Source organism: Azolla caroliniana, unplaced genomic scaffold (genome assembly GCF_043228905.1).
Source record: "Azolla caroliniana isolate FFs.n. ecotype wild unplaced genomic scaffold, voAzoCaro1.0.p SCAF_13, whole genome shotgun sequence".
NCBI classification, from domain to species: Eukaryota; Viridiplantae; Streptophyta; class Polypodiopsida; order Salviniales; family Salviniaceae; genus Azolla; species Azolla caroliniana.
Genome location: NW_028230448.1, coordinates 2726776 through 2798864, shown reverse-complemented (window position 1 = coordinate 2798864; position 72089 = coordinate 2726776). Strand labels below are relative to the sequence as shown.

Below are 72089 nucleotides of genomic sequence, written 5' to 3'. Positions count from 1 at the left end.
CCTAAAATGTGAAAATAAGGTCTAAAAATGAAAAGATTGTTTAAAAACAATTTTCAAACATTTTTAAAAAAAATTTAAAATTTTTTAAATTTTTAAAGAAAAAATAAAACATAAAAAACCGTTAAACCGTTTAAACCGCGGTTTTTTACGAATGAAACCGAACCGAACCATTTTTAAAAACCTGAACCGTTGAAACTATTAAGCCATTAAACCACGGTTTCACGGTTCGGTTCAGTTCAAACCAAACCATTGCCGATAGTTACATGCGTGCTTGTTCTATCGGTTGTCCCATTCGTAGGCATAAGTCACATTGGCTGCAGAACTTCACAACGTCCTTTTGCGTTGTCGGCCACCAAAGGCCACTCTGCCACACTTTTCAGGTTGTTGCATCTCCAGCGAAATGCCCGCTTGCGATGCCAGAATGCGCTTCGTGTAAGATTACGTCTTTTTTGAACTATCAAACAATTTGACGCCAAATGTCGTCTGCGCTCTTGTGATATAGTGTGTCGTGAAGTACGCAGAAGTGTAAATTTTGGACTACTAATCGTTTTTTCTTGTCAAGTGACATGTTGGTAGGTGGCAAGCCCGAGGTTAGGAAGTATGTCATATCGTCAAGCCACTTGTCATCACCGGAATTGATCGAGTCGATTTGAAAAATTTCCCCATCCGGGAAGCCATCCTATACGCCATCAGGTGTTTCTCCTTACTCAAGTCGGCTCAGATAGTCAGCTAAGGCTTTATCTACCCCTAGCCTGTGTTGAATGTCAACATCGATTTCTTGTAATAAGAGCATCCATCTGGCCAATCGATCAATGAGTGATTGTTTCGGGACTAGGTAAAGGAGCGTCAAGTGGTCAACATGAAAAGTGAATTTCCGGCCGAGTAGGTAATGCCGAAACTTGGTGATACTATAGATCATGCCAACAGCCTCCCGCTCGGTGGCTGAATAATTCTTTTCTGCTGCCGAGAGTCACCAATTGGTGTAATACACCGGTTGATACCAATTCAGTGCGGTCAGTTGTATCAACGCACTCCCGATTCTTGTGTCGGAAGCATCGACGAACACGTGGAAGGGTTTTTTTCAAACTTAGGATAGCATTATTTTGAGTGCATTGTATGCCTCATCCTTCATGGTGGTTCACCGAAACGGCGTACGGTGAACTGCTGCGTGTAAGGGTGTTGTGAAGTCAGCCAGGTAGTAGAGCATTCAGTTATGCCATCGGATTTGTCCTAGAAAGAGGTTCAAGGCTTTTGCGTTTTTCGGTGCGGGAGCTTCGAGGATGGAATTGACTTTGTCGGGATCTACAACGATCCCTTCCTGGATGACGATGTGTCTAAGTAGAGCCCCGCTAGTGGCACTGAATGCGCATTTTGCAGGACTCGGGCTTAGTCAGGTTGTGCGGCATCTGCCGGGCAGAGGTGCAAGTGATCAAGGTGCTCCATTAGATGGCCATATACCACAAAATCATCTAAAAATATTTGCATTAAGGCTGGAATGTAGTCCCTAAAGATTTCCTTAATGATCCATTGGAAAGTGGCTGACGTCGTTTTGAGACCAAACATCATCACCACCGCCACGAAAACGGCCCATTCCGTGAAGAAGGTTGTTTTTTCCTAGTCGTCCGGGTTCATCCGAATCTGGTTGTACCCACTAAACCCGTCTAGGAAGCTGTAGACTTTGTGGCCTTCCACGGCATCTAGTACGCCATCAGCGAGCAGTAGAGGGAAAGCATATGTAATAGTAACTGCATTGAGTTTTCGGTAATTGACACAAACCCGGATCTTCCCATTTTTCTTCGGCGCGACGACAATCGGACTAAACCAGGTGGCTTGCTTCATTGGATGAATAAAACTAACTTGTAATAGCTTATTGATTTATTCCTTAACCTTGCCCGCGTAGTTGGGGTTCATGCGGTACCACCTCTACTAGACCTATTTGGCGCCTTTGTTCAGATGTATCTGATGTTTATAATACTGAGGGTCGAGGCCTTGCATGTCACTGTATGACCATGTGGATACATCTTTATATTCTTTTAACAGTACCATCATCGATGATCGCTCGGCCAAGGCTCGCTCCTTGGCGATTTTAACCGACCGAGGGTCCTCGATTGTTCCTAAATTGATTTCTTCCATTGTCAAGGCCTTCACTCGTGATCGCCATCTCTCGCTCAAGGGCTTCTCTTAAGGTTGGGTGTAGTTCCCTTAAGGTTTCCTCCGTCGTGGTGTCCCTCCCAGATACGTACAAGTTGACGGCCTCGACGACATCGATTTCGAAAAGTGGTATGATTTTCGGGTTCTCTTCTAAGTATGGTCAATTTCGTCATTGGCTAGCCCATCGAGTATATGGACTCCTTTGTCATAAAGTAGTGTTGTGTCCTTGGTTGTGGATGTTCGTTCTTCGGTCGAGACATCAATCTTTGTTTTTCCTCGTCGGAAGGTTATGATGTTTTGCTCCCAATTCTGCTTAATGTTTGTCGTCCGTAGCCACATTCATCTGAGCAGAATTGGGTTCACAGTTGGGGTTTCCATGTGCATCATGCCCACTGAAATCGAAACATATGCCCACCGATTACAAATTCAAGGTGCCGAATTAGACCGAGCAGTCTTACAGAGTGGGTGTCCGCCATCCTTAGCTAGAATCGGCAAGCTTCCCATTGAATAATCCTTAGTCAGTCGCATGTGGCCAAACTGATTACGTTCACATCGGAACCACCATGGTCGGGCTCTATGCATCCATCCCGACTAGTCCATTGCTTGTTTCGGCGAGGTGAATCGGTGCAGTCGGTCGTTCCTTTTCACTGGCTATTGCCACCATAGTTTCTTTGAATCGAGGAACGAGATTCAGGAACTTGTTGAGGGGCATTGAAATTTTGCAGTTGGCCAAGGCTTGCCAAATTAGATCCCAACAAGTCACAACCCACAGTAAGGCCAAGAGCATGGAATGGGCAGAGCAAGATGAGATCCACGAAGTTGATAAAGCTTGGGTTGAGAAGGCGAATGAAACCAATGTTAACCGCATGTGCCAGGAGTTGGTGAACACAGCTTCATTTTCCCACGAACAAGAGACGGCATCAATGGAGGATCCGATATGGGAAGCACTTGCCAACTGTGAGATTACCCTGACAATGGATAAGTTATTAAACCTAGTTCCTTGATTCTGGTAGACTGTAGGAACACAAATATGGGGTGTGGCCGAAGTCGAAATTTCGACTAATTTTACAGAATCTAGTACGAGGCTAGCAATGATTGACCATCAGAATCCGGCCATCACGGTGGTTCTGCAAGGACTGGAAGTCACAAGCTATATTATCGATGAAGGTTCTGGTAACGTTATCAGTAAGGCCACGTGTAATCGGCTCAGCATTACGGAGTGGGAAGTGTGCCCATTCTAGCTCCGTATGGCGGATACGTGTTCTGTTCGACCATCGGAGTTGGTCTGAAAATTAAAAATCGTGATAGGTGGCCATGCCTTCGAAATTGCAACCGTTGTTTTGGCTCTCGACGCCCGGATGCATACCCTATTTTGCTAGGTCGCCCATGGTTATGTTCCACTAATATCAAGCAGAACTTGCAGTTTAACAACATTAGCTTCCGAAGGGGTCGTGCCAAGGTTCGGGTTCCGACGCAAGACTCGGGTAAATGCGAGCCACAGACGGAGACAGAATGGTGATGCGTACACAACATAGAGAGAGAAATCGGATACAATGAAACAAAATGGACTATGCAAAGAGGAGTACAACCGAACCTGCCCAGTATCAGAGCTACGAGCTCACGAAACACGCGCACACACAAAAACTCAGGACGATGAACCTCTAGTCGGGAGTTGACGGGCTTCCTGCGCAAGCAGAGGCTTCACCTTCATCCTGGAGTCAGTACAGAGCACAAGACAGTGAGAGAAGAAAGAGAACTTGGTGTAAAATGTAACGTCAAAAGCTATACGACACACAGAATACCAACAGGAGGAAACAACATGTTTACTAGAGAGCTTCGGACACAATGTATGCAGGAGAGACAGAGAGGGAAAAAATAACACACAGAAGCAAACTGAATTCAAAATAATGTGTAAAAACTCTGTACATGTAGGATGTGCTCAGGGAGCTCTTTTATACAAGTCCATACGGACTGACAGAAGTACTAACACGTACTTCAATGCTCATAACTGAGCTCCTACACTAACTCCCAAATATATTCCCTCGCGGAATATCTATTCAACGGCCTCCCGGTTTCCGCACCGATCCGGCCTCTTGTTGCGCACCGGTTTTCGCACCGGTTTACGCACCGATCCGGCCAATGTTGAGCTTGTATCACAACACTCCCCCTCAAGCTCAACTTGAGGCTCTTCCGGTCCTTCGCTCCGGTTTCTCTTGGCTTCACACCTTGTTGGCTTCATCTCCCCCATGTAGGCTCTTTCTTTCAGCCGCTGCCATCTCGTTCGCTTCCGGACTCTTCCACGGATCCGCCTTCACTTCCGCACCTTTCCTGCTCCTTTCCTTGGTCTTGCGGGACTTTTCTCCCCCTCAAGATCGGCACCTTATGTCGGCGGTCTATCGATCTGTCGAAACATACTGAAGTTCAACTTCACCAGAGAGGACACGCTCACGGACAAAGTGGTAGTGCACCTCAATGTTCTTAGTCCAGGCGTGGAAGACGGCGTTCTTCTCAAGTTGGATGTTGCTGAGGTTGTCTCAGTAGATCGTTGTCGGATCGGACACCTCCACCTACAGATCCTTAAGTAGCCACTTCAGCCATATGGCTTCGCATGTTGCGACAGCCGCTCCTCGATACTCATCCTCTGTGCTCAACAGTGCAACTGTCGGCTGCTTCTTGCTCCTCCACGCGATCGCGGCGCTCCCAAGGGAGAACGCAAATCCGGATGTGGATCGGCGATCGTCAGCGTTTCCAGCCTAGTTGGCATCCGTATAGCCGACTAGCTGCACGGCAGTACCGGTCCGATATAGTAGCTCCCGGTCCTTAGTGCCACTGGCGTACCTGAGTACACGTTGCGCACATTGAAGGTGCTCCTCAGTTGGCCGTGCCATGTACTGACTAATCAAGCCGACCGGGTAGTTGAGGTTCGGTCAGGTGATAGTCAAGTATATGAGACTTCCAACAATCTGTCGAAACCTTGTCGGGTCACAGACCTTTCCGGAGTCAGGGTGAAGCTTCACGGTTCTGTCAAGAGGAGTTGAGACAGACTTACAGTCCGCCATCCCAAACTTGAAGGGCATACTCAGCACGTAATGTCGTTGGTTGATCAATATGCCTTCGGGGTGCGGATCACTTCGATCCCAAGAAAGTAATGAAGGTCCCCTAGGTATCAAATGATGTCGCAAGCTGGAGCTTTATGCAATCAATTTCACCTAGGTCAACATCGGCGATGACCAAGTCATCAACATAAAGTAAAATACTAACCGGCTCAATTCGACCTTGCCGGACAAACAATGAAGTGTCCGATTTGGACGTCGCAAATCCCATCCGACGCAAACGTTGCGTGATCTTCGCGTTCCAGGCACGCGGGGGTTGCTTTAGTCCGTAAAGGGACTTCTTCAACCGTTATACCACCGAAGTGTTCGTTCCAGAGTGAAATCCAGCGGGTTGTACCATGTACACTTGTTCCTCAAGCTCGCCTTGCAGGAACACATTCTTTACATCCATCTGATGTAAGTACCACCCCTTTGCTGCAGCTACCACAAGCAAAACACAGACGGTCGTCATCTTCGCAATTGATGCAAACATCTCATCGTAATCGATGTCATGTTGTTGCCCGTACCCTTCGGCTACTAATCGGGCCTTGTATCGGTTGACCGAGCCGTCGGTGATGTACTTGATCTTGTACACCCACCTGCATCCAATCGGCTTTACACCCTTGGGGGCGTCAACCAGGTCCCAAGTTTCATTCTCCGCAAGTGTGGTCATTTCTTCCTCCATGGCAACACGCCAATTTGCATCCTTTGCCGCTTCTGTGTAACTCTCCAGCTCACACACGTCCGCTACACAGGCCATGTACGCATGGTGATGCGCCATGTACTCGTTGTATCCAAACCACACAACAGGGTTCTTCTGGCGGATAGATCGGCGTAATTGCACATTAGCCGATGTTGAGGCCATTCTGGCCGACACGGACTTCGCTCTTGAAGGCCCATCACCGCTCTTCTCAAAGTCAGATTCGCGTCGATCCGACTCGTCCCTATCTGTGCCGTACTCCGGCATCTTCTTCTTTCCCTTTTCTTTGTGCGTAAGCGGTTTCTTCGGCGTCCTACGTGGGGAATGCACGGCCGAGTCTCCACTACTCGTCGGCTCTTCAATTGACTGGTCAAACTGACTTAGTCGCTCATTCGGTCCACTGAAATGAGATCAAACTCTCTTCTAGAGTTCCGACTTCGCATTCATCAGGAGGCATCTCAACCTCGCTGAGCTCATCTTCAAAACTCGAATTGGAGTTGGGGTCCGGAGTCGAAGGCAAATACCAAGATGTGGACTCAGCGAACACAACATCGCGACTTACGCGAGCTTGTTTGGTTCGGGGGTTATAACACTTATAACCCTTCTGTTCGTCTGAGTAGCCGACCAAGATATACTTCTCAGCTTTCGCGTCCAACTTCCTCCGCTTCTCCTTCGGCACATGCACATACCCGATGCTACCGAAAACCCTCAACTGTCGTAGATTCGGCTTCCTTCCGAAATACAGCTCATGTGCCGACACTTTTTCGCCCGATCCGATTTTGGATGTAGACCACGGTTGGACCGCTTCGGCCCAATAGAACTTGGGCATGCTCTTTTCTCCCAGCATTGCCCATGCCACTTCTGTTAGGAAACAGGTCCCTCCGGATGGGAAGTGAGGAGAACAGTGTCGATGAGCAAACTCGGTCGAGGCTGATAGGCCGAGCCCGAAACCGGATGAGGAATACCCAGCTACGGAAGACCCGATGAGAACCGGATGAGGAGTATTCGGCTACGGAGAACCGGATGACGAGTGCCTGGCAAGATCCGGATGATACAGGCCCGGTGAGGAGCGCTCACCGGATGAAGGGACATATTCGTAAATATATCTTTTGAGAGTCCATCGGGGCTATATTTGTAAATAGCCGAAAAGTCATATTAGTATAAATATGACTTAGGGAAAACTTATATGAGTGTTGTTGTTGTCATTCTTGTTGGTTCAAGACTAGAGAGCGCGTAATAGTGTACAGAGAGAGAGAGAGAGAGAGAGAGAGGAAGAGGTCATTGCCTCTGTTGTAACCGCCACCTGTGGCGAAGATCGTGAGCACGAGGTCATTGCCTCCATGAGCTCACTGTTGTAATCATTGTGATATAGTGATAGTTTGGAGTCTGTGGACTACCGTGGTTTTTTTTCCCTCTCAAGGTTTTCCACGTTAAACATCCTCTATACCCTTCTCTCCTTTGTGTCGTGTTTTTTTTCTTTCATTCCCCGTTTTTTGTGTTCGATTCTAAGCTCGGTTGTGGCCGAGTGTAGTTCCTAGCAAAGTGGTATAAGAGCGAAACGACATAGGAAATGGACGATTCGTTGGGAGGCATTTTCAAGCTCACTGGCTCCAACTATTCGGTGTGGAAGTCGAAGATGAGGGACATGCTCGTGGTTAAAGACCTTTGGCTGCCGGTTCAGTTCGGGGACAAGAGACCGGAAAAAATCGACACCACGATATGGGAGGTGATGCACATAAAGACAACGGCGTACATACGGTGCTTCATCAAAATGAGTCTATACAACAACTTCAATGAAGAGAGCAAGGCTCATGAGCTCTGGGAGAAGATCGGCATTATGTTTCAGAACAAAAATGTTGTTAATCAGGTTTCGGTATTCCGGAAGCTAGCAAGACTCCGGTACCAAGATGGCTCCAGCATGGTGGAGCACATGAATGCCTTCTAGGGGCTGATACACTAGGCAACATCATTGGAAGTACCTCTCACCGATGCGGTACTAGCGCTACTCCTACTCGGTTCCCTCCCGGATAGCTGGGACACGTTGGTTGTCACTTTGGGCAACGTCGGGACGGAAGGGAAACGGTTATCCCTAGCAGGAGTGAAGTCGAGCTTGCTAGATGAGGAGGTGCGTCGGAAAGATAAGGATACGAGCTCCGACTCCAAAGCGCTCCTTATCGAATCGGAAGGCGGAAGACAAAGAAACCGTAGTCCCCAGAACCGGGAAAAGTCGGGGACACGGTCAAAGTCAAGGGGGAGGCCTACTTGCTTCTATTGCGGCAAGCCGGGACACTTCCAGAAGAACTGTCGGCATTTCCGGAAAGACAAGGAAACCAACAGTACCAATTAGAAGTGGACAACGGACCGGAACGGTAAACACCGGAGGGGAACGGACCGAAAGGGAACGACGGCAATTGCAACAAGTGAAGAAGAGTTTATGCTCATCACCGAGGAGAGTGAGCTAAACCTTGCCGGCGACGAGATGACCTGGGTGGTCGACTCTGGAGCGTCAATCCACCTTACCCCTGACCGGAAATGCTTCTCATCCTACTCAGCCGGTGATCACGGATGTGTCCGGATGGGGAATGAAGGTACATGCCGAATTGTCGGCAAAGGAGACGTGTGGCTGACAACACCAACCGGATGCAAGTTGCTGCTGAAGGATGTCCGACACGTTCTGGAGGTTCGTCTGAACCTGATATCAGCCGGTCGGCTAGATGATGAAGGCTACACGGGTAGCATCCGGAACGGTGTTATGAAGTTTAGCAAAGGAACCCTAATTGTGGCTCGGGCCCGGAAGGTAAACACATTTTACCTGATGAATGCCCAGTTATGTCCGGAAGAAGTGAACGTGGCATCCGCCACTGCCGGTGAGCTGTGGCACAAGAGGCTATGTCACATGAGCGAGAAGGGGATGAAGAGGCTTGCAGATGACAACCTCAATCCAGTGAAGAACGTGCACTTGGAGAAGTGCACTGATTGTCTGGCCGGTAAACAAAACCGGACCTCCTTCCGATCGAGGCCACCGATGAGACGTAATGCACCACTGGAGTTGGTGCATACTGATGTATGTCAAGTGGACACGAAGTCACATACCGGATCGCAGTACTTCGTGACGTTCATAGATGACCACAGCCGGAAGCTGTGGGCCACACCGTTGAAGACGAAGGATTAGGTGCTATCCGTCTTCAAGAGCTCCACGCAAGAGTGGAAATAGAAACCGGCCGGAAGCTGAAGGCGGTTCGAGCAGATAACGGAGGTGAATACCTGGGCCAGTTCGAGGAGTACTGTCGCTCAAAGGGAATCCGACTTGAATTTACCGTGCCGAAGACGCCGGAACTAAACAGGCTGGCCGAGAGGATGAACCGGACCATAATGGAGAGGGTCCGGAGTATGCTGGCGCATGCAAAACTACCCAAGAAGTTTTGGGTTGAGGCACTGTCGACGGTGACATATGTGATAAACAGATCACCCTCAGTACCCTTGGACGGAGACACGCCACAGAGAGTCTGGACCGGTAAGGAAGTGTCCTACCGGCATCTAAAGGTATTCGGGTGTCTCACGTACGTGCATATAGATAAGGACCAGAGAGGAAAGTTGGATCCAAAGACCCGGCCTTGCATATTCCTCGGTTACGGCGACGATGAGTTCGGCTACCGAGTCCGGGACCTGGTCGACAAGAAGGTATTCTGGAGTCGAGATATTATCTTCATGGAGGACAAGATGCTCGCCGACTGGGAGTCAGAGAAGAAGATAATGAACTCTGAGTCGACCGGTAAGGATTGATTCTATGATGAGCAAACCCAACCCGCAAGAGACCGGTTAGCACTCGAGGAACCAGTCGGTTACGGTGAGGATACCGAACCGGCAGAAGAAGAAGTAGAGTAAGCTGAAACCGGAACTGGCCAAGACCCCGAATCGGATTCGGATGAAGAGCAAATGGAGGAGCCAGTTACCGAAGCCCAAAGACGGAGATATCCTCTCAGAGAGAAGGCCCCCCCGGAGATTTCCGGATGCAGAGCATGTGCTGCTAACCGATGAGGGGGAGCCAAAAAGCTTCGAAGAAGCGAAGGATGACAACCACAGCCGCAAATGGTTAAGTGCCATGCAGGATGAGATGGATTCCCTGCATGAGAACCATACGTAGGAATTGGTGGAGTTGCCGAAAGGAAAGCCGGTGAGCTTGAACATGCCTCCCAACGAATCGTCCATTTCTTGTGTTGTTTCGCTCTGATACCACTTTGCCATGAACTACACTCTCCCTATGAACAACACTCGGCCACAACCGAGCTTAGAATCAAACATAGAAAACGGGGAATGAAAGAAAAAAAACACGACACAAAGGAGAGAAGGGTACACAGGATGTTTAACGTGGAAAACCCTGAGAGGGAAAAAAAACCACGGGAGTCCACAGACTCCAAACTATCACTATATCACAATGATTACAACAGTGAGCTCACGGAGGCAACGACCTCGTGCTCACGATCTTCACCACAGGCGGCGGTTACAACAGAGGCAACGACCTCTCTCTGTACACTGTTACGCGCTCTCTAGTCTTGCACCAACAAGAATGACAACAACAACACTCATATAAGTTTGCCCTAAGTCATATTTATACTAATATGACTTTTCGTCTATTTACAAATAGAGCCCCGATGGACTCTCAGAAGACATATTTACGAATATGTCCCTTCATCCGGTGAGCGCTCCTCACCGGGCCTGTATCATCCGGATCTTGCCGGGCACTCGTCATCCGGTTCTCCGTAGCCGGGTACTCCTCATCCGGTTCTCACCGGGTCTTCCGTAGCTGGGTATTCCTCATCCGGTTTCGACATTGTTCTCCTCACTTCCCATCCGGAGGGACCTGTTTCCTAACAGAAAACGCATGCGCCTCTATGTCAGCTTCCTCATTGTATCTCGAATATGGGTACGACATTGTGTATATGTCTGAATCCTCCGGTACCTGCAGAGATGGGCCGGTGTCGTTGTTGTCCATAGGCCAGAAATATAAATACATAATATGTAAACTCGCCGGTAGGTAGAAAAGTAGGTGATGAAATAGGTAGAACTAGAATAGTCGAGTATTTTAGCCCTCACAATCAGCTGATGGCTCGGCTCAGTCTAAAGAAGAAAACTATATAAACCGAGATCTGCATACCTCGAGGGGGGAGATACCTAGATTATTTAGCCAGATTAATATCGTAGCACAGAGCTCTGCACAAACTGTTTCCAGCCGAGAGTCGTGCACTGTAATCATTGTGAGCTTTCTCATTTAATATAAATCTCTCTCTTCTATTCCTTCATCTGTGTATTCTCCCCATACTCGTAAACCGAGCTACGTCTATGTCTAACGGGTTGTAGCCCGTGTATGCTCCTTGTTCCCATAACGTCTTCTCGGTGTAGGAGAGGCTTCCACGTAACACGACCCCTTGATACTGATAGCCTGTGGGCTCATCGAAGGTGTTCCCCCCCCCTCCCCCCCAGAAACGGTTAACACAATTTGGCACGCCCGGTTACAGCTGTAAGGTCACAGCGAACTACGTAGGAGGCAAACCTCAGCCGCCATTACGGCGCCCAATCACATCACGCGGTCTTGGCCACTTGCCTGATGCCCTAAGCCAGACGACGGAACTTCCGACTCGGCGGTCACTGACCAATCTTTCCAGTAACTATCGGAAGCTCACCGGTTGCAATCCTCGCCACCCGATACCCAGTCGCGAGTTGATTCCGCACCGATCTCCCCGCCAAGCCCTCCAGAGGTCACCCAACCTGATCCTAACCCTTTTCCGGCTTTACCTGAAAACCCAGATCTCGATACCATGCCTTACCCTTACCCACGATATACAGACGGCCCCGACGCAGAATCGCACACCCGTGCTTTCGTGTCCACATGGCAGGCCAACCACTCGACACAGTGGTTATCGGTTGCCGAAATCGAGTCCTCCAAAATCGTGGAATTTGCTCTATCCCTCGATGGCCCAGTTGCTCGATGGTATTCCCACCTCGACGTGGGGGAGGTCACAACGTTCCACGAAGTTCAAACAAAGTTTCTAGAACTATTTCACTGCGAAGTTCTGAAGCGCGAACTGCTCTGGCAGTTATTTTCCATGAGCCAAGAACCTCATGAGACGATCACCCAGTTCACGATCCGATTTCAGGATCTCTACCGACAATTGGCCGACGATGTCTCCGCGCATCACATTCCGGATACCTTCCTTTCCAGCCTACGGGAACCTCTACGGACAACTCTTGCACTTACCAATTTCTCTAACCAGAAAATCGAGCAAGTCATCGTACGCGTCCTCGCCATCGATCGAACACAACATAGCACGGCTTTCTCCATGGGCTCTTTGCAAAGCACCCTTCCTCAGGAGGACAATCGGTTCCGCCAAGCCCTCCAATGCACAGCTTGCTCGGGCTCGGGCCATCTAGCTCTCAAGTGCCCTCACCGGTCATATTGTCCAATCTGTCAGTCCCAATCTCACACGATCAAACAATGTGAATACAACATGCTCAACTGCCCAACGACGGCTCCGGTTCGCCTGATCGAGCCGCGCAATACATACTCACGGCAGGATGAGCGTCAGTCATACCAACATCGGGATAACGAGTGACCACGATCCCCGGATCGTCAGCGCCGCGACGACGACTACAGCCGTGATGACAACCGTTATCGCCACGACAACCGCAGGAGATCGAACGACTGACGTGACCAATACCGCAATGACCAATATAGAGCAAACGACAAGTATGACCAGTATGACGATGACCGGGAGGACCGGTACGATCAGTGGTATTCACGAAACAATAGAAGAAACTCTTACAGAGGTTCGCGGAACAATTGAGGGCATTACGATACTCGTCGTCGGGACCCTCCTCCAAACGTACCGCACAACTCTCTTCCCCATAACGCGCCACGGGCCAACACGCCTACACAAGTGGCCCGGAACTGCTCACAACCTTTCCCACACACTGAGCACGGTGACACCAGCAACTCGGCATCCGTTACCTACTTTAAGTGTAACCAACCCGGCCACTACGCTACCCAATGCCCAACCATGGACCGCGGCAAGGCCCCGGCCGTGAATATTATTATGGTCGAAGGCACGGTTAGGAATTGGACTGTTTTCCCTCCGCTTTGGCTCCGAATTTGTGCAAAAGCCACTCCGCTATCGAGCACCTTCAACACATCACTACACGCAGCAAAACCTAAGCCATCCAATGGCAAGTACAAGATGACGTCCGACAAGCAACCAAGGAATGGATTGACACCGCCAATAAAAGCAACGTGGAGCAGATGCACACAGAGATGCAGGACGTGACCATCGGAGCACCACAGCCTGCAAGACCATCCACCGCAGTAGAAGTTGACCATTTGTGGGAAGCCCTTACCAGTTCTAGGATCTCGCTGCCATTGCACAAGCTTTTACCGCTCATACCGCGCTTTCGGGATACCTTCGCTACGCTCACAACTAACGATAAATCGGCTGCAACCCCTGTTAACCTGGCAGAGCCAAGGATGGGCCCACCCATCATGGATTCCCAAAATCCAACCGTGAAAATTATTCTTAAAGGACGTGACCTTCATGGATGCCTAATCAACGGGGGCTCCGGCGTGAACATCATCAGTGAGGCCACATGTCACACACTCGGTCTGAACCAATGGGAACCTTGCCCCTTTTGGCTTCGGATGGCCGATACGCGATCGGTTCGCCCCATAGGGTTAATCCGCCACCTCGACTTCACGTTAGGAGGCCACATGTTCACTATCTCGGCAGTCGTGTTACGCCTCGAAGCTCCAGGCGCCTACCCAATGCTGCTTGACCGACCCTAGCTGCGCACAGCAAATATTAAGCAACATTGGCAGCACAATATGATCTCTTTCCGTCGGGGGAAGACCAAGGTACGGGTAATAACAGAAGAACGCCTAACCACGCCCCACAACACCACACCCTTATATGCGGAAGGGGTACACAAGCTCGATGGGTTAGCCGACGAAGAGGTGGATGACTTCCAGGAAGATCATCCCACTATCATACCCCTCTTCGAAATAAACGCCATCTCGTCCTTCGGCACACCACCGGACGAGGATGTCACGGTAGATTCACTTCCCCAGGACGAGGCCGATTCCACAACTATCGTGGAATTACGACAACCTCGGGACGCATTTGAACGAGAACTTGCCATCTCCCAGCGAGTCAAAGCATCAACGCTCGAGTCACTAAACCTTGGCTCCAACGAGAACCCACGGACACTACAAATCGCTAACAACTTACCAGCCGACGAACGGTCAGCCCTAATATGCCTGTTCACGGAGTATCAGGATGTATTCGCATGGTCTTACACTTATATGAAGGGATTGGATCCCCAATATTACCAACACCAAGTACACTCCTGCCTGACACTTGGCCGGTCCAACAACAACGGTACCATATGAACCCCAACTATGCGGTTAAGGTCAAACAGGAAATCGACAAACCCCTTCGAGTAGGTTTTATACACCCAGTAAAAAGAGCCACATGGTTAAGCCCAATTGTCGTCGTCCCCAAGAAAAACGGGAAAATCCGCGTTTGCGTTGATTACCGCAAACTCAATGTTGCGACAGTCACGGAAGGGTTTCCTCTCTCATTCATGGATAGTGTCCTCGACACGGTGGCTGGTCATGAATGCTACAGTTTCCTCGATGGGTTCAGTGGCTATAATCAAATCAGAATGCACCCGAACGATCAGGAGAAAACAACGTTTGTCACGGAATGGGGTGTCTTCGTGGCCGAGGTAATGATGTTCGGATTAAAGACAGCACCGGCCACATTCCAACACATCATCACATAGATTTTCAACGAGTATATCCCGGTGTTCATGCAAGTTTTCCTCGACGACTTTGCCGTGTATGGCCAACAGCTAGAGCATATGACGTAGCTACACCTCTGTCTCGATCGATATCGACAAGCTCGGTTGAGGTTAAATCCGGCAAAATGCGCGTTCTTGGTGACAAGCGGCAACCTTCTTAGGCACATAGTCAGCCAAGAAGGTATCGCCATGGACCCGAATAAAGTGCAAGCCATTCTGAACGCTCCCGCGCCCTCTACTGCGAAGGCTCTCAGCCGATTCCTGGGCCAAATCAGATGGCATAGCCGGATGTTACGACACCTGGCCGATTTCGCGACTCCATTGCACCCGGCGGTGCATAGACTCCCATTTCAGTGGTCTTCAATAGAAGACGAGGCTTACCAAGCCTTGAAGTTAATGCTCTCCCATGCCCCTGTTGTAAAGCCACCAGTCTGGTCAGAACCTTTTCACGTTTTCGTAGACGCATCAGATATAGCCATCGGCAGCGCGCTCATGCAACGCACACCACCAAATTGGTACCGGCCAGTGTATTACGCTAGTCGACGACTCTCAGCCGCGGAGAAGAACTACTCAACAACTGAACGCGAGGCCCTCGGTATGGTCTACAACATCAACAAATTCCGGCATTACCTCGTGGGCCGAAAATTCACATTCCACGTCGATCACTCGGCTCTCCTCTACTTGGTTAATAAGCAAGCCCTCACAAGTCGCCTGACCCAATGGATGCTCCTGCTACAAGAGTTTGATTTTCAGATCCAGCACCAGCCCGGAGTCCAACACGTCATAGCTGACTACCTGAGCTGCCTCGAGTCAGGAGAACCAGCAGAGTCCACGTAGGATGATCTACCCGACGCTGCCCTTTTCAGTCTCACAACGGTGCCAGAAAAAAATGAAGATGACTGGATCACGGAGATGACCCATTTTCTCAGCACCAGCCTTCCTCCCGACCACTTGACCCTCGATGCTCAGAAACGACTAGCTGTCAGGAGCCGAAACTTTTGTTTGGTCTCCGACCCGACACCTCTACCACAAAGACTCGGACAACATCTGGTGTCGTGCAATCCGTCAATTTGAGAAACACGCAATCCTCTAGGAGGCACATCACGGAATTGCGTGGGGACATTAGAGGCCACGGCAAGAAAAATATGGTAGAGTGGCTTATGGTGGCCCACAACAAAAAAAGATGCTCATGAATTTTGTCGACAGTGCGATCTGTGTCAACGCATGGGACAACCGACCGAGCAAGCCCGGATGCCGCACCAACCCATTCTCCCGTTAGAGCCATTTCAAAAGTGGGGGTTAGATTTTGTCAAACCTTTCAAACTAGTCACAGCTCGCACCGGTAACAAATACATAATCGTGGCCACGGACTATTGCACAAAATGGGTCGAGGCTAAGGCACTACGAGATAAAACGGCTGCATCCACGGCAAAATTCATATACAAACATCTATGGTGCCGATATGGATGCCCAATCGAGCTCATTAGTGACCAAGGCGGGCATTTTATAAACCACATAATTCACGAGCTCACTTCACACTACACGGTCGTACATAAGAAAAGTACACCGTACTATCCTCAGGCAAACGGATTGGCGGAATCTACTAATAAAATTTTGCAAACAATCCTGAAAAAGATCGTCAATGAGAACCGCACCAATTGGGATGACAAGCTCCAGAGTGCATTATGGGCGTATCGCACCACATTTAAAACTAGCATTCAATCTATGTCCTTTCGGATGGCCTTTGGTTTGGAAGCAATCATGCCGATCAAGTTCCAAGTTCCGAGTCTCCAAGTTCAGGTTAAGGAAAGGCTACCTGAGGCCCAATAAGATCAATATCGGCTCGAACAACTCCTCGAAATCGGCGAACATCGAGTGGCCAGTAGGGCTCAACTAGAACAAAGCCAACGACAACGCAAAGCCTTCATCGATCATCACCGGAAAGGTATGGAGAATACACTTACCATCGGCAAACCGGTACTGGTCTTCCAAACACGACTCGGTGCTATGCCAGGGAAATTATGATTCCGATGGACAGGCCCCTTCTGGATAATTAACGAGTTTAACGGCACATTCCAACTCGGCACACTTGCCGGAGACATCGTCAAAAGCTGGGTAATTGGATTCTGACTTCGACCTTACCACGGAAATACCCCAGATAATCCCTTCGCCGAGTCTCACGGCACGGACCAGTTCACAGACAACGCCACGAAGGAGGCCATGTGTCCCCATCGGTAAAATAATGACCTACCCACCAAATTTGTATAGTAGGAATAGTTTTAGCATTTAAATTAGCCTTACCTAAACTACCTAACAAATCACCCCAAATCACGACATTTTCTTAGGCGCACCAACTAGTCACCTTCACCTTAAAGTAGAATATTTAAGGAACATGCAACCCAGACAGGGCCTCCCCTCCGTGACTACCAAGAGGAGCTTAAGGCCCAGATCGCTCTGGCCGAGTTAGCAGAACAAAACCACAACAACATTATTGGCCAACTAGGGAACAAGCCGGGGGCTGTGAAGCTTACCTCAAGCGACTGCTTGATGAAAGCTCGGCCGCACTCAAAGCACAAGAAAGAGAGGTGATGAACCTTCAGGTCTCTATCACCGAAGCCAAAGAACGATTCATCAAAGAAGCAGAGAGGAATAGCCAACGGGAACGCGAGCTATTCGCAGATAACCAGGAATTACGCCGTCAACAAAGGGCATTACAAGAATTTGCAAACGAACACATGCAAAAGTTGAGGATCTCTGAAGAGCAAAGGGTGAAAATTTCTTATGCTTATCATTAGTTGCAAACAGAGGACATCGCCGCTAGGGAACGACAACGGGACTCTTGGAGACAAGAAATGGACGAAATTGTAGCTCAGCTCACCAAACGATACGAGCAGACAATCGCGCTCATAACCACAAAAGCAAAAGATAACCAAGCTACTCTGGCGCTCCTCGTCCACAAATGCCAAGAAGACGCCAAGGCCGCAAGGGAGGAAGTGGAAGTTCACCGAGCTAGCATCAGCATGGACGATACCAAAATAAAGATCCTAATCAACAAATATCGCCAGCAACTCACCAAGAAGATCGAGGACACGCTCGACCATGTATGGCATGAAATGGTCAGCCCAAGCCATTGAACTACACATATTACGCACGAACGCCGAGAACCGCAAGAAGGAGGGCCGAGGGTTCTACAAGATGGATGACACCAGCATCCAGACCCTCCGTGAAGACTTGACTGAGGAATATCATACCTTAGCAGCATCCCACACCGCGGCAATCGAGCAACTTCTAGAAGAATTCAACCATGATCAAATGATGTTCCATTAGAAGCCGAAGCTTACGAGGAGGAACGCCTAGCCACCATGATGAACAGAGCTCCCACGACCGAGGACCACGCACTAGAACCGCCAACAACAACCACCATGGAAGCCTGATAGGAGGGACCCGCCCCTACAGATCCCCACATCACAACCAAGCCACAAACTACGACCATGACCCTACCTGAATCGGAACCAACAGAGGGCGGCGCACGCGAAGACACTGTCATCCCCGACTCGGCAGCAAAACCCCCATCACCAACCCCACCTTCCGAGCAGCCAAACCAACCCCACGCCCCCAAGGATATCCTCGACATATTAGAAGAGGATTAAAACAAACCCATAAGCCCCTTGTATAAACGGGTAAATTTTGTAAAATTTTGGTTGATTTTTTGCAAAATCCGTGGTTATCCCTCCACTTTGTGAATCGTGGGTTCGACGGACGAAGTCCTGTCCCACGGGCGTGCCAGGTGTTGTCCATAGGCCAAAAATATAAATACATAATATGTAAACTCGCCGGTAGGTAGAAAAGTAGGTGAGGAAATAGGTAGAACTAGAATAGTCGAGTTTTTTAGCCCTCACAATCAGTCGATGGCTCAGCTCTGTCTAAAGAAGAAAACTATATAAATCGAGATCTACATACCTCGAGGATGGAGATACCTAGATTATTTAGCCAGATTAATATCGTAGCACTGAGCTCTACACAAATTGTTTTCGGCCGAGAGTCGTGCACTATAATCACTGTGAGCTTTCTCATTTAATATAAATCTCACTCTTTCTGTTCCTTCATCTATGTATTCTCCCCATACTCGTAAACCGAGCTATGTCTGTCATGATATGGCAAGACTTGAACCCATGACCTTATGCTACATGGGTCGAGCTCTTACCATTAGACTATGAATTGTAATTTATAAGATATTATTTTCATTTATAATTTATCATAGGAAATTGATGTATATTCCAGATCTCTCTAGAACATTCTAGAAGCTTCAGGATTATTCCTAAAAACACTATAAAAGGAGGCACAAGGCATTGTTTTGAACCAAATTGGTTCAACGCCAGTCTTAAGCCTTTTAGCCACCATTGTATATTCTCTTCACATAATACATATCTTTCTTATCATCACTCTCTCCCTCTCTCGATCTCTCTCTTTCTCTCCATCTCGCTCACTTCTTCCTTCTCTCGAAGGAGTTCTACACCTCTCATAGTACTAATCCTTCGTTTAGTACTAATTCCTTCTCTGTCTTAGTACTGTTCCTGACAGTTTGAACCAATTTCTCTACCTTGTGTCTCTCTCTCATTTCCTACTAATCTCTTATTCCTCTTTTCTTTCATCCCATGGCCACTGTTAGCTCTGAAGAATATCAATCTGTTTTCTCGGAATTTCAATGCTTGAAAGAGAAGTTCCATGCTTTGGAACAAGAAAACCAACAGTTGTTGGGGGATCTTCAGCAAATCTCCTTAGAAAAGCAGCAAACGCAACAACAACATGGGGAACTTGCGTTACGCGTGCAAGAACTTGAAGCAACCATCATAGCGATGCAACAACAAGGGCCCGGAACACAAGGGATTCATAAAGAAGCCAACATTGGCCTTCCCACGAAGTTCGATGGAACGCGATCGCAGTTTAGAGGGTTCCTTAACCAAGTACGATTAGTTATTCAAATGCTTCCTTCCCGATATCCCACCGATGCATCACGAGTGGGTTTAGTAGGCACTTTGTTAAGTGGCTCAGCATTGTCATGGTTCGCTCCACTATTAGAAAAGGAATCTCCGTTATTCAACAATTTTGAAGAGTTTCTAGGTGAGTTTAAAGCATGTTTCGAGGATACTGATAACATCAGGACCGCAATCAACAAAATTTGGCGATTACGCCAAGGTGACCGTCCAGCCTCCGCATACGCTGCAGATTTTCTCCTACTCACCGCCGATATCCCTTGGGATAATCAAGCGTTGATGGAGCAATTCCGTTATGGTTTACGCAACGACGTCAAGGATTTACTCTTGACCTTCCCCGAAGAGCCAAAGTCCTTAACAGAAGCAATCAGTCGAGCGGTGAGATGTGACAACCGCCTCTTTGAGCGACGTTCGGAACGACAGCTACAGATGCCGAGGGCAAGATCAGAGCCCACCTACGCCTCAGTGGTAGCAAGACCTTTTTCGAGGGAGTCATATAATGTGCCTCCAGCAAATACTCCGACTCCGATGGAGATTGACACTACACGTCGTCGAGGGCCATTATCCGAAGAAGAAAAGCAGTGATGCCGTACAAATCGATTATGTCTTTATTGCGGTGGACCAGGGCATATCGCCATCAATTGTCCCCATAGGCCAAGGAGACAGGTAAATCAAATCGTCACCTGTACTAAACCCGAGTCAAATCTTCCCTTCGGAGTGTCTGATAGTATTAATAGTACTAATAGAGTGTCAGATAGTATTCATAGTACTATTAGCCCAAGTATCTCAAATAAATTTGAAATCCTTAGTCAATTAGATGAAGAGTTAAACGATTGAGTCCAGCCAAAATAGGAGCCGTTTGGTTGGACAGCAGCCCTAGATCTGTATAACCCATTAGTGGTTCCATTCCTTCCAAGCAAGTTAGCAATGTGTTCCTAGCCCAAGTCATTGTTAGTACTAAAAGTACTCCCCCAGTACCCGTCCTAGCACTTTTACATTCCGGAGCTAATTCTTGTTTCATGGATCAAAATTTTGCCCAAGCTTCTCAGATATCCTTAAGAAAACTTCCTTGTCCCGCATCTGTAGTAGTCATTGATGGTCGTCCCATTGCTTCTGGGAATATTGTAGAAGAATCAGAACCCATTCAAGTTGTCCTAGGTAGTTTTGTGTGTGTAATATCATTTAATATAATTAGTAGTCAAGAGCATCCCATTGTCCTAGGATTACCTTGGTTTGAATTACATAATCCAACCATAGATTGGAGAACAAGAGAAGTCCGATATCGACCACCCCAAGAATCTACTCACCGAGTTTCGACCATTTCACTCCAACTACGCGAAGAAGGACCCAAGGAGGCAATGTTCCTATTTGCAATATCAGTACATCCTTCCAACACTATTAAGAAGGACTCCTCAGTACAACTTCCGGCAAAATATCATCCTTATGCCGATGTATTTGACAAGGTAAAAGCCGGTACCCTTCCTCATCACCGTCCCTATGACTGTCCCATCGATTTACAACTAGGAACCGAGCCACCATGGGGACCAATTTACAACCTGTCACCCACCGAGTTAGAAGTCCTTCGAGCCTACATAGAGGAGAACTTGGCAAGCGGGTTCATCCGTCATTCGAAATCTCCGGCCGGTGCACCCATCTTCTTTGTCAAGAAGAAAGATGGCTCACTTCGTCTCGTTGTTGATTACCACGGATTGAATAAGGTCACCATCCGGAATAAGGTCCCTAGGGAGGAAAGGATATGTAGGTTATGCCACATAGAGATAGAGGATGAGTACCATTTTACATGCAAATGCCCCACCTATGCCGAGATAAGGGCAAAATACCAAGACATACTTGGTTCCTCTCCCACCCTCCCTAAACTATTAGATACACTAGATATAAAGAAATTAGGTAGATACATCTTAGAATTGAAACAACACAGAGAGAATAAATTACAAAACATTGATAATAATGTTGCTAATGTTTACCAACACGTAACAAATGAAGTTTTTCAGGAACATGGGGAGACGATGAATGTCGACATACCTGCACCACTCGGGCTTTTCCTTGATGAAGCAGAAAATCAAAGAAGAACCAAACGCCCTCGGATGCCGGGTTTCAAAGCAACTCGACAAGATGTAGAAGCAATAAAGAAAATAAGGGAACGTGAACTACACCGCCTAGAAGCCATGGCTAGGGCACTCTATGCATCGGGACCATGGGTCACACCTACACCAAAAACTTTTGACCTCCCACTTCTTTTTGAGAGACTTGGGTGGAAATGAGATTAGGCCTAGTGCAAAGTTTTGTACACTACTAGAACTTTCTTAGCTTAAGCTATTTTCTTTTATTTTAGTTTTGATGATTGATTAAACACTCATTTTTGTTGTAACCCAATTGTCTCATGGGCCAAATTTGGCCTTAGAAGACGTTAATATATCTTTCTTTCTTTCTTTCTTTTCTTATATCAAGTCTTTTAGAGCGAGTTAATGGTGCCAGGTTTTTTACTAAAATCAACCTACGAGGAGCATATAACCTCGTGCGGATCCGACCGGGAGATGAATGGAAGACCGCCTTTCGCACGCGGTATGGGCATTTCGAGTATACTGTTATGTCGTTCGGCCTAACCAATGCACCCGCAGTCTTCCAACACATGGCAAATGATATATTCAGAGACCTCTTGGATATCTGTTTGATCATCTATCTGGATGATCTATTGATTTATTCGAAGACCCAGGAAGAGCACGATTCTCATGTACTATTAGTACTAAAGCGACTCCGCGAGAATGGTCTTTATGCCAAGCGAGAAAAATGTAGCTTTGACTGCAAGAAAGTGGAATTTCTAGGCTACGTCATCTCCTCAAAGGGCATCGCCATGGATCCAACTAAAATCCAAACTGTACTAGAGTGGCAATTTCCACGATCGGTACGAGATGTACAATGTTTTCTAGGTTTTGCTAACTTCTACCGTAAGTTTATACAGGATTACTCGAAGATTATTTTACCTCTCACACAACTTACGAAGAAGGGCCAAGCATTTCTTTGGTCCATCGAAGCAGATATGGCTTTTCGGCATCTTAAGAAAGCCTACATCAACACCGATTCTAGCTCATGTGTATACAAGCAAACCATTCATCATGGAGGCCGACGCATCAGATTTCGCCCTCGGTAGCATCCTTTCTCAACAAGGAGATAAAGAAGAGTTGCATCTTGTGGCTTTCCATTCGCGCAAATTCGATGTCGCAGAAATCAACTACGAAATACATGACAAGGAGTTATTAGCCATCGTGGATTCATTTGTGCAATGGCGGCATTTCTTAGAGGGCTCTCCACATCAGGTCATTGTCTTTAGCGATCATAAAAATCTTGCTTATTTCCAGAACGCTTGCGTACTAAATCGACGGCAAGCTCGGTGGGCGCAATTCCTCACGCGTTTCGACTTCAAAATCACATATCGATCGGGGAAGCATCAAGGAAAAGCAGATGCACTATCACGGCGTTCATATCTTGCACCTCGTCTTGGTGATGCAACATTTGATAATCAAAAGCAAGTAATCTTGGGACCAACATGATTGCACACGACGCAGATTTTTCACACCCCGATGGATTCACGGATTACCGATGACATACGTGCAACCTTGAAGACAGATAGTTTTTCTCAAGACATCCTGGCGCACATTGATACTTCTCGGGCATCCTGTTCTCAGTCTCAACAACCAGGTATTGACTACCGACAATTCGAATATCATGATGGTTTGTTATTCTTTAAAAACCGTGTATATGTCCCCGATTGCTCCTGTCGCCTTCAAATCGTCCAACATTGTCACGACACCCATACGGCGGGACATTTCGGTAGTACTAAGACGTTGGAGTTAGTGCAGCGATCTTTTTGGTGGCCCCATATGCGCCGTTTTGACAACGACTACGTTCAGACCTGTGATGCTTGCTGCCGAGCAAAGATGCCACGACACCATCCATATGGCTTGTTGGAACCCTTACCAATTCCAAGTAAGCTGTAGCAGTCTATTTGTCTTGATTTTATCACAGATCTGCCGGTCTCGAAGGGGTTCGATGCTATCCTAACCGTCGTCGATCGATATACGAAGATGTCACATTTTGTGTCGTGTATTAAGGCCATCACTAGCGAGGAAACCGCCGCCCTTGTCATGCGTGAGGTATTTCGGCATCATGGCCTCCCAAACAGTATCATCGGTGACCGAGGACCGCAATTTTTCTCCAAAATTTGGCAGCATCTCTTCAAGATGCTCAAGGTCTCTTGCAAACTCTCCTCCGGCTACCATCCTCAGACCGATAGGCAGGCGGAACGAACAAACCAAACGCTGGAGCAATATCTCCGATGTTTCCTGAGTTATCAACAGGACGATTGGGCCGATATTCTCCACTTTGCGGAGTTTGCGTATAATAATGTTATTCACTCCTCGACTCAGGTCTCCCCATTTTTCGCTTATACCGGTTTCCATCCTCGTTGGTCGGTGATCGACACCCCGGAGCTACCTACCAACCCTCGTGTCGAGGATCATTTGGAGAGGCTACACAAGATCCATATGGATCTCTCTACTCACCTTCGTCATGCTCAACACACACAGAAGACTTATGTGGATCGTCATCAGATTCCCTCCTCTTTTGCCATCGGAGATCGAGTATGGCTCTTACATCGTCACATCAAGACTACTCGATCGTGCGACAATTTGGATTATCGACGACTCGGTCCTTTCCGTGTTACGAGTAAGGTTAATGATGTCACATTCCGCCTTGATCTCCCTCCACAGCTTCAGATATATCCGGTTTTCCATTGTTCTCTTCTTGAACCTTATAAAGCAAACACCATTCCCGATCGTGTGACACCACCGCCGCCCTCGCTGGAGTTGGATGCCGGCCCAGAGTATGAAGTTGTTGCCATCCTCGATTCCAAACTCGTTTGCAACAAACTTTATTATTTGGTCGATTGGCTCGGTTATAGTCCGAGCGAACGTACTTGGGAACCCGTCGAGCATGTTGCTAATGCTCAGGATCTTCTTGCTGATTTCCAGCAAAAGTATTCGGACAAACCCCGTCCGCACTCAGCGCCGACTCGTTCCACTCGTCGTCTTTAAGGGGGAGATAGTGTCATGATATGGCAAGACTCGAACCCATGACCTTATGCTACATGGGTCGAGCTCTTACCGTTAGACTATGAATTGTAATTTGTAGGATATTATTTTCATTTATGCTTTATCATAGGATATTGATGTATATTCCAAATCTCTCTAGAACATTCTAGAAGCTTCAAGATTATTCCTAAAAACACTATAAAAGGAGGCGCAAGGCATTGTTTTGAACCAAATTGGTTCAACGCCAGTCTTAAGCCTTTTAGCCACCATTGTATATTCTCTTCACATAATACATATCTTTCTTATCATCACTCTCTCCCTCTCTCTTTCTCTCCGTCTCGCTCACTTCTTCCTTCTCTCGAAGAAGTTCTACACCTCTCATAGTATTAATCCTTCGTTTAGTACTAATTCCTTCTCTGTCTTAGTACTGTTCCTAACAACGTCTATGTCTAACGGGTTGTAGCCCGTGTACGCTCCTTGTTCCCATAACGTCTTCTCGGTGTAGAAGAGGCTTCCACATAACACGACCCCTTGATACCGATAGCCTATGGGCTCATCGAAGGTGTCCCCCCACCCCCCCCCCCCCCCAAGAAACGGTTAACAGTCGTCGGGGTGTTCAACCGCAAAGTTTGAACAATCATATCCGGATTGCGCAAAATCTAGTACCCTATTATTGGGCAATGCTTGAACATGAAAATGTACAACTATTGTTGGCTCAGCTTAACCATCATATAGAATTGACCACACAATAGGACACTAGACAGCATGTGAACTTATGTAAAGAAGGTCCTCCCAAAGGTCCAAGTTTGAGTACTATTGTAGCCACGTTATTACTTAACATTGGGAAAATGACCTTAATCAACTGACTAATGATCAAATAGACATTTAAACACCCATTTTGAAGCAAGTGAGACATGTTATCACCCTAATTCCTACACACTCAAACACATGGAGTTTTGGATGAGTGTTGAACAGAAAAAGAGAATATTGCATCAATGCGCCAAAAGCAAAAGAACGCGTTATTTTGGAATGTCCCACATATCAAAACATCATACGTGATTTTCAAGGATTCAAATAAACTAGCTTTCAAGAATGTTTAATGAGGTTAAAACCTTTGCAACACAAGGAATTCTTTTTGCTCGTCTATTCAACGACAACATCAAACTTGTGGCTGAGACGAACAATTAATTGAAGAAACCAGCTTATTCTTTCATTTAAGCGTTAAGTGTCTTTTGTATTTGCCATTCAAGTATCGCCTCAATAATCTATCTCAATCTTTTCTCTTAAAATTGGGGTGTTACTTTAGTGTTAGGTTGTGTATTTTTATCAGCCCAAGCAAGTACACTTTGTTTCCAATCTCACTAATTACTTTACTTTACTAAAAAAATATTGTGAAATGTAGGGATTGAACATGTGATCATCTTCTCTCCATCACTTGACCTTACAAATAGAGCTATGCCTACTTTACTTTCATTTCCTCTTAACTTAGGGTCGCACCTTGACACACTCACATATGTCAAAATCCCCCTCTGCATGCGCACACACATGTGTTATCTCTCAAAGAACATTGTAGAAAACAACGACAGCTTAATACCACCAACAAAATCCTATCCACTTTTTGTTATTCTCAACAAATATTTGCCTTTCACAATTCTTAATGGAGGTCTACAATTTGGGAACTGTGCACATGATTCCTCTTCTGGGGCATTCATATTTTTGAGAATATTCTTCCAATTTTTTATCTCTTTTGTTTTTACTTTCGTATGTGCTAAAAACAAACAAAATGTTTAGCTAGCACATTCATTCACATCTATTTAAGAAGGTAACCTTCATCCTTCAACCTTAAAAAGAAAGAGATATTTCAAGTTTTTAGAGAAAGAAAGGTATCGTTTAATGCATGCACACACATAATCTATTGTAACTCTATTCATTAACACCAGTTCATGACAATCTTGTCATTCATGTATTCATTAATTAAGTGTCAATCTTGGTTCACTAACTCACTTAGTGTTTCTCGATCTGGTTAATGTAGTTCCCTTCATGAGTTCTTGACAATGATTAATTTAATGCTCTCCATGGAATCTTGGCATGGTTCATTTAGATAAATGTTGATCATGTTAAATTTAGTTCTTGCTTGACCATGGTCAACTGCATTAGCTTAAGATCATATTAGGTTAGTGCATTTCTACAGTTGGTCGATGAAATGTGTTCAAAGAAATGACAAAAATATCCTTGAACCCAAGTTTTTCACCACCACACATGCCTCAAACATTATATATGAGCATTAAACAAAGAACGGAATGACATTTGGTTCTTGCTTTTATCATTTTTGTTCATTTGAAGATTTTTATTCCACATTTCAAGCATTAATAGTACTAACAAAAGGGAAACAATATCCTCATATATTCTTCTTTTTGTTCAAAGATGAGTAGCCTAGCTACCAATCACGACGACACAAAAACAAACAACCATGTCATTCAAAACACAAATGGCAATGTTGCCATTACCACAGGGAACAAATTCGTTAGAGTCATCGATCGGAAAGCTCGAAGCTACCTTAAGACACTTGAGCGAAGCTTTAGTTCCTCGTCTCTAGAAAGGTAATATTTTCAGTGTCCATTGAAATTTGATACAAAGTAGATAGAATCATGAAGATTCATTAGTTTGCATATACATATGTATATAGTTGTCATGAAAATTAGTTGAAAAGAATTATTTTATAAATGTGTTTTGGGTAATTTTCATGACATATCCGATAATACATCTGCTAAACCGTAGTTATTTACTCCTTTCTATCATTGCTTTTTATGATATATATATTTTTTATGTTTTTCAATGTAGATGTGAAGATCCTTCCTTTATGACCATAGAATTCCTCCAAACCCGACTTCAAGCGCAACGTACTGAGTATAAACTCGAAAAACAACGGTCACAACAACTGGCTAAGAAGGCATAAGTCACTTGTTTGGCATGAAAAGAACTAAGCAATAATCATGTACATCAACATATAATGTTTAATCAGAAATTTTGAACATCCACAAAAAGAATAATATTAATCTCCTTCATGAAAGATTTTAATGATTGTCTAAGATAAATTATTTAGTTCAAATTTGAGCTCTAATTACTAAACTAAGGCCTGATTTTTTGAAGTTTGGTTTCAGGTATTGGAGCTTCAAGAGAGACTAAATTGGGAAGTGCAACTAAGAAAGAAGATAGGTATATCTGAGAACGAGAATGACAATGACAATGAGAATATCATCTCCAATTGGGAATCACAAGACCTACAATATCTAAATGAGACTCTTGACATGAATGATAGTGAAGAATCAAGTCAAGAAGGGGGTTCATGCATAAGCTCTCAACCCATAATACAAGAAAAGGATCGTTATTGTGATGTATATTCTAAGATCTCATGCACGTGTATTCCGACGGAAATTTTCAATGGAGCTCATACCATAAGCCCATATTGCCATTGTGACAACCAAAATCTCAATGGTAGCAATTTCCATCTTACAAGGTAATAGATTGATTCTTCCATGAGTCTCTTGCTACTTAGGTAATGTGAAAAGTAATTTTTGTCATGACCATGTTTCATTTGGTTCCAACTTGTACCTACCAAGTAATATGAAATTGTGTTTGTGCTTTGTGGCCACTTTTCTAGATTATACCTATCATTGTTCACAAATATGTCGAGGATTTCAAGAATAAATAACAAAAGTTAAATCCCTTTTTTATAGGGAACAACCATGTGGTGATGGTGAAAGGGATGGGAATTGTGTGGACATGAGAAAGAACACAAGCATGGAGTACATGGAACACACAAATAAAGTGCATAATATGGAAAGTCAAATGCAATATTATCCTCTTCAACAATCTACCATCATACCTAGACCCGTTGATGCAAAAAAAAATTGTTTTGTGCATAACGAGGAATTCCATTCAACTCATAACTCATTCTTAGCTATGACAAAGTCAAATAATGCGCAATATCATCTGGATTTGAGGAGTTTTTCCGAAAGAGATCTAAATAGATCCAATGGTAACAAATTGAAGGGCATGCAGAATCCATTACGCAAAACTTTCTCAAATAGTTATACAGACATGATTAGCCACTCATTTGTCTCTACAACACATCCAAATACAAATTTGTCTATGGAAATGGATGTGCAATCAAAGATGGTTGATACAAAGATGATAGCATCAGAGTTGAACAAACATTTGTTGAACCTTTCCTATATTGACAACAAATGCCATCCCTTAAAATGTGAGGAAATAAAAAAGCTCAATAAGTTGAACCAAACAAATATTCAACAACCTAAAGATACTAAAAAATCCCATCACATTTTTCTTCCGTTGTTTGAGAAGTTCATTCCCAAACAACACAATTCGAACTCCTCTAAAATGCAATTGAAACATCATATGGATCAATTGGATCATCATAAGATGTCGTTAGATAGTGGGCTAGATAGGTTGCAAAATGCCCGTGAATGATTAAGACAAAGCCCTATAAGCAAAAGCTTTTAACGTCATATTGTAAACATGTAGAAATTCTTGACAAGAAATGTCAATAAACTCAAGGGGAGAAGGAGAAAGAATTGTGACTTCATACATGGGTTTCGTTACAATGATCGGAGAAACATGAACGATTTTAAATTCTCAAGGTAATCGCCACAAATGTTATGCATACAACAGCTAGTACATCTACATAAGTTTGTCTCAAAAAAACTATTGAGTTTGGAGTGGTATAACTCTCAAATTTACCGCAGGTTTAAATATACTTAAAAGATAAGCAAGTAGGTATCTATATTGTTGCATCTTCTCTATGGTGCAAAATGTGGTTTTATATATGATAATAGAACTAGTATGAGAAATATGGGGAATGACTTGACTTTGAATTTTATCAAGTGAATCAATGCCATACAATAAATCCATATCAACTTAGAGATGCACATCTTTCACTTGATAATCAAATTTGACCCCTCACATTTCCATTTCTCTTGTATATATTTTGCTACAAATCATCTCTCACTTGAATTCATTCACCTTGATGTCTTGTTCACCATATATACAAGATTTTCAAATATGTGAGTTTCGCCATACAAAGTCCTTGTCCTCAATGAACTTCAATAACCTTATCCTTATTACATCATCTACTAAATTCCTTTCTATACTGCAGTTTTTTTCTCATAATTGGCAGTAAATTAACGAATGTTTTTCTGAACACCAACTAGAATCCAACTATGGATGTATCTATACATCTGATTCACTATACATAGAACAACCAATCTTTTTAACAAAATCATATACTCATTCACCTTCATTAATATCAAAGACACGAGTTCACATTTCCTAAACCAAATTCCTTTATCACAAATTTAAATGTAAATACAATACAATGGAAAACATCTCACTACAATCTCTCTCAAACAAATAGGAGATCATTGATTATATATCATGATATTTCTTGTTACATTGACGAATCTGATATGAGAATACAAATACAATGACAAAGAAGGAATTCCTTTGCAATCATAACGCATAATCATTGACAAAAAACATATCCAGCATGATGGTGTGCATGTCACATCCAACATTTGCAACCACACAAAACAATCTCATGGTCTTCCTTTTATTCCTGTGTTGCGTTTTCATGTTTTCGATTTGTTTTAAGAATATGTCAAGCTGTATGGACAAAGAATAAAGTTGGTTTTACTTGGGGAGAGAAGATAATTTTAAGACAATAAAGCCCTTTTTTGGCCGAAAAAATTAATTCATTCACATCCTATTGAAGAAAGAATTCATTACATATTACAACCTCCCCAGTCAACTTTGTAGATCAACAATGGGCTTAGTATAAGAATAATTTATCTTCACTCACGAGTAGCTGCAAAAGACATTGGTAAATGAAATCAACCGGAAAAATGTTGCTTCCAGGAAGATATAGAATTTCATGGTTGCTACACTCTCCATTATAAGGATCACCTTTCAGCCTTGTGATGGTGATGGATTTTTAAATGATAGAGAGCAACTGCAAATAAGATAGGTATATACGTAACATAATGCAGCCACAAAACTAAGACTCAAGGGCATTACCCTAGTGGTTTAGACTATTGCTCTTAAAGCCCTAAAGGTTGAGAGTTCGCTTTCTTGCCACATATGGCCCCATTAAGGATTAAAATAAGAATTTCAGCTCTGTAACTCTGCAGGGATGGCAGACCCAAACTCAACCAAACCTCAAACCAGACAGAATAGAATGCACACCCGAGGAATGAGAGCATTCTTTTTCTCGATACCCCGAAGTCGGACTTGATTGCTTGCCATCAATGGTCAGCTCATAGGGGCATATATATATAAATATCTAAATCTTGTAACTCTTCACTTCTCTTGTTTCTAAAATCGCCTTGGAGAAAGTTGGCGAGGTGACGGTGGCATTCGTTGTATCACTCTTGGAGGCTCACCTGACCTCATCCTTTTGTTTGATTGAAGTGGTGGAGACCTGTAAAAATACCACAAATAACAGCAAAGATGTTCTTTCTTCATCCACTGAAAGCTAGCAACATTGCAAGCTCTTCTCCATTTTTCATTCATATATTTCAATACAATGGGGAAAAAAGACAATAGGTTCTACATTTCACTCATCAGAATATCTCCCAGGATCTCCCCCTTGGATTGGGTCAAATTTTACCCTTGGCTTTCAAAACATTCATAAGAATATCCCCAAGTTTTTCTTTTCAATTACGTAAATACTCGTCAATTTTAATGAGGTGTAATAAGCGATCAATTTATAATGTAAGTTTGCTACCCCTGTTTAGAAACTAACAAGGTGATTAAATATGTTACGTCTATCTATCACAAACAAAAATTAACCTAAATTGATAAAAGATAATGCTATGTAAGCCCAGATTTCTGAGGGTATTTTCGGTTATTTTTAAAGAAAGAGGGATATTCTAGCAATTTTTAAAACAGACGCTATGCAAAAAAGTGAGTTAGGGGTATAAAACCACACCTAGGAGGATTCGTCCTTTTCAGAGGTCCCCATGATTGTGATGACACTGTGACAGACCTCAATGCTTCATCTGCAGCCTGTCATAAACAAGACGTAATTACAGATATGGTAAAAAAAATGCTTTAAAAACTCAAATGATTTTATTATGAATACTTCTTGCTTGCACTTAAAAATGACCACTGTTGACAAAAGTAAGCAAAAAAACCAAATACTTTTGACATACCTTTTGCTTGGCTTCTTCCCAAGAATGTCCATTTCCCTTTCCCATGACACGACCGGCAATTTCAACCTTTGACCAACATATATTCATTGTAAGTGATACCTTATCAGAAATCTATAATATTCTGGAGGGGCATGGCATGTATACTGGAGAACAACTTACTTGACATGTATATCCTTGATCTGAACTTGGAAAACCTGAAGATGGGTCTTTAAAAACAACATTCATTCCCTCCATTGTACACTGGATAAACAACACATTACACATTCACACACAGATGTTATTGTCCATAAAAATTATATTCATATGTTAATTGCTTGAGTGTAAAGTTATACCAATAAAGCTTCTAGTCTGTGACCTCAAGGTTGTGCGTTTAAGTATCATGAGACTTGTCTAATGTCATATTCTTTGTAAAAAGCAGTCATGTTTTTAGTTCACATAACACTTCTCTGCTAGAAAATATGGCTTTACAAATTCAATTTCCACAACCAAGGGTAGAAAACAACAGCACCATCTTTTCTAGCAGGATGCTAAGAAGGTTGATTTCATCAACAAAAGAATGTTTTCTTCTAGAGATACAAGCTTCCATCACCAAAAAAACAAATCATTATTCCCTATGCACCAAAATGATAACACTGGCTTTCATAATGCATGTGTTACAAAGGCAGATTCATCAACAAAGGGAAGCTTTGTTTCTAAAAATTTGTACTAGTTCCAAACAAGCAAACCAATAAAAGTGCTCTTACATAATCTTTCAAAGCTGCAACAGGATTCTGCACTCTGTTTTCTTCTGGAAACCGCCACATGTCCAGATATGTTGCATGCCCCGAGACACTAGCAATAGGTGGGGGTGTCTCTTCATTGAATGTTGGATGCCCTATGCCTGTGCCAAAACGAGGATCCCTTGAATTCCAATCGGGTGCAGATTTATCACTTGAATAGAAACTTGTAAGTCTTCCTTGACCAAGTGCATTTATAGCTTGACCAGAGTGGGATATAAACTTGCCTTCAGACAAAAGAGTACAAATGGAGTTTAAAATCTCAGATGTTACCAATCTGTTCACAGTGGGTGGAACAAAAGAAAACCACTTACTAGCCATAAATCTTAGAGAGTTGTCTGCAGCCTTGTGTTGCGCCTCTTTCTTTGTCCATCCTACACCTTCCCCTACCTTATCGCCACCAAAAAGAACCTACAGGTTTGAAAGGATACCATATGGAAGGTTATCATTGTGATTTCCTGAATGGGAGTAAAAACTCAATCAAGTAAATAAAATATTGACAATACCTCTACAGAAAATTGCAGCTCTTTTGTTGTGTTTACCAAGGATCTAAACTCCAACTGTTATAAAAACAGAAGCAAAAATGGTCTCAAATCATAAATCTTAACCAAGAAAGACTCCTAACTAATAATATAAAAAGAATACGAAATTTGCATTCACTTCCCTATACAAGAGAGCATAAACAAACAAGATGGCAATCTACCTTTGTATTACACTTCTGCGCAATCTCCTGTAAGACAGCAACAGGATTGGGCATATTTCCTCCAGCATTTTGCCTCATCTGATGATCCCGTTGATTCAAAACAGAACTATCACTTTCTGCAAATAATCCAACTCATCATCATAACTATGGAAAACAAACGATCATGTACACGATAATATATATGTCCTATGTGTTGAATAATGCATATAACCTGTATATACATGTTCCCTAAACATGGTATCAGGCCTTTGTTTCTCATCTCGAGGATACACCTGTGTAAATGCTCAAGAACAAGCACTTATCATTATCTATTGTTAATGGGAAGGAAATCCTTGAAAAATGTATGCAAATCTTTATGAACTACTAAATGTATACCTGGGGAAGTGCATCAGCACCCATGCGCTCACCATACAAAGGTGGACTATGAGACAGCTGTTTTCCAAAAGAAGGTGATTCAGGCTCCAATATGAGTCCCGAAGAAGTCCTTGACACTTCTCCTGGGCTCATCTCTTCTTCAGCTCCCAACCAACCACCAGCTGGGGCAGGGGCAGGAACCACTACACGCAAATGCGATGTCACCGGAACTGTCAATGCCTCTTGAAAGGTATGTGTATATTGAGTATCTTGTCCATGCTGAAGAATCAATAGTCTTCTCCGGGTGTCGGGATCCAGCTCAGACTCTGGTACCTCACCCTCTTCTCGTAGAGGTGAGCCTTGATGTGAAGATTCGAACACATTAGATGTTGATGGTGAGAGAGATCTTATCCCTGCCATCAGCCTGCTTGGAACACGGGACGGATCGTGTTTGTCAGTCAGTTGTGTGTCAACAAAAGATGACTGAGGCCTTGGCAGGGGAGGAGGAAATACACCAAGTGGAGCCAGGGGTGAGGCCACATGCATAGGTGGTGGTGGCAACATTGGTTTCCATCCTTCGCTTTCTACTGGGATACTTGACAGCATTGTTGAACCACTTCCAATTTCCTGACATATTTCAAATATTTTCTTTAAAATAATGTTGAGCCACAGCATCGTCTCATCATAATCAATCTTTAATTGTCTTTAACTTAAGCATTGCTTTTTATTCTGCAACCTGAGATTGCATATTTCTTTTATTGATGTTCGGGCAAATATTATGTTGTGTACACTTGATTTTGTCAAAAGTGAAATTAGGCCTTCAGAAGATGTTGATATAATTTTCTTTCTTTTAATGACTGGCAATACCTTTCTCACTATAAATATTTCACATTCTAGATATCATTAATCCACACATAGAAATGTTTAGTTCATAAGAAATACTTATTCAAACCTCTGCTAGTCTTTTTCCAACTTCAACATCTGTCATGCCATCTGGAAATTCTTTATTTTCATTAATAGCATCAGCAGCACCCCCAGTTTCTTCCTGAGAAGAGAGTGAAATGAGGCTAATATACAATAAGAATAAATTAAAACTTGTATCAAAATGGCAGATTTCAGACTCACAAACGCATATATTAATTTCAGGAATATATTACAATCATGGTGGGAAACCTCATTGTGCGGTGAAAACTGACAAAAGATATACAAGGAAGTGAATAGGTAGGTGCTCACAATATCTTGTGACTAGGGATGTGACTGAAGACATTCAAAGAGAAAGGTGTAGATGTGACTTTCAATATCCAATTAAATGTGGAAGTAAACATAAATACTGCCCCAAACAGAGCTTTAATCCAGAATGTGGAGCTGAAGTGGTTTGACCATAGCTCAGAAAACATAAAGCACAAAGCCTGACCTGTGTATATTGATCGTGGCTGAAGAACACCAACCATGCAGCTAAGTAGGCAATATAACTTATGGAATTATGTGCAAAGAAACATGGTTGTAAGATGGTAACATGAACTATTATTCCATCAATGCATCTACATAGTACAACTGAAAAGTGAAAAGTGAAAGCTTGCAAGAGCGTAGTGGCTCCATCAGAACAAATGTTATTTAAAAAGGAGAAAACTCTGGCATATTGTTGCCTTCTCTGCGAATCGAAGGGTTTTACATGTTCCAAACATCACTCCAATGAGTATCCCAAAGGTTGCAACCAAATTTTAGGGATAGTTGATCAATCTTAAATGAATTCCCTTGATGAAATACTAACTATCATTTTATTTGAGTTTGTTGAGAATGTTTAAAAGTTGTAACGGCTAGCCCAACGGCTAGTTAGTTCCAACAGCTAGTTAGCCCAACGGCCAGATCTTGGCCTTTATAAAGAGGGACTTCTCCTCATGTAAATATAAGAGATCTCTGTATTTTCTCCCTCCAATGAATGTATATTACAGAACAGATGTGCTTTCTCATATTTCTTTATGGTATCAGAGCATAGATCCGCCCCTCTGCAAAACCCTAGATCTGTCCTCTGCAAAACCCTAGATCTGTCCTCTGTAGAACCCTAGATCTACCCTTCTGCTGAAATGACAGTGATTGGAACAGCACTGTCCTAGCATTCAAGAGAGGAAAGGGGGATTTTTGTTTCATTTGGGATGACATTGCTATGTGATTGAGAGGTGACTTGGAAAAAAAAAAAAGTCAGAAGAGGAAAGCAGAGATAGGCCAAGTTGACAAGATGGATGATGTGTTCTCAAAATTGAATGAAGATGAGGTGAAAACATTGGTGAAATACATGAAACAGGCTGAGATAGTAGCATCTGGAGGTGTGACAGGAATGCAACCACCACCCCGACTTGAACTCCTCCCAGTTGAGTTCAAACTCGATGGACCAGCCACATACTTGAGCTGGTCGCGTCGGATTATAGGTGCCTTGGCAGGAAGAAGCCGTGACGGCTACCTTACGGGAGAAGAGAAAGAGCCTCCTATCAAAACGAGCAATGAATGGAAAGCATGGAGAGCTACCCACATGTCATTGTACACGTGGCTCCTAAACTCCATGATTCCATCAATCGCCACAACAGTTGATGGAATTTTAAGTGTAAAGGAGATATGGGAGAAATTGCAAAAGACGTATGCAGGGAGGGGAAACAACATGAGAGTATTTCAAATCGAGCAGGAGATTGATGCTGTTTGCCAGGGAGATAGGATGGTCCAGGAATATGCCATAGAGTTGGAGCGTCTATGGGCAGAATACGATCATTTCTCGCCTGTGACAGTGTGCAATGATCCTCAGTGTAAGAGCAAGGAAATTTCTGCTCAAAGAAGAACTATGCAATTTTTGAAACATCTCAACCCGTCATTTGATCAAAGAAGGGCAGTTCTTCTAGCTAAGGCAGAAATTCCTACACTTGATGAGGCAATCGCGACTATGATACAAGAGGAGAGTAGAATGAAGCTGCTCTCTGACACTACCGGACTTCCAGGGGTACGATCGGCACTAATGGTGTCCAATACAAGCGGAAGTGAAAATCGAAAATGCTACAATTGTGGTGAAGCTGGTCATTTCAAGAATGCTTGCCCTAAACCATCTAAGGAGAGAGAATATGGAGGACGTGGACAAACTAGAGGTCGTGGTCGAGGGGGCCGAAGAGGTGCACGAGGAGGTTACCAAGCAAACTTGATGGTAGCAAAAGAAGAGGAAGGAACTAAGGTGGTGTTCACCGAAGAGGATCAAGCTCTCTTAGAAATACTTAGGAGGAAGCAAAGAGCCGCAGATGATACTTCATTCATGTCAAGAGGTAACACTGCCACCTATGCTTATTCGGCCACAAGTACTAGCAACACAAATACTCTTGCCTCTACACCAGAATGGATAATTGATTCTGGTGCATCTAGGCATGTGACGGGTAATGCTAGTGAATTCTCCTCATATACTCACTTATCAATGCCAGAAAGCATTCAAATTGCTGACGGTACTATACAACCTGTAGTGGGTATAGGTACAGTAAAATGTACCGACTCTGTGACATTGTCTAATGTGTTGCATGCTCCTTCTTTCCCAGTAAACTTATTATCTATAAGTTCTATCATACACCAACTAAAATGTGTTGTTTCTTTTGATATTCCCAAGGTGATATTCCAGGAGAAAGGGACAGGTCGGAGACTTGGGACTGGCACATGGCATAGTGGACTATGGTATTTGGATCGTGAAGGGCTGGATTCAGCATTAGCATCTATGGTAGAGGGAATAGATGTAAGGGGATCTAGAATGAGTTATGAGGACTTGTTAATACTTCATCACCAACGCATGGGACATGCCTCTTATGGCATTTTGAGTCGGGTGTATCCACACCTTTTTGAAAAGGCGGATAAAACAAAACTTGTTTGTGATGCATGTGAATTTGGTAAGCTTACTAAAAGTTCATATGCTAGTTCGGGTCATAGGAGTTCCCATGCATTTGATGTAATACACTCCGATGTTTGGGGACCATGTCCCACAAGTTCTATTAATGGATATCGATATTTTGTCTCTTTCATTGACTGCTTCTCTCGTGTGACTTGGTTATATTTGATGAGGAAAAAGAATGAAGTATTTGCTTGTTTTAAAGATTTTCATAGAGCAGTTCAAACTCAATATGGTGCAGTAGTAAAAGTGTTGAGGTCTGATAATGGAACAGAGTATGCTAACATGACATTTAGGGCATACCTCTCAGATCAAGGAATACAACATCAAACTACATGCCCATATACACCAGAACAAAATGGAGTAGCAGAGAGGAAGAATAGACATCTTCTAGAGGTAACGAGAAGCATGATGATTTCTATGAATGTCCCAAAGCAGTTGTGGGGACAGGCAGTTTTGACGGCTGCCACATTGATCAATAGAATGCCCTCTAGAGTATTGGAGTGGAAGTCTCCATGTGAGTTGTTGCAAGGCAATAACTCTGGAATCCTTCCTTTGAAGGTGTTTGGATGTGTGTGTTTTGTAAAGGACAGTAGACCATCAGTAGGAAAACTTGATCCTAAAGCTGTAAAATGTGTATTTGTGGGATACTCTGCCACACAAAAAGGCTATGTTTGCTGGAGTCCAGTAGAGAAGAGATTATTTGTGAGCATGGATGTGCATTTCAGAGAGTCAGAGCCATATTATAAACAAGGGGTAACTTCACCCTTTGATGACTTAATTCAGACTGAAAATATGAGGGAAGGAGATAATTGTGAGAGGTTGCTAAAAATAGGATCAATTCCTTTGCTGATCCCTACATCAGCTGAGAAAGAAGTGAGCGTAGGAGGTACGGAAGAAGAAGGAAACGAAGACGAGGAGCCTATATGTGTTGGGACTCAAGTTGAGGGGGAGCTAAAGGTGTATACAAGGAAGAGGAGGCAGAAAGACGGAAATGTGAACACGTCTTCAACACCACATGTGCCATCAAGTTCCATGTCCCGACCTGCCTCGACTTCTGAAATACCTACAGAACTCCCGAACCTAGAAATCACAGGTGATATGATTTCCTCTCCTTCTCCTATCGAGATTAGGAGGACCTCTCGCAGTAATGCAGGGGTCCCTCCTGATCGTTATGGTTTTCCTCATGATATTGCTCAGTTTATCTCTTATTCTAACATATCAGCTACACATAGAGCATTCATTGCATCATTAGACTCTGTCACTTTACCCAAGTGTTGGCAGGTTGCTAAAGAAGATCCAAAATGGAAAGCAGCCATGCAAGAAGAACTCGGAGCTCTTGAGAAGAACAAAACTTGGGAGATTGTGTCACTACCACCGGGAAAGAAGGCGGTTGGGTGCAAATGGGTGTTTACAATAAAACAGACCCCAGAGGGAAAAATAGATCGATACAAGGCACGATTGGTGGCTAAAGGATATAGTCAGACATATGGCATTGACTATGATGAGACTTTTGCACCTGTGGCGAAGATGAGCACTGTTAGAACACTTATTTCCTTAGCAGTGAATAAGGATTGGAAATTACATCAATTAGATGTAAAAAATGCATTCCTTCATGGAGAGTTGATGGAGGAAGTGTACATGGATGTTCCCCCAGGTTTCGGTACAATTCAAACAGTAGGTAAGGTTTGCAAACTTAGGAAGTCGCTTTATGGACTAAAGCAATCTCCTCGAGCCTGGTTTGACAGGTTAAGAAGGGCTATGGTGGGTATGGGATACCAACAGACGAATGCAGACCATACAGTGTTCTTTCGACAACACAAGGACCATACTACATTGCTTGCTGTGTATGTGGATGATATAATTATCACAGGTAACGATGAAGGAGAAATTGCCCAACTGAAGATGCAATTGGGTAAAGAGTTTGAGGTGAAGGATCTAGGATTGCTACGCTACTTTCTTGGAATTGAGGTAGCTCGTGGAGCAGAAGGAGTTGTTCTATCTCAGCGAAAATATGTACTTGATCTTCTCAAAGAAACTGGAATGTTGGGTTGTAGGCCTGTAGCTTCTCCAATCGACCAAAAGATCAAGCTAACTGAACTTACGGGAGAGAAAGTTGATCGTGAAAGGTATCAAAGATTGGTAGGTCGGCTGATTTATTTGACCCACACCCGTCCAGATATCTCATTTGCAGTAAGTGTGGTAAGTCGCTACATGCATGATCCGAGGAAAGATCATATGGATGCAGTGTACCATATTCTGAGATATCTCAAAGGTGCCCCAGGGAAGGGATTAATCTTCAGAAAACATGGTCATTTTAACATTGAGGGCTATTGTGATTCTGATTGGGCCAGTTGTGCTGATGACAGAAAATCCACATCAGGATACTGCATGTTTGTTGGAGGCAATCTAGTCTCTTGGAAGAGTAAGAAACAGTCAGTAGTAGCAAGGTCAACAGCTGAAGCAGAGTATAGAGCTATTGCTATAGGAGTTGCGGAGATGTTATGGCTGCGAACTCTCCTAGTAGAACTAAAGGTGAATCAAGAAAATCAGATGATGTTGTGGTGTGACAATAAGTCAGCAATCAGCATTGCCAACAATCCGGTACAGCACGATAGGACCAAACACATCGAAATCGACAGGTTCTTTATCAAAGAAAAGCTTGATAATGGAATATTAAAATTGAGTCATGTTTCTACTGAACATCAAGTAGCAGATTGTCTTACAAAGGGACTTGGGCCAGTAAGTCTTACTAGATTGTGTGACAAGATGGGCTTAGTGGATATTTTTCACCCATCTTGAGGGGGAGTGTTGAGAATGTTTAAAAGTTGTAACGGCTAGCCCAACGGCTAGTTAGTTCCAACAGCTAGTTAGCCCAACGGCCAGATCTTGGCCTTTATAAAGAGGGACTTCTCCTCATGTAAATATAAGAGATCTCTGTATTTTCTCCCTCCAATGAATGTATATTACAGAACAGATGTGCTTTCTCATATTTCTTTAGAGTTAATTCAGAAATCTCGCATTGGTAAGACATAAGTTAGGTAATTGGTTCTTTAACACATAAAATTTCAAATTGATCATACGAAGATGCAAATATTGAGACAAACGAGGGGATCCACCTATGCCAATAGAACACATATCACTAGAATATGCATGCATAGGGTTTACACATTTCTTATTCATGCATAGTCATCTTAAGTTCAAACAAACAGACCTCTAGCAACCAGAAAAGAGCGAGAGTATTTGCACCTCTACTATCATGTAGCTACTGACAATTGGTGGAGGTGGCAAAGTAAAAACCTCTGCATCAAAATCAACATCAGCCATCTTCTTTGATAAAACTTCATCAAGATCCCTGCAAATTTTTCGTAGAGGATCCTAATTAATAAATCTGGGAACAAATAATTCCAAATCACACAAAAGCAACCAAGACCTAGAACTAGAAAGAGGAGAAAAAAAACAATGAATCCACAGCATATGATAGCTATGGAATTCATAAATTGGTTGACATCTGTATTGAATTGGTTGGCATGTATAGCGCAAAAAGATCAAATCTTCTAGGCTTAGAAATTTGCATAGTGTATATAATTGACCAATGAGGGAGGCTAAGAAAGAAATAAGAAAGAAAAGAAAGCTATATCAAGGTCATTTAAGAGGCCAAAATTCTCTATAAGATAAAACAAGAGATTACATCTTGAAACGTTTTTCTTATCATTGGGAACAACAAATCAAAATAAATATAGCTAAAACAATGATACCAAAAAATCCAGATATCACGGCAATTAAGGTTCTGAATTTAGATAGATTGAAATTTCTGCCCTCGAAAAATCTACAACATGGACCACTCTAAGATGGAGATCTCCAAGGCAAGGGATGCACCAATGGTGCAGGCAGATAACGGCCTTTATTTGTCCACAGAGACTGAAATATGATCTATGTTACAGGGAAGAAAGAAAAAATAAAGATATAATAAAGTCTTTTAGGAGGCCAAATGGAGATGTCAGATTGAATGAGAGATTACACCATAAACTATTGTTGCATTTTTTTAGAGCAACAAATCAACATATATAGAATTAGATTAGTAGAACTGCCTCAGTCACTAGATATTCTCATGCAGATAGAGAGAGAGAGAAATGGGCCATAGTTGAGATGGCTGTGTCAACTTTTAGGACACTATGAGGTCATTCGTTTGATACACCAATGTGGCATAGTTTAGGAAAATATGGTGTACCAAATATGTGTAAAAGTAAGGATTTGAACCCAGGACCTTGTGTTGGTAGACTAAGTAGCTTACCAGTGGTGTCGGCCCTTTAGGATGCTTTCATAGTAAATAATGAATGAGAGAGATAAAAAAGAGAGACATAGTTTGTGTCACTTCTCCAAAATATGATGGACAAACTCTTTCATTGTAAACAAAGCCTAGACCAAATTTCCGGTTAATTATAATTTAAAAAATTATGTTCTCAAGTTATTGACAATAGGAATCTAAAAAAACTTACATCACATATTAGTTAGTATGGCTTTGTAAAAATAGCTTAAAAAGTAAAGAAATACATAGTCATGGAAATATGTAAATTTTAGGTAAAACATGCCAATGTAATTTTCTCCTAAAGACAGAAGATCGACAGGTTGCGCACCTGAAGAATCCAGCGCGTACATTGCAAGCTACATTTCTAGCAACACATAGTATTGGAACTGGAGTACTTGTCTGAAACATAAAATATCCGCACTATGTCTTCATACAAAAAGTACAAGCATAAAAATTGCTATTATATCAACAACTAAATCATACCTCTGCTTGTGGAGCATAATATGGTGCAAAGGCTGGTACAACATGAACTTGGGGCTGATCTTGATCTTCCCAAACTTTAAGTCGATCATCAATCACCATAGCCATTTTCGAGTGGCAGTTCCCACCAGAGAACACATTATTTAAAGATTTCTTCAAGCCTGATTAGGTAAACACCATGCACAACAATTGAATTTAGAAAGAAAACTACAACGAATGAACACAAATGAAAGTAAATGAAAAGTGAACTTCCCAGATTACCTGACTTAACACAAACCACTCTATCAGTCATCTCTTTTGTATTTATTAGTTCAGCATCTGGATCAAGCAACCTCCACATCTCTAGTGCATATTCTCTTTCAGCCATCGTACACACAAAGACCTCAAAACGTTTGCGTCCTTTGGCAGTCAAATAGCTCCGGAGCTCTTCCCAAGCTGGGCGCAATCGTACCAACACACTAGTATCCCGGATCTATAACATAAGATTATGTTATACTACATGCCAAAATGAACCAGCACTTTCAACATCTTACGGATTCAAATAAATTCTATGCCATAACTTTTATCATATGAGAAAAAAAGTCAAACTAGATCAATTGTAGTGTGTTTTGCTCACATTTGGGTTGATGCGTGTGAAGATCATGTTACGATCATCTAGTCTAACCACAGGGCGTTTCAGAGGGAGAACTCCCCCGACTGATGAAGCCACCACTTCCACTTGAGCATTCACAAATTTCTCGCCAATATTATCCCACACACGATCTTCTTCTATGTATTGCTTGAGCATTGTCCTATCTTGCATGTATCTCTTAAGTTCAGAAGACATTGCCAAAGCTTTCTGTGATTCTGAATCTCCTTTGAGTTTAGAACCAAGCGCATCTATGCGATCTTCAAAGGAACGCATCGTATTTGCAACAATCAGAGTCTCGTCTAGATCAAAAACAAGTGCCAAGCACCTCAAATTCAGCATGGAGAGGCAAGACTTGTACAATCCTGACGGTATTACAAAACCCCAGAAGCAGGGGGCCTGCTTTTTATTAGCATTCACTGCCACTAAATGAATCTCCATCCCTCCTACTGCATAAATAATAGCTGTCTGAAATGGAAATCAAGAATTAAGTTCATCATGATACATGCAGGAAAAGAACTTGTAAATATACAATTTGCAAGCTGTACATTCCTAAGCCTGCAGTGCCCAATGCATATACTTAAATATGAAATATTTTCGTTTAACCCTCTTGGGGGTTCACAAAAAGAGCATGGGTAAGTTAAATTCAATAATGTAAGTTGGATTTCCAAGAGTGTTGAGCACCAAATGTATCTTTCTATCCACTATGAGCATCTTAGGCTTGCTTTCCACGCAGATTTGGTGATATGGATGTAAGATCACATCCCACATACCAAGCACATAGACTCTTCTTTCCAAAATACCATATTGATATTAACTTCCCTATTTTCTGGATCCACCATGGACAGTATGCTACAATCCATTTGTAGTTTCCAAGTTAAATCACTCTTCATAAAATAAGTAGAGTTTTATAGAAACAATATATATGAGTTTTCAATTTCATGCAAGCTAGATAATAAAGCATGAATTTGCAAACCTTTGTGTGCTCAAACAATTTATGTAAATTTCTACTAAATGCCAACATCAGCTTATGTATTCAGCTGAAATGAATATAGCACCCTCAATAGGAGGAAAATTATCTTACCTTTAATTCCTTCAGACATGCTGAATGTATCATTGCAAATTCGTTCAACCCATTGTAATTTTCCAAAGGTTCAAGCTTGAACGAGACACCTTCGTTTGCAATAGTATGGAGAACTACCAATGGGGCACATCGATCACTTGCAGTTGAGAAGGATGAAATCCTGACGTCTTCTCCAGCCTTAAAAGGTAGAAGGTTCTTTTGTGGATATATGGTCACATCACCAATACAAATATCACCATTATGAAGTCTAATCCTAAAACCACCAGTCTCTCCCATGGTGAATTCACACCTTACTCAAGATCAACCAATTCATCAATGACGACCTGTCTACCCCTACAATGGAGGAAACAACCAGCACAGATTGTGCATTACAGCCTGTTTGGTTATTTCTATGCATTTGATGGTGCCTTTATGTTTATGACTGATGAGCTACACCAAGTCCTTTTCTTCATTTGATTCCAGCATCATCATCCATCTCTCTCTCTCTCACACACACACAACAAATTCATCAAAATAATGAGATTTCGTATTTTTTTTCTTTCCAAGACCCTATGATGTAGCAAATCCAGTATATATCCACAAACAATTCACCTTCACTTTTAATGTTGAATCCAGTATATATCCAGTATGTTATCTCAAAACCAAATGCAAATGCCCCTCACTTTTAATGTTGAATCCACTCTCTTTTTTTCTGTTGAAAGATATGTTAAAAGACCACTCCACCTTCATGTGAAAGCCCTAACTTGCATGTTTCTTTGTGAAAATCTTTACTTCAAAGTGTCCACCTTCTTGCTAAAGAGCTTATTTAGCATGCCCACCATGTCCTTATGGTCGTGTGTATGAATCATACAACAACAGAAAGTTAGTCCAAAAACCCTAACTGATAGCTTTGTACTACAAAAAGCTCCACTTTGTGTGTTTGTCGTTGTTTAGTTTGGCTATGAACTGCAAAAAGTAACCCTAAAAACAGAGGCCCGTGTCTTCGTTTCTTACTTTAACCACGAATTTTGGCCAAATCATGATGAAAATTTTAGAGGTTTCTTTAGGGCAGAGTTGAGGGCAGGGGAAAGGACAAAGGCAGAAAAGGCATCTATGTTTATTTTTTTCTTTACATGTTTAGTTAGGTATTTACAGCGAGTCTCTTAATGTTTTCCCCAGATACGGTTTGCTCTAATCGTGTAGATCTTTGTCGTTCTGTAACGGAGATCTGAGAACCCTAAACACGGAGATGGAACCCTAAACAAAAAAAGTGGAGAGTTAATGAATGGGTAGAGAATCCATTTCCTGAGTAAAGGGCGGATGCAGAATCGCGAAGGAGTTAGCAAAAGATTCAAAAAAAAAATACAGCACAGAACAGGCGCTTTCGCAGAGAAGGGGATGAAGAAGAAGGGGAGCTCAAAGAGAGAAGCTATGGAAAAAGCGTAATAAATAAATAAATATTTATTTATTTATTTTGTAAAATAAGATAAGAAAAAAAAAAATTTAAAATTGGTAATAAAAATGTTAAGCACCACGAGTAACAGGTGATTGTTTCGATCGAATGATGGAAAGGATTAAGAGTAGCCGATGAAAATAGTTGGTTTTTCCGATCAAATCATCTTCCAGTAATCATGCCGAATTCCCAGAATCATGGCATGTATCTATGGTGGCTCTACTCGATGGCTCGTTTCCGAAGTAGCTGCCCGATCCGCTTTACCCAATCACACGGCCAATTCGTTGTTTCTGAATCATTTGGCCGATCCGCTCTTTCCAAATCAGCTCCCCGATCCACTCACTCATCAATTATCAGCTTTCTTTGCTGACATCAAATGAGAGCTTGAATCTAGTCAGCTAGAGACGAAAGGTCCTCCCAACGTATGTAGAAAAGTGGTTAAGTGATGAGTAGAAGACAAATATGACATTGAGGATGCGTTTTTATGGATGATTGAATATTGAGGGTACAAAGGTAGTTTGGGAAGAATTGAAGTTTATGTGGAAAGTGTGTAGTTAGAAAAAATTCATATTGTTCTTCTACCATTCCTGAGAACCCCTGTGGCCATACGCACGATGGAGTTTATAAAGTATGTCTGCCTTAAGACCATCGTCAAGTTGGCCATTGCCATTTGAATGTCTACCTTAGCATGGCATACATACATACATATATAAAGGGTGGTTAGTTGCCCTTGTGCACACTCCTTTCGACATGTAGCTCATAGCTCGATGTATGTTCTTATTTCTTTTCCTTGTTGAATTCAGTGGCAATCTTATGAAAGACACTTGGATCAGCATATGGGCATGGTGTACCCATCACAATTGGAAAAGGCTCTCTAAATCAAGAGACAAATTGAGAGAAGAAGTACCATATTTTGTGAGTACGCGTGTGTGTGCACAAATATATGGGCGAATCATTGTGTGTATGTGTGTTTATATGCACATAATTCGACACTTACATTTGACCTAGTGGATCATATGTGATAGAATCCAAAAAAGTTGTCATCCTTCTATTACCAACTAGTTCCATGGTCAAATGATCCTAATAATTGTTTGGCTCTCTCTCTCTCTCTCTCTCTCTCTCTCTCTCTCTCTTCACAAAAGGCGACCTTTACCTACCTTTCATAGATGTGGCAATAGTTTTTCATCTACCAACAAAAAAAGGTGTTGCATCACATTGAAATAAAACACTCCAATGGCTTCCATAGATTCTTCAAGTGAACAACATGAGGTTGTAAGAGTTCTTTCAATTGAATGTTGTGAGGCTAGATTTGCCATATATGGCATTCGAATGAAGGATTATTGTTGACAATGGGTTAACAAGTTCAGAGTGTTCTAAGTATCTCACAACAAAACAAAAATGCATACCCTCCAACAAAGGAGTTCCCGATCACAAGCATATTGAGTATCTAAAATGTTTCAAGAATTTAACCACATCTGTATATAAGTGCATACTTTGTACCTATTGATGCAATTATTAATATATTATCACATGCACAAATAAAGCATACAAAATATCATGCATATGTTGCACCAACATCACACTTCAACATTTTAGTTGCCACATGGGCCATAAGTAAATATAGACTAGTTAAATCATAGAGAAATGTATCCAATGAAAATTACTTTGAGCTAGCTTACATCGTTTATCACATGTCTCGCTTTCAGTACTTTGAATTTTTAAACAAAATATAGGGAGAGCTTATAATAACACTATATTTTAAGTTAGTTGATTCAATATGAATAACTTGAGTTGTTGTGGTGTTTACTATAGTTTTGGTGTGCCTATTATTATGTAGTTGCCCTTTTTAATAAGATATCCTAGCAACATGCTCTAAAAATTCAATGCTAGGGTATTGATTAATTGTGGACGTAATATGAAGTACACATAGAGTGAGGTTTCATAAGTTGAGGACCTCGTTGATTTCAACATTAGGGTCAACAATAGGACACTCCAATCTCTAAATTTTTTTCCCCAAAAATACATTTCTACTTCCATTAGTTAAGAAAAAGTACATAGGATAATATACAACTCATATGTTACAAGACACTTTGCATGGCTACAAGAAAACACCATGCATAAATGAAGCAACAAAGCCTCAACACAAAATTACTCGATAGAATCCCCACAACATGAGCCTCACACAACCCACATTCAGCAAAGGCACCCTCCAATCTCTTCACAATTCAGCACCCACCTCTATGTTTGGTACCCTTGGAGGAAACAACCACTGGGGTGGCTGATAAATCCACTTTGCATTGCCATCCACCATCTGTAGCATCGGAGAACCTCTCCATTTAAGCAAGAAACGGTATCTAGCTTCTTCACTCGCATTAGAGGGCCCCTAAAGGCTGTCAAACTTTCCTTGTAGCGTAGAAATCATCATTAAACTCTCTGCCGATGGGGTTCGCCTATTCAGGTATGTTCATGTTTTATCAATACTATTCATGGTTTTGAAGGCAACTTATGTAAGTCAATCCATCAAGTTTGGTATATGATATATGGTTAAGGATGCATTGACATGAGACGTTAAAATTTCCAAAGTGGGATAAATGGTCAAACTTGACAAGCATGATCCTCTCTCAAATTATGAATGGCGTTCACATTGACAATTGTGTTATCCTTCAATATCACGATTTACATTTTTTCTAGATCCGTTATTATATATTATCTATGAATTAAGACTTGTGGGTGTTTTACCATTTGTCAATTATACAACCCAATAGTTGCTATAATAATCATAGATTGCATATGATTTTCAAAGGAGATTGAAAGCAACTATATACTTGATGTTGTTAAGGAAATGATAAGACAAATAACATTGGAAATCAATTAGATTATTATTTGCATATTCTTAACCAAAGCTATTCTTTATTTACATAATTCCACTTGTGATCTTCATGCCAATGTTCAATTGCACACCAATCACCTTCATCTATGTTCTACATATTATCCTTATACCAATGTTGATCCACTACAACGACTTGGAGTCAAGTATCAATTCTCAAATTCAAGATAAGGTAATCAAGAGATGAGTTGTAATACTTATTTTAAAGCATTGAAATTCGATCAAGGAAAAATAATTGCATCAAGTGTTTTATACAAGCCATACATTTTCATAAGAAATTCTCCCTAGTCGCATTTTTATCAATAATCAAACCCAAGATTACCTTGATTATGCATATGTGATAAGATGGATGGTTGGCATTTTCATTTCACAAGACAAACCTTTTCACATTATTGTAATTGGCTCAAGAAATCTAAGGCTATAACTCACGGGTTTAATGATCAAGGAATTAAAGTGAACGATGTTTATTGTAGTCATACAAAGATGAGAAAAGTGTATACACATGTACAAACATTTGTGTGAATGGTGCTTTAACTTCATTGTTTTTGTGCTTCCGAGCTCAACATGGGCAATCTTTAACATTTCTCGTTTTATCCATAGAAGTCCATCAATCAAAACAATGGGCTCAAAATTCATATTACCTACATCTTCAAATGTTATACATTTTATATTTCCGCACGAAATATAAGGGAGAGCGCATGAGTGTGCATGTGCACACACGCACACACAATTTATATGGATACATACCTTTCTATGTTTGATCTCTTGGTGTTTTCTTTTACACAAGTTCAAGGTAGATACATGAGGCTAATATACAGAAAGATATTTAATGTCTCAAAAGGTTAAAAAACGTAAATAAAACCCTTCATCAACTACTTTAAGCTTGCCCCCATTCTTTACTTTCATTGTAGCAAGTTACACATTGTCGACATTTACAATTTCATACACATTAGTTATGCCTTTTACCACAAAAATATTGTGTACAATACCATACAAAAGAAACTTGTTTATGTCATGTGTGAATAGAACACCGAAATGAAGATAGTAAAAGGGGATTACAATGTCGAGTAGATAAAAATATCAAATTAAGCAACAAGAGGTGAAAAAAACACATAAAACAAGTTACTAGAGAGTTTGAAGAATATGTTAATAGTGACACTTGTAATGGTTATCAACACCTCGAACAACGCATTTCCAACATTTAAGTATGTTGATGGATTTACAGACAAGCAAACACACATGCATGCACAATTCAACACACACACATAAACTCCTTCAGTGTGTCACAATTCATGGAGATTACCACTATGCTAGATATGCCTTTGATGATAATAAAGTATGAAAAATTGCAACCCGAAACAACCATTGGTTGCATCATTTGAATTGATATGGTAGAAGACTTTAGTTTCTTCCACACAATACTCTTTTACACAACACTATAAACTCCCTTAATAGGTGCAGGGAATTAACAACATATGATTTGAACACACTAAATCTATAGAAAATTTCAAAATTTCAATTGTAAATAGTAGAATCTTAGCTACCATTAAAATTTTAAAAACATCAACAATCGTCAGTTATCTCGTTTGGATTAGTATAAAAAGGATAAATATGCCTTGTTCCACCCAACGATTGTATTCGTATAGGAACCTAAGCTTCACATCTAAGGCACACTATATATAATGACCATTGGCTGCATAATCTAAATTGATATCTAAGCAAAGCAATTGACATGTATTAATTGTTGATACTTATGGGAACTCCTAATGAAGGGGACTCTATTCATATTGATATATGAAACACACTCCTAATGACAATACAAGATAGACACAAAGGCTAGAACAATTCAATTAATGTAAGATTAGATGGGTTATCTTCATAAGCATGTAATGTGATAATGGTTTTGGGGTGCTCACACTATTTATCATCTCTAGACAATGAGAATGTCAACAAATGCTGATAATTGTTTCTTCAACCCCCACACCATCTACACTCATCCTTATCGCTCAAAAGAAATTGCTTCTTACATCCACAACAACCATCTCGCCTTCTCGCTAATCGGCACCAAATTTTGGCTTGCCATGTCCTTGATTTCCTTCCACCAAGCATCTTGCCATATAGACCACAAACAAATTAATGTAAAAAAACCCTCACCAACTCATGATAATATGCTTCTTCAACCCCCACACCATCTACACTCCTCCTTATCACTCATAAGAAAATTGCTTCTTACATCCACAACAACCATCTTGCCTTATCGCTAATCGGCACCCAATTTTTGCTTGCCATGTCCTTGATTTTCACCAACATCAATTATCCTGACAAAAAGATCAACAGTCATCTATATTATATCATGTTATTTCTACTAAAGATGGTGCCGGTGGTGGGAATAACCACTGAGGTGGTACATAGTTCCACTTGACATCTGCGGCTTCATTCAACATAATACGTATAGACAACCAAACTTTACGAATTCTCATTCTTTTCTTATTAGTTGTGTGTCTAGAACCCTTATAACTATCATATATCACCTTTAACTGTATGTACCAATAAGTTCCAAAAGGACTTAACCTGATCCACGATGTGAATGTTTTCATCATTGTATAGCTTGGAGCACCTAGCTTTCCAAAGAATCCATAAAGCCAAAGAGGAGACAATTTGCCAGAGGTGACTCCGGGAGAAAAACTTGATTCCCTACAATGAGGTTGAAGTATAGTCTACCTACAAACTTGTGATACGTAATGACAAAGAAGAATAATGTTGATGATAGATTGCTGATTTCGGCTTAATTCGTATGTGGTAATAAGATGTTACAGATAATCAGAATTGCTTCTGAATGCGAGAGCTTACAGTGCAACTGTGGACATTTGGTTGGCTACATCCCCTTTTTCCTGCCAAAGATTGTGTACATCAGTTCAACTCAATCACAGAGTTGATGGGTACTCCAACAGATGCTGAATTATCATAGTTTTCTGCTGGCATTTTGAAAGCTTGTGGGTGCATTAGATCCACAAACAAGGGCGAGGAGATGCATTTCAATTCTGAGAGGAAAGAGCTTTTCTAAAAAAGCCAACTTGTTGGAAATGCACTAGTAGATATGATGTGAAATGTGGCATGAGCAAAAGGCAGTGCTTGACATGGAATACATTGACATGGAATACATTGTTTACAGGGTATGGCCAGATGAGAAGAAATGGAGTTTTAGCAAATCCGGTTGGAAATGCTTGTAGTCATACAACCATGGTAGATAAAGGTAAAATATATTGTGAAGCCATGGTGATGAGCGTTTATTTGTATGCTGATCAACATGCGAGAATGGAAGAAGATGGAGGAACATTGGGTCTTAGCCAATGATCACATGAGATGGGAAGAAGAGTCATGTATGTGTGTCCACCATTCTTTGTAGTCTTCTACTTTGAGTCTTTGAGTTTTTTATTGGCCTATCATGGCCATAGCTTTTACGATGTTGTCAGACTAATCATTTTCTCATGTATGAAGAATATTGTTTTGGAAAAAAAAATAAAAAAATGTCAACAAATGTTCAATGAAAATCCTAAACAATTATTAGGCGTGGATGAGAAAAACATAGTCATCCCAAATTTTCCCATCAAATTGTGATACTAGTAGCAACAAAATCTCTTGAATGGACCTAAGTGAATACTTGTAATACCACTCCTCGGTTACAAACTCCTTGCAAAGATCATGAAGATATAAATATGAGACCGAACAGAAGGTTGAGCTCATATGTGTATGCTTTATTAACACATAGAAACTTTGTGCTTCAATGTATGAATACTCTGGTCCCATAGGTCAAAATTGGCCTCTTTATGGACGATACCAACTCTAATTCTAATTCTACGTCAGAAGGTTGCTGTCTTAAGACACCGGTGGTGCGGGCTAGACTTCTGTTGCAACGATCATGTTGTCTCTTCCAAGGTATTAGTCATCCTAATATATGGTGGTATGGGACATCAATGTTACGTTCGCTATGTCTTGATCATAGCTTGGGGGTGGTTGGGTGGAATGGGTTCTTCTATCCGATTCATTTACTTTTCTTTTACTTTAATTGATTTATTGTTTAGTAATAGACTCATAGCAGTGGTATCAGAGCATTTACTAACAATTTCTTTTGTTGTTTTGATGTTATCTAACAAGGCTCGTCTGACGAGGAAGAGCTCAAGGTTGTTGCCTTGGAGTCTCTTGTTGTATTCCTCTCGTACCATAGCGATTCTGTTTGGAGTGTGAGAACTCTCGTGTTTTTCCCATTCAGGGTTTTCCACGTTAACATCTTGTGTCTTCTTGTCTCTGTGCTCATTCATTTTCTGATACTGCATTTCTTGAAGTGAATATAATCGGTTGTGGCCGACATGAGTTTCTTCAGTCCTGGCCACTTGCTCTGAGGGTTTCGCCTGTCAAGAAACCCTAGTTGACCTTGTCACCTTCATATGTTGCGATGATGAAGCCGACTTTATCCTTCGGCATTCCATAGAAGTTGGGATGCACACACGTAACTTCGAGCAGGAATTTGGCCACCTCCCCTGACTATGTCCTGTACGCCTTGGCAGTGGAGGAGTACTCCCCGAAGTAGGATTCAAGTGTTTATGTAGGAGGGACGTCGATTTGTCAACCTCCGTTCTTCAACCCCAATGCCCCCCGAATCTATGCATTGGTGAGGCGGTCAATGTTGATTTTCATCCCGATATCCAACGCATTTGGGTGCGGAGGGGCCTCTGCAACCTTGATGTAACCACCTAGGCCGTGGTCTTGCAACCATTGGCGTAACTCCATGGACACTTTGATTGGCATGGTATGAGCTTCTGTTGGCATAATGAGCCGACTCCTTCCACTTTGTATCCTAGTGTGAACATGTCCAAAGAGTTAGGGCTTAATATATAAGCAATAACCTAACGTTGTAAAATGTGCTTCTTGATCATTCTTGTACATTTGAGTCTTTGAGAGAGAGAGAGAGAGAGAGAGAGAGAGAGAGAGAGAGAGAGAGAGAGAGAGAGAGAGAGAGAGAACAAAAATAAAGAAAGCTTCCATTTGAGCTCGAACTATGTCTACGCTTCAATCAAATCTTCTGTCATACTCTCTGTGTTGTTTGTTGTGCACATTCACCGACAAGTCCTCACTTGCTTCCACGCATTCCCCCCTTTAGTGGTATCAGAGCGACTTGTTGTTTGGTGGCAAGAAAAGAAGCAGAGAAAGCTGAAAAACGAAGACAAGGTCAGCAAAAATCTCACTTTCGAAAAAGAATATGGCTTCAACATCCGGAACAGGAGTTGAAATCCGAAACTTCGATGGCAAAAATTTTGCCTTGTGGAAGGACATGATGCAAGATGTTTTGATCATTAGGAGACAAGTCAAAGCTATTCAACATAGTGAAAAAATTGCTAGGATGTCAGCCAAAGAGTGGAGATCAATAGAAGAAATCGCACACTCCAACATCCAAATGCGTCTGACCGAAAACGTCTACTTCAACATGGCAAAAGAGACAACAACTTTCTCGTTATGGGAGAAGTTGCAAGCAATGTACGAAAAGAAGTCCTTGTCGAAACGCATATTGATTCGACAACTATTCAATATGAAGATGAGAGAGTCAGATCCTGTAACCTCCCACGCCAACTCCTTTAGCTGGGTGTTGTCTGAACTCTCCTCCCGAGGGATTAACTTCGAAGAAGAAGTTAAAGCCCTTGCCCTCCTATCGAGCTTGCCGGTGAGTTGGGAGGTATTCTCCACGACATTCTGTGCGGAAATAACGCTCGGTCACAACCGAGTCTTCAACAAGGAATAGAAGAGAACAAACTAAAACCGAGATGACACATGATGTTTACGTGGAAAGCCCTAAACGGGAAAAACCATGGGAGTCCACGAACTCCAACTATCACTATGGGGGGAGGAATACAATGTGAGAGTTAGAGGCAATGACCTTGAGCTCTATGTCTTCGCCAACCGGCAGTTAAAAACAGAAACTAGTTCTGTGTGTCTCTCTATACAACAACGTATTCAACAACCACTATAAAATGATTGCCCTAAGTCATATTTATACTTATATGACTTTAGGGATATTTACAAATATAGCCTTAGTGGGCTTATCCTAACATATTTACAAATATGTCCTTGGATCCGGTTAGCACCAGATCCATCCGGATTCATTGGTGCCGGTTTTCGGGTCTTATCCGGAACCCTTCCGAATCCGACTTCTTCATCTGGCTCGTTCGATCCGGATCGTCCGATTCTCATTCGTATCCCATCCGGAGGAACCGAATTCCCAACACATTCGCCAATAGACATCCGATCCTAAATCTAGATAAGACGTTTGGCCAAGTCCTCACCGAGGATATTCGATGAAAATAGATGGGACTCACCCTCAATGAATAGGTAGAAGCCCACCACTCGACCGAGTCGATGGAAAGAACAAGCCAACAGAACTAGTTGACACCACAATCGATCAAAAATGAGGGGAGACCGACAACGGTCGAAGTGAGAACGGGCCAATCAGGCAAATTCTGCAACAATCGTAGAAAAGTCGGTCACAATGTTTCCGACTGCTAGTTGATCACGAGTAAAGAGAGTGGTCGGCGATCCGAGCGGAATCGAGGATGATCCGACTCAAATCACTCTCTAGTTAGCAACCAAGTCAATGTTGTCGACACCCAATCGGGAGAAATCCTCTCTTTAGAGAACTCAATGATAAGAGAAGTCCTGTATAGTACACATGTGATTGCTGGATTCCAGCGCCACATTTCACGTAACCCCAAACATCGAATAGTTTTCAAGCTATTTGGCCGAAGCCAACGACACACTCTGACTCGGAAACGAGCAGGAGTGCACAATTGCAAGGATCAGAGAGGTCCCCATCTGACTGCTGAATGGCAACATGATAACCATGCACTAGGTTCGGCATGTACCCAATCTGAAGAGGAGTTTGGTCTCCATCGGCATTTTAGTAGAAGATGGGTACCGAATAACTCTCAATGAGTCGGCATGGATGATTAGCCGTGGAAACCTGAAATAGGAAACGGACACACGAACAACAACTTGTATCCAATGATGGCAATCAATCTAGAAGGGGCCGTGAACGTAGCCAAAAAGACCAACCCAAACCTATGGCATGGCCGACTCAACCATATGTCTCACGCCGGACTTGATTGACTGATGGCGGTTGGCTACATTCCGAAACTCCAAGCAAAGACAGACTTCTGCGAGCATTGTCGATATGGGAAACAGACTCAAGGTTCGCAATCTCTCCACTATGAGATGGTACGACAACCCCTAGAGCTCGTGCACACGGATATATGTGGGCCTATGCCTGAGTGATCACTAGGAGGTTCCCGGTACTTCATCACTTTTGTTGATGATTGTACATGGAAAGTCTGGGCCTATTCGATTAGGTCGAAAGACGAAGCGCTCGAGATCTTCGCTTGATGGTTAGTTGAAGTGGAGAATCGGTCAGGACACAGAGTGACGGCACTCCGATCCGACAACATAGGAGAATACACCTCCAGAGCCTTCAAATAGTACATGTTCGACAAAGGGATCCGGGATCAAAAGACTATTCCATACACACCCATGCAGAATGGAGTGGTAGAATGGATCAACTGAATGATCCAAGAGAGGGTGATGGCAATGCTCCAACAAGCTGGATTGAAGCTGGAGTTCTGGTCTGAAGCATTGGAGACGGCAATATATCTGATCAACCTGTCACCGTTGAAAGCAATTGAAAGGATTATGCGCTCCTTCGACAACGCTCGGCCACAACCGAGTCAAGGATCAAACACAGAAAAACGGATAATGTACGCATGACACAATAAAGAGAAGAGTACACAGGATGTTTACGTGGAAAACCCAAACACGGGAAAAACCACGGCAGTCCATAGATTGCAAACTATCACTATGTTACAATGTACAGTAGATGAACACAGAGGCAACGACCTCTTGCTCACTGTCTTCGCCACAGGCGGCGGTTACAACAGAGACAACGTCCTCTTCATCTCTCACTCTCTGTGTGTGTACACGGTTGCACTCAAAATCTTGCACCAACAAGAATGAATACAACTATCTACTAAGTTTTCCCTAAGTCATATTTATACTAATATGACTTTTCGGTTATTCACAAATATAGCCCCAATGGACTCTCAAAAACATATTTACGAATATGTCCCTTCATCCGGTGAGCACTTCTCACTGGGCCTGCATCATCCGGCTCTTGTCGGGCACTCATCATCCGGTTCTCACTGGGCCTTCACCATCCGGCTCTTACCGGGCACTCGTCATCTGGTTCTCACCGGGCCTTCTTTGCTGGGTACTCCACATCCGGTTCTCACCGGGTCTTCCGTTGCCGGGTACTCCACATCCGGTTTGCTCATCAACATTGTTCTTGTCACTTCCCATCCGGAGGGACATGTTTCCTAACAAACTCCCCCTTCACTCCGGCATGGGATGTCTTACTAGTCTGATCCGCTTCCGACATGCATCCAGCTTGTCGGGTATCAGTACTTTGGTCAGCATATCTGACCCGTTCTCGGCCGTGTAGATCTTCGTCAGCGCGAACTCTCAATCTTCTACTCACTCCCGGATCCAGTGATACCTACGTTAGATGTGCTTCGTCCTGGAATGGTACGCTACGTTCTTAGCAAGGTGGACGACACTTTGAGTGTCGCAATAGAGCCGGTATTCATCTTGCCGGATACCGAGCTCTTCGATGAAGTCCTTCATCCATAATATTTCCTTGCCGGCTTCCACAACCGCCATGTGCTCCGCCTCCGTGGTTGACAACGCAACCGTCTTCTGCAGCCTCGACTGCCACGAAACAGCCCCCCCTGCATATGTCATTACATACCTGGATGTAGACCGGCTAGTATCCACATCAGCCGACATGTCCGAATTGGTAAAACCGTCAAGTTGAGGTTTACCAGAGCTGAATCAAAGACACATATTCGAAGTGCCCTTCAAGTACCGAAGTATCCATTTGACCGCGTTCCAGTGCTCCTTGCCGGGATTGCTCATAAACCAGCTCACCACTCCGACTGCGTATCCAATATCCGGCCGAGTACACACCATTGCGTACATCAAGCTCTCGACGGCAGAGGCATTGGAACCTTCATCATATCAACCTTCTCTGCTTTCGTCTTCAGTCCACGCCCTTCTTCTGCTGGAACCCCTTCACCACGATCCTGACTTTGTATCTCAGGGGGTTGCCGGCATCTCCCGGTTTCAACTTTTACACCCACTTGTTTCGGACTGCTCGCTTTTCTTTCGGCAACTCCACCAATTCGTACGTATGGTTCTCATGCAGGGAATCCATCTCATCCTACATGGCACTTAATCATTTGCGACTGTGGGTGTCATCCTTCGCTTCTTCGAAGCTTTTCGGCTCTCCCTCATCGGTCAACAGCACATGCTCTACATCCGGAAATCTCCAGGGGGCCCTTCTCTCTTTGAGAGGATATCTCCGTCTTTGGCCTTCGACAACCGGCTCCACTATTTGTTCTTCATCCGAATCCGATTCGGGGTCTTGGCCGGTTCTGATTTCAGCTTCCTCTACTTCTTCTTCTACCGGTTCGGTATCCTCACCGTAACCGGCTGGTTCCTCGAGTGTCAAACGGCTCTTAGCCGGGTGTGTCCGAATCTCATCGGAGTTCATTATCTTCTTCTCCGACTCCCAGTCGGCAAGAGTCTTGTCCTCCATGAAGATAATATCTCGACTCCGGAAAGCCTTCTTGTCAACCGGATCCCACACTCGGTAGCCGAACTCATTATTGCCGTATCCGAGGAATATGCATGGACGGGTCTTTGGATCCAACTTTCCTCTCTGGTCCTTAGCAACATGCACGTACACGAGACACCCGAACACCTTCAGATGCTGGTAGGACACTTCCTTACCGGTCCACACCTTCTGCGGCGTGTCTCCATCCAAGGGCACTGAGGGTGATCTGTTTATCCGATACGTCGCTGTCAACAACGCCTCATCCCAAAACGTCTTGGGTAATTTTGCATGCGCTAGCATACTCCGGACCCTCTCCATTATGGTCCGGTTCATCCTCTCGGCCAGTCCGTTTAGTTCTGGCGTCTTCGGCACATCAAATTCGAGCCGGATTCCCTTCGAGCGACAGTACTCCTCGAACTGCCCCCGGTATTCACCTTTGTTATCTGCTCGAACCGCCTTTAGCTTCTGACCGGTTTCTCTTTCCACTCTTGCGTGGAGCTCTTTGAAGACGGATAACACCTGATCCTTCGTCTTCAACGGTGTGGCCCATAGCTTCCGGCTGTGGTCATCTATGAACGTCACGAAGTACTGCGATCCGACAAGTGACTTCGTGTCCACTTGACATACATCAGTATGCACCAACTCCAGTGGTGCATTACGTCTTATCGGTGGCCTCGATCGGAAGGAGGTTCGGTTTTGTTTACCGGCCAGACAATCAATGCACTTCTCCAAGTGCACATTCTTCACTGGAATGAGGTTGTCATCTGCAAGCCTCTTCATCCCCTTCTTGCTCATGTGACACAACCTCTTGTGCCACAGCTCACCGGCAGTGTCGGAAGCCATGTTCACTTCTTCCGGGCATAACCGAGCATAACCGGGCATTCATCAGGTATAACGTGTTTTCCTTCCGGGCCCGAGCCACAATCAGGCTCCCTTTGCTGAACTTCATAACACCGTTCCGGATGCTACCTGTGTAGCCTTCATCATCTAGCCGACCGACTGATATCAGGTTCAGACGAACCTCTGGAACGTGTCAGACATCCTTCAGCAGCAGCTTGCATCCGGTTGGTGTTGTCAACCACACGTCTCCTATGCCGATAATTCGGCATGTACCTTCATTCCCCATCCGGACACAGCCGTGATCACCGGCTGAGTAGGATGAGAAGCATTTCCGGTACGGGGTAAGGTGGAACGACACTCCGGAATCGACCACCCAGGTCATCTTGTCGCCAACAAGGTTTAGCTCACTCTCCTCGGTGATGAGCATCAACTCTTCTTCACTTGCCGCGATTGCCGTCGTTCCCTTCCGGTCCGTCCCCCTCTGGTCTTTACCGTTCCGGTCCGGTGTCCGCTTCGAATCGGTACCATCGGTTTCCTTGTCTTTTTGGAAGCGTCGATAGTTCTTCTGGAAGTGTCCCGGCTTGCCGCAATAGAAGCAGGTAGGCCTCCCCCTTGACTTTGACCGTGTCCTCGACTTCTCCCGGTTTTGGGGACTACGGTTCCTTTGTCTTCCGCGTTCCGATTCGCTAATGAGCACTTTGGAGTCGGAGTTCGTATCCTTGTCTTTCCGACGCACCTCCTCATCTAGCAAGCTCGACTTCACTCTTGCCAGGGATAACCGTTTCCCTTCCGGCCCGGCGTTGCCCAAAGTGACAACCAATGTCTCCCAGCTATCTGGGAGGGAACCGAGTAGGAGTAGTGATAGTACCTCATCGGCGAGAGGTACTTCCAATGATGTTGCTTGGTGGATCAGCCCCTGGAAGGCATTCACGTGCTCTGCCATGCTAGAGCCATCTTGGTACCAGAGTCTTACTAGCTTCCGAAATACCGAAACCTGATTAACAACATTTTTGTTCTGAAACATAATGCCGATCTTCTCCCAGAGCTCATGAGCCTTGCTCTCTTCATTGAAGTTGTTGTATAGACTCATGTCGATGAAGCACCACATGTACGCTGTTGTCTTCATGTGCATCACCTCCCATATCGTGGCGTCAATTTTGTCCTGTCTCTTGTCCCTGAACTGAACCGACAACCAAAGATCTTTAACCACGAGCATGTCCCTCATCTTCGACTTCCACACCGAATAGTTGGAGCCGGTGAGCTTGAACGTGCCTCCCAACGAATCGTCCATTTTTTTTCCTTGTGTCATTTCGCTCTGATACCAGTTTGAGAGGACTACACACTCCTTCGACAACGCTCGGCCACAACCGAGTCTAGGATCAAACACAGAAAAACGGATAATGTATGCACGACATAGTAAAGAGAAGAGTACACATGACGTTTACGTGGAAAACCCAAACACGGGAAAAACCACGGCAGTCCATAGACTGCAAACTATCACTATGTTACAATGTACAGTAGATGAACACAGAGGCAACGACCTCTTGCTCACTATCTTCACCACAGGCGGCAGTTACAACAGAGACAACGTCCTCTTCGTCTCTCACTCTCTCTGTGTGTACACGGTTGCACTCAAAATCTTGCACCAACAAGAATGAATACAACTATCTACTAAGTTTGCTCTAAGTCATATTTATACTAATATGACTTTTCGGTTATTTACAAATATAGGCCCAATGGACTCTCAGAAACATATTTACGAATATGTCCCTTCATCCGGTGAGCACTCCTCACCGGGCTTGCATCATCTGGCTCTTGCCGGGCACTCGTCATCCGGTTCTCACCGGGCCTTCACCATCCGGCTCTTGCCGTGCAGTCGTCATCCGGTTCTCACCGGGCCTCCTTGCCGGGTACTCCACCTCCGGTTCTCACTGAGTCTTCCGTTGTTGGGTACTCCACATCCAATTTGCTCATCAACATTGTTCTTCTCACTTCCCATCTGGAGGGACCTGTTTCCTAATAGCCATCAGGCTCGAAGTGCCACATGCACTATGGTCAGGCAAACAACCGACCTATGATAGGCTCTGTATATTCAGATGCGAAGCCTACACAATCATCCCCAGGGAGAAAAGGACCAAGTTTGCACCCCATGCAATGAAATGCATATTTCTCGGTTATGGAACCGATGGGGATTTTGGCTATCGGCTATGGGTTCCTGAGAATCGGAAATTGATCTGAAACGGTGACGTATTCGTCAATGAAGACTCTATCCTCTCTGAGCGGAACCTGCAGAACAGAGTGGGCTAAAAGGTCTCTTTCGAAATCTACAGAGAAGTCGTAGAAAGACCGACTCACTGGGCTGAATTGGAGATTCGACAAACAGTCGAACTTGACCAAGTTGACAGTACACCCGCTGACTCTGAATTGGTAGGAGGTTCACTAGTCGAACTCGAAGACAAAGCCATCAGAGACAAAGCCGAAACGACAAGCGTCGAAAAAGGGAAAGTCGAAAAAGTGCGAGTCGGCATCAATAGAGTCGACCCAACCAAAACACCCAAGGCCAAAACGACAAACAAACCTGAGTCGACTAAGTCCCCTACCTCCATGTCAATCAATCCCGAACACGGGAGGGTTATTCTACGATGCTGAAATCCTATCAAAGGGGCACATCATCCTGAAGGACTCTTAAAGACAGGTAAAGTAATACTGATTGGCCGACCAAGCCGACTGAAGAAATCGAACCAACACAATCAGCACCCAGGACATCCATACGAGTTCGAAGGCCAACATAGTTATATCAACCGGGCCTCGACTACATCAACTACACCGATGCAGGTGAACCAAGCACATATTAAGAAGAATCTATAGCCGCACTGGATGCCGATACATGGCTACAAGCCATGCACTCTGAGATGGACTTGATTCGACAGAATCAAACATGGGAGCTGGTCGAGCTACCGGTTGGAAGAAAGCCGCTGCCCTGCAATTGGGTCTTCCGATACAAATATGTATTCGACTGAAAAAAGCCCAAATACAAAGCTCAGATTGTTGTGAAGGGATTCAAACAAGAACATGGGGTCGACTACGACGAGATATTCTCACCCGTAGTCAAGATGACCACCCTTCGGCTCCTACTCAGGGTCGTGGCAATCGAAGACCTAGAGCTTGAGCAACTGGACGTCAAGATGGTTTTCCTACATAGAGACCTGGAAGAGGACATTTACATGTCCCAACCGGCAGGCTTCATGGCGATGGAGGAGGAAGGTCACCTCATATGTCGATTGAAGAAAAGCCTTTATGGCTTAAAACAAGTGCCGAGGATGTGGTACTAGAAGTTCAACTCCTACATCTGAAAACTCGGCTACAACCGGTCCGACCCCAACCCATGTCTATATACTCGGCAATTGGCCGACATCAGGATTCATTTTTACCTATGGTGGCGGTGCTATATCATGGAGGTCGAATCAGCAAGAGTGCATGACCCTGTCGACCATAGAGGCCGAGTACATAACAACGTCGGAGGCAATGAAGGGGGCGATTTGACTGCACCGACTAACTACTGATTTCTTGGCTACAAACTGTCAAGACACTATGTGAGTGGCATCATGACACTATGCCCCTTCTTCTTCGACCTGTATCACGGGTTGCATGGTTTGTGCTAGGACTTGGCTTACCAGGATATTGGCGATGAAATTCGGTGACCATGTCCGCGACATTGGCAAGATTTGCTGCAGGTTCCCAAGTTCGATCATTGGGTGTATAGCCTACCCAATCGACCAAGTAATACAACTTGTTGCGCTAGATCTTGGAATCGAGAATGGCATCAACCTCAAATTCTGGTTCTTCCAAAAATGCAACAGGTGGTGGGGGAGAAGATGACCTGGAATTGAACTTGTGGTGTAAGGTTCCAAAAGGGAGAGATGAAACATTGGGTGAAGATGCATGTGAGGAGGGAGGCCAAGGCGAAATGTAACATCACTTATCTTACCAGTGCTCACGTACGAGCCAAAGCGTTGGTAATCTAATTTACCGCAAGTCCTGGTGGTCTTGATGTGGTGTTGTAGAAGCCATACACGATCCCCGACATGAAACTTTTTGGAGGAGTCTAAGCGATGACGATCCACAATACTCTTGTATGTATTTTGAGCATCACGCAAATTGTGGAGAATGGTAGCGTGAATTTCTTGGAGGCAACTAAGACGATCCGACGATCAGCAATAGGGTTGATAGGAACTATGGGGTGTTCAGTCATCATCCAACGAGGATGAAAACCCGTATTTGCGAAAAATGGAGAATATCCTGTAGAAGAATGGACGGAGTTGTTATAAGCGAATTCAGCCAAGTGCAGAAAATCAACCTAATCATCTTGTTCATAGTTGATGAAACAAGGAAGATACGGCCTTGGCCGAGTTGTTGTTGACCGATTCAAATTATCTCTCCATCCAGAGGGACCACTTTTCCCAACAAAACGGTTATGTAGTTAAGTAGTAGACATAGTCATCTAGAACTGACTAAGGCTGGTTGTAGCTAACTAGCTATGATCATATTCTAATGTAGCTAATTAACTTTGGCAAGTAGCTAGTTAGCTATTGTCAAACGGTTATGTAATTAAGTAGTAGACATAGCTATCTAGAATTGACTAAAAGCGGTTGTGGCTAATTAGCTATGATCATATATTATGATGTAGCTAATCAGTTGTGAACAGTAGCTAATTAGCTTTGGCAAGTAGCTTGTTAGCTATTGTCAAACGGGTATGTACTTAAATAGGAGACATAGCTATCTAGAACTGACAAATAATGGTTGTAGCTAATTAGCTATGATCATATTCTGATGTAGCTAACCAGTTGTGGTCAGTAGCTAGTTAGATATTGCCAAACAATTATGTAGTTTAGCAAGCATAACTATCTAGAATTGACTAAAAGTGCTTGTAGCTAATTAGCTATGATCATATTAGATCTATTCATCCTCTCTCTCATTCTCTCTCTCTCTCTTTGATCCTCCTCCTTTGGAGTTTCTTTGCTATGGCTAAAGAAGGACATGTGATCGGCATTGATCTTGGAACTATGTATTCTTGTGTTGGCGTGTGGCAACATGACTGAGTTGAGATCATTGCAAATGATCAAGGCAATCACACCACTCCCTCTTATGTTGCGTTCACTGATAGTGAGTTTCTTAGCGTGGATGCTGCCATGAATACTAGCAACACGGTCTTCGATGATAAAAGACTTATTGGATGAAGGTTCTCTGATCCATCTATGCAAAGCGATATCACGCTATGGCCATTTAAGGTGTTTGCAAGTCTTGTTGAGAAGCCTATGATCTCAGTTCAGCATAAGGCGGAGACAAAGGAGTTTGCAGCTGACAAGATCTCATCCATGGTTTTAACTAAGATGAAGGAGAAAGTGGAAATACTGGGAAAAATGTTGTTGTGATAGTATGTGCGTATTTCAATGATTCTTAGCGTCAAGCCACAAAAGATGCGAGTGTAATTTCGAAGCCTGAATGTTATGCGTAGTAACGATGAACCTACTGCTGCAACTATTGCTTATGGTCTTGATAAGAAGGCTACAAGCATTGGTTTTTGTTCGTGAGAACCTTATCTTGAAACGTATTGTTGCTATTCAACATGAGAGGTAGACAGAGCTAGATGGTTTGGTAGCCAAATGGCCGGACAACCGGTCGGCGATGACAGATGACCGATGGACAGATGGTTCGACAGCCGACCAAACCTTTGATTGGCTGATGATAGAGCTAAACCAACCGAGCGACGTCCTTCATTCAGAAGAGAAGATGGGAGGGAAAACAAAGATGGAGCAGTAGAAAGAAGACGAAGAAAAAGGACAAACACAGAGAGAGACAAACAAAAAAATATACTCCCAAAGCCATGGCTATCTAGAGAGAGAAATAAAATAGAGTTTCTTCTCGGAAGACTCATCATGTGTTATGTATGATTATCCCTCCTTGTGGGGGATTCAACTGAAAAGCCGAAATGAGAGTCGGCTGGCCAAAATCGGTCAAAAAGCAGAAACAAGAGTCGGCTAGCCGAAATCGGCCGAAAAGTCGATATGGGATTTAGACAAATATATACATATATATGTATAGTCATATGTGTGTGTGTGTGTGTGTGAGATAAGCTAGTATATATTGAGAGAGTCGTATTAGCTTCACATGAATGTGGGATAACTCATTGAGTGTATAACAATGAGAGAGACGTGAAAGTGAACCCTAGCGAGTAAGCGCGTGCGAGAGTGAACTCTGTGTATGAGATCGCGAGAGAGAGAACGCGTTGAAAGGGAAAAAGCTACAGAGACCGAACACAATGGTGGTTGTGTGAGAGAGTGAGTGACATAACTCTGCAACTGAGTGTCAGAGGTAGCAAAGAAAGAAGAGTGTAACAGAGATGAAAGAGAAATAGAACAAAGAAGCTTTGAAAGCTTCGAAGGAGATAGATACCTACAAGTTAGGGTTTGGTGCACTCAGCTGAAACTGTGGTTTCAGATAACAACGTGGGAGTACATCCATACCAAATCAGGTTCTATCATTCTATGATTGTATTCTTTCTTGTCTCATAGTGGAAATCTTTGTTCACCGTGGTTTTTCCATGGAATCAGGGTTTTTCACGTAAAATTGTGTGTTGCTTGTCTCGTTTGTTTGTGTCTCAGTATCTCTGTTCTGTTATGTATGAGTACAAAATACATAAATCTGGTATTAGAGCATAGGTTCTAGATGGAAGGGAATGTGAGTGGCTTTCCGGGGATGATTGTCCTAAACTCACAAAACTACTCAGACTAGAAGATCAAAATGGAAGATCTTTTGATAGTCAAAGATCTGTATGAGCCCATAGAAAAGGAAGACATACCTAGAGGGGTAATAGAATTTGAGTGGAAAAATCTAAATAGAAAGGTAGTTGCAACCATAAGACAATGTGTAGACATTAATGTTCTACAACATGTAACAGCAAGTGATACAAATGCCTATGAGTTATGGCAAAAACTCTTAGCCCTCTATGAAAGGAAAAATGTCTTAAATAAAACTTCCCTAATGAGAAAAATAGTGAGACTAAAGTACGTAGATGGGGAGAGCATCGTAGAGCACATCAATACTTTCATGGGTTTGGTAAACCAGTTAGCATCAACAAAGTTCCCATTAGATGATGCTATGCAGGCCACACTACTACTATGTACTCTACCGGACAGTTGGGAAAACCTAATAGTGACACTTAGTACCTCATGTAAAGAAGATAACCTATCTTTACAAGTAGTAAAGACAAGCATTCTAAACAAAGAGATGAGAAGAAAGGATAAAAGTGCCTTGTCTCAATCGGAAGCTAATGTGACACAAGAACTTAGTAGATGTCAAGAATAGTACTAAAAACAGAGAGAGAATTAGTACTAGAGAAGGAAAGTACTATGATGATTAGTACTAAGAGGAAGGGAGTGTGTAAGAGCGAGAGCGAGAGAGAGAGAGAGAGAGAGAGAGAGAGAGAGAGAGAGAGAGAGAGAGAGAGAGAGAGAGAGAGAGAGAGAGAGAGAGAGAGAGATTATATTATCGTCTTCGGAGGTCAAATATGACCTATGAGACCAAAAATATTACATTTCATGTGATACGTGTGAAGGTGAGTAGCGACTCTCGATGTTCAAGAACTTTACCAATGAATGTTGCAATCGAGAGTGCATATCGTGGTTGTGATTGAAATTCGTGCAAGGATTGGGCTTGATCGAAGAGATGTGGAAAGCATGGTCGAATATGATCAAAGGCAGGGCATTGTATCAAGAGAGAGAGAGAGAGAGAGAGAGAGAGAGAGAGAGAGAGAGAGAGAGAGAGAGAGAGATAACATGTGATATATTATATGAAGAGTAAATACAAGAATAGCTAGGAGGCTTAAGACTAGCATTGAACCAAATTGGTTCGAAATAATGCCTTGTGCCTCTTTATATAGTACTATCAGGCGTGCTCCTAAAGTTTTTAGAATGTTCTAGAGAAATCTGGAATATACATCAATTTTCTATAGTGAAATAATAAATGAAAACAATTTTTTTTGTATTACAATGTAGGGCTTAATGGTAGGGTTTCAACCCATGTGACACTAGGTCATGGGTTCGAATCCTTTTAATGCCATACCATGCTATATCATGACACTATCCCCCCCTTTAAACAACGAGTGTTACGAGTCGTCTTTGATTGAGGACGTGGTTTATTTGGATATTGACGATGGAAGTCTTCAAGAAGAGCTCGAGCATTCACCAAATTCGTCACTGGTTCCCAAGTACGCTCGCTTGGACTATATCCGAACCAATCGACCAAATAATAGAGCTTGTTGTGAACAATCTTGGAGTCAAGGATGGCAACAACCTCGAACGCAGGTCCATCTTCAAGTTCGATCGGGGGTGGAGGTGGTGTAATACGATCTAGGATAGTGTTGTCTTGATAGGGTTCTAGGAGAGAACTAATCCAGTTTTTCACATGGTCGAGTAGTCTTGATGTGTTGTCGTAATAGCCATACTCGATCTCCAAGATTAAAAGGGGATGGAAGCCGATGACGATCTGCAAAGTCCTTTTGTGTTTGCTGGGCGTGATGTAGGTGGGTAGATGGTTCTACCTGAATTCGTCGTAACCGCTCCAAAATGATCCTCTACACTAGGGTTTGTGGGTAACTCAGGAGTTTCTAACATACACCAATGAGGATCATAGCTGATATAAGCGTAGAATGGTGAAACCCTAGTAGAGGAGTGGGTAGAATTATTAAAGCAAATTTAGCAAAATGTAGAATATTCGCCCAATCATCCTGTTGATAGCTTAGGAAACACCGAAGATACTATTCTAATGTTTGATTGGTACGTTCAGGTTGTCCATCTGTTTGGGGATGATAGCTGGAGGAGAGGTTGCAAGTGACCTTGAGCATTTTAAAGAGATGCTTCCAAATTTTAGAGACGAATTGCGGTCCATGATCATTGATGATACCATTGGGAAGATCATGATGCCAAAATACTTCACGCATAATAATTCCAACGGTTTCTTCACTAGTAATTTCTTTAGTACATGACACGAAATGTGCCATCTTAGTAAATCTATCTACCACTGTTAAGATTGCATTGAAACCCAAATCGAGAGAAATAGATTGCCATGGTTTGCTTGGGATCGGTAATGGCTCCAACAAACCGTATGGATGGTGTCTTGACATCTTCGCTCTACAACATGTATCACATGTCTGAACATAGTCTTCGACAAATCTTCGTATACGGGGCCACCAAAATGATCGTTTTACTAAATCCAATGTTTTCGTACTATCAAAATCTCTGGATGTATATGTGTCATGAAAATTTTGTACTATTCGAAGGCAACACGAACCATAGGGAACATACAAAAGTTTCTTAAAGAAGAGTAATCCATTATTGTTAAGAGTCTATTACTAATCAATAGACCAAACTAAAGTAAAAGAAGGAAAATAACCAACCTACCGTTCCACCCGACCACCCCCGAGCTATGATCTAGACATAACCAACCTACCACCAACGTCCCATACCGCCGGATATTAGGATGACCAATACCTTGGAAGCGATAAATACGGTCGTTGAGACAAAAGCCTAGCCCACACCACTGGTGTCTAAGACAACAACCTTCCGACGTAATGTGATTATGAGGGTAGCTAAGCCTCATATTTATACCTTTTGCTAGGCCCCTTGAATAGATGTGCCTTTCTAAAAGGCTCTCCATTCATTGGTTGTCCAAATCATGATAGTGCATGCACCTATCATTCCTTCTATCCAATCATTAGTCCCCTTTTTAACATTAGTGAACATACCCTTCACTAATGTAAATATTAGTGACCTACCCTCACCAACGTTATGTAACAATTATGACATTCAAATTAATGATAATCTATATTTGGTTGTTGTGATCGTGAACAAGATGCCCGAGAAGAATCAATTTGATCTAGAATAGCTTGAGCAAAAACATCCGTCTTCAAATATTCACGTATGGTATCAATAATGCAGGAATCCAATGGAGTGTCAAAGACCCACGTTGCTTGAAGTTGTATCGGTCCCAGGATTACTTGCTTTTGATTGTCGAAGCCCGGATCACCAGGATGAGGAGCTAGATACGAGCGTCGTGATAATGCATCCGCCTTCCCCTGTTGCTTGCTTAGATGATAAGTAATCTTAAAATCAAAATGTGTGAGGAATTGGGCCCACCGAGCTTGTTGTTTATTTAACACGCGAGCATTCTGAAAGTAGGCAAGATTCTTGTGATCACTGAATACAATGACTTGATGAGGAGATCCTTCTAAAAAATGCCTCCATTGTGCAAAAGAGTCCACTATTGCTAATAGCTCCTTGTAATGTATCTCCTAGTTGATTTCGGCGGCGTCAAATTTGCGTGAGTGAAATGTCAAGGGATGTAGCTTCTCATCGTCGCCTTGTTGTGATAAAATACTACCTAGGGCGAAATCTGACGTGTCTACCTCCATGATAAATGGTTTTTGCGGATCAACATGAGCTAAAACAGGCGCCGATGTAAATGGTTTCTTGAGACCGTCAAAAGCTGTGCCCGCTTCCTTAGACCAAATGTCATGAACACATGACCATTATGGCGTCACCCAGACTTGAACCTCGAACCTTGTAATCCACAATTGAAAACCTCAACCATTAAGATAGCTTAGTGTCATATGAGAAGATAAAAGCTACTTTTTGTATTAGATTGATTATTGTAAAAACTCTAGATCATTCTAGAATGTTCTAGAATGTCCTAGAACATTCTAGAACATTATAGAAATCTCTAAGCTATTCTATAGGAACCTATAAATAAGAGCATACATGTATTCTCAAATCAATTCGAATCAACACCAGTCTTTAGCTCTCATTACATATCTTGTATCCATTCTCTTTCTTTCTCTGTCTTAATACACCCATTCTTCTCTTAGCATTTCGTTCCTTTCTTCTCGTGTTCCCTTATATCCTTCTTCCATCACTCTATCTTTTATTCTTGGTTCTGACATTTTGATTCGAATCCCCCCCCCCCCCTCTCTCTCTCATCCTCCTTTGTAACCATCACGAAACCATGGCCACCATTAACTCAGAAGAATATCTCACCCTTGTTGTAGAAATGGAGAATCTTAAATCCAAGTTCGCATCTCTTGAAGTAGAGAATCAACGTCTATTTGGGGATCTACAAAAGGTTACTATAGAGAAGCAACAACAACAAGAGGAGTTCATGCGACGGGTTCAACAGTTAGATGCGACAATCGTAGTGTTACAACAACAAAGGGTCAAAGGTCAAGGACTTATCAAGGAGCCCAAAATCAGCCTCCCAACTAAATTTTATGGTTCAAGGGCGCATTTCCGAGGTTTCTTGAATCAAGTACGATTGGTGATTCAAATGTATCCCACACATTATCCGATAGATGCATCACGAGTCGGGTTAGTGGGCACCTTATTGACTGGCATATCGTTGTCGTGGTTTGCCCCATTGCTAGAGACATATTCTCCTTTACTGAATAATTTTGAGGAATTTATCAAAGAATTTAAGGCTTGTTTCGGAGATACTGATGGGCTGAGAACAACTATCAACAAGATTTGTACACTACATCAAGGTGATCAGCCAGCTTCGACATATGTAGCCAATTTCTGTCTCATTACTGTCATGAACACATGACCATTATGGCGTCACTCGGACTTGAACCTCGAACCTTGTAATCCATACTTGAAAACCTCAACCATTAAGATAGCTTATTGTTATATGAAATAATAAAAGCTACTTCTTATATTACATTGATTATTGTAAAACCTCTAGATTATTCTAGAATGTTCTAGAATGTCCTAGAGCATTCTAGGTCTAGAACATTCTAGAACATTCTAGAAATCTCTAAGCTATTCTATAGGAACCTATAAATAAGGGAATACATGTATTCTCAAATCAATTCGAATCAACACCAGTCTTTAGATCTCATTACATATCTTGTATCCATTCTCTTTCTTTCTCTATCTTATACATCCATTCTTCTCTTAGTATTTCATTCCTTTCTTCTCGTGTTCTCTAATATCCTTCTTCCATCACTCTATCTTTTATCCTTGGTTTTGACAGTTTGATTCGAATTCTCTCTGTCTCTCTCTGTCTCTGTCTCTGTCTCTCTCTCTTATCCTCCTTTGTAACCATCCTGAAACCATGGCTGCCATTAACTCAGAAGAATATCTCACCCTTGTTGCAGAAATGGAGAACCTTAAATCCAAGTTCGCATCTCTTGAAGTAGAGAATCAACGTCTACTTGGGGATCTACAAAAGGTTACTATAGAGAAGCAACAACAAGAAGAGGAATTCACGCGACGAGTGCAACAGTTAGAGTCGACAATCGTAGTGTTACAACAACAAAGGCTTGAAGGTCAGGGACTTATCAAGGAGCCCAAAATTAGCCTCCCAGCTAAATTTGATGGGTCGAGGGCGCATTTCCAAGGTTTCTTGAATCAAGTACGGTTGGTGATTCAAATGCATCCTGCGTGTTATCCAACAGATGCATCACGAGTCGGGCTAGTGGGCACCTTATTGACTAGCATAGCGTTGTCGTGGTTTGCTCCATTGCTAAAGACCAATTCTCATCTATTGAATAATTTCGAGGAATTTATCAAGGAATTTAAGGCTTGTTTCAGAGATACTGATGGGGCGAGAACAACTATCAACAAGATTCGTACACTTCGTCAAGGTGATCAACCAACTTCGACATATGCTGCCAATTTCCGTCTCATCGCAAGCGATATTCCTTGGGATGAACAATCCCTAATGGAGCAATTACGTTTAGGCCTTCGTAGTGATGTCAAAGACTTACTTCTTACCTTCCCCGAGGATCCAAGGTCACTTACAGAAGCTATTA

General features: G+C 42.9%; 2 protein-coding genes across 3 annotated transcripts; one reads left to right on the top strand and one right to left on the bottom strand.

Annotated features, from left to right (window-relative positions):
• The first annotated feature begins 26726 nt into the window (after positions 1-26726).
• On the top strand, positions 26727-29877 carry LOC147855961 (uncharacterized). Of its 2 annotated transcripts, none has more exons than XM_087328994.1 (4): positions 26727-26775; positions 27317-27492; positions 27734-28409; positions 28630-29877. In XM_087328994.1, the coding sequence occupies exons 3-4, from the start codon at positions 28201-28203 to the stop codon at positions 29381-29383; spliced, it is 963 nt and encodes a 320-aa protein (XP_087185120.1). In that variant the 5' UTR covers positions 26727-26775; positions 27317-27492; positions 27734-28200; the 3' UTR covers positions 29384-29877. The 2 variants fall into 2 exon arrangements, with proteins under 2 accessions (XP_087185120.1, XP_087185119.1); XM_087328993.1 differs by lacking the exon at positions 26727-26775 and having other exon boundaries at positions 26915-27492; positions 27734-27887; positions 28054-28409.
• A 756-nt stretch (positions 29878-30633) lies between these two features.
• LOC147855960 (RNA polymerase II C-terminal domain phosphatase-like 2) lies at positions 30634-44921 on the bottom strand. The gene is made up of 17 exons (XM_087329294.1): positions 44360-44921; positions 43264-43743; positions 42909-43119; positions 42651-42808; positions 42496-42566; positions 41108-41213; positions 34907-34999; positions 33976-34581; positions 33812-33872; positions 33601-33716; positions 33404-33457; positions 33212-33308; positions 32865-33124; positions 32281-32361; positions 32122-32187; positions 31899-31975; positions 30634-31388 (listed from the first exon to the last, which is right to left on the bottom strand). The coding sequence occupies exons 1-17, from the start codon at positions 44633-44635 to the stop codon at positions 31283-31285; spliced, it is 2919 nt and encodes a 972-aa protein (XP_087185420.1). The 5' UTR covers positions 44636-44921; the 3' UTR covers positions 30634-31282.
• Positions 44922-72089: the final 27168 nt, after the last annotated feature.

Excerpts from the sequence above, each read along its gene's own strand:
- LOC147855961 (XM_087328994.1), top strand. The coding sequence starts at position 28,201 with ATGAATGATAGTGAAGAATCAAGTCAAGAAGGGGGTTCATGCATAAGC. Across the intron at positions 28,410-28,629 it reads AGCAATTTCCATCTTACAAG|GGAACAACCATGTGGTGATG; the intron begins GTAATAGATTGA and ends CCTTTTTTATAG.
- LOC147855960 (XM_087329294.1), bottom strand. The coding sequence starts at position 44,635 with ATGGGAGAGACTGGTGGTTTTAGGATTAGACTTCATAATGGTGATATT. Across the intron at positions 43,744-44,359 it reads CATGTCTGAAGGAATTAAAG|ACAGCTATTATTTATGCAGT; the intron begins GTAAGATAATTT and ends TTTCCATTTCAG. Across the intron at positions 42,567-42,650 it reads ATTATGCTCCACAAGCAGAG|ACAAGTACTCCAGTTCCAAT; the intron begins GTATGATTTAGT and ends TTTATGTTTCAG.